At 42.0% G+C, this 72,089-nt stretch overlaps 3 non-coding genes and 1 pseudogene across 3 annotated transcripts; 1 reads left to right on the top strand and 3 right to left on the bottom strand.

The window, feature by feature from the left end:
• Positions 1–7,796: 7,796 nt before the first annotated feature.
• On the bottom strand, positions 7,797–7,980 carry LOC140317060 (U2 spliceosomal RNA). The gene has a single exon (XR_011917410.1). It is a non-coding gene; the product is annotated as a U2 spliceosomal RNA (small nuclear RNA).
• Positions 7,981–8,288: 308 nt separating this feature from the next.
• Positions 8,289–8,402, bottom strand: LOC140317370 (U5 spliceosomal RNA). Its single transcript, XR_011917690.1, has one exon. It is a non-coding gene; the product is annotated as a U5 spliceosomal RNA (small nuclear RNA).
• A 13,002-nt stretch (positions 8,403–21,404) lies between these two features.
• Positions 21,405–21,518, top strand: LOC140317272 (U5 spliceosomal RNA). The gene has a single exon (XR_011917600.1). It is a non-coding gene; the product is annotated as a U5 spliceosomal RNA (small nuclear RNA).
• Positions 21,519–46,182: 24,664 nt separating this feature from the next.
• Positions 46,183–46,271, bottom strand: LOC140317455 (U5 spliceosomal RNA; annotated as a pseudogene).
• Between the last annotated feature and the right edge of the window lie 25,818 nt (positions 46,272–72,089).

Here is a 72,089-nt window from a genome sequence, read left to right on the forward strand (position 1 = left end):
TTTTCTTACCCATTTTTCAGTAATTATGGGTAGACATTCACCCCTTCTTGCAGCTGAACACCTCCTCTCCTGCTTATGATCATGTGCAGTTTGATATTCGAAAATTTTCTTTCATGTTTTCTAGCAATTATTGATGGACATTCAGACTGTCTTGAAGCTGAACACCGTCTTGAAGCTGAACACCTCCGCTCCCACTTTTGATGGTGTATAGTCGGGCTTTCGAGCCTTTTCTTCCCCGGTTTTTACAAATTATGGTTGGACATTCAGACCTTCTTGCGGCCGAAAACCTCCACTCCCTCTTTTGATCATACATTGTCGGGCATTCGCACCTTTTCTTACCCGCTTTTTACAAACCATGGTCGGACTTTCACACCTTCTTGTAGCCGAACAACTCCGCTCCCGCTATTGATTGTGTACAGTCGGGTATTTTAACCTTTTCTTACCCGCTTTTTACCAACTATTGTTGGACATTCACACCGTCTTACAGCGGAACACCTCCGCTCCCTCTTTTGATGGTGTATGTTCGGGCACTCGAACCTTTTCTTACCCGCTTTTTACAAACTATGGTCAGACATTCAAACCTTCTTGTAGCCGAACACATCCACTCCTGCTTTTGATGATGGGTATTCAAACCTACTTGTTGCCCGCTTTTCATTAATTATGGGTGGACATACACACCTTGTCGCAGCCAAACACCTCCGCTCCCTGTTTTGATCATGTATGATTGGACATTCGCACCTTTTCTCACCCGCTTTTTACTATGGTCGGCCATTCACAGCTTCCTCTCCACCATACTTGTATGGTGGGATATTCGCACCCACTTGCATCCGAAGACCTCCGCCCCCACTTTTGTTGATATTTAGTCGGTCATTCGCAGCTTACCCGCTTTTGGCAAACTATGGCCTTCTTGCAGCCAAACACCTCTGATCTCGTTTTTGATGATGTAAGGTTGGGCATTCAGACCTTGCTTCACCTGCTTTTTACCAAATATAGTCGAACAGTCACACCTTCTTGCAGCCGAACACTTCTGCTCCACCTTTTAGTGTTCTATGGGGTATTCACACCTTTTTTTTCACCGCATTTTATTGATTATGGTTGGAAATTCTCACCCACTCTTATCCGAAGACCTCTCCTCCTGCTTTTGTTAATATATAGTCGGCCATTCAAACCTTTTCTTACCCGCTTTTTACAAATTATGGTCGAACATTCACACCTACTTGCAGCCGAACACCTCCGCTCCCGCTTTTGATGGTGTATAGTCGGGCTTTCGAGCCTTTTCTTCCCCGGTTTTTACAAATTATGGTTGTACATTCAGACCTTGCAGCCGAAAACCTCCGCTCCCTCATTTGATCATACATTGTCAGGCATTCGCACCTTGTCTTACCCGCTTTTTATAAACTTTAGTCAGACATTCACACCTTGCAGCTGAACCACCTCCGCTCCCTGTTTTGATAATGTATGGTCTGGCAATACTACCTTTTCTTACCGGTTTGTGAGTAATTATGGCTGGACATTCACACCTACTTGCAGCCGAACAACACTTTTCCCGCTTTTGATGATGTATGGTCCGGCATTCTAGTCTTTTCTAACACATTTTTCAGCAATTATGGTTTGACATTCACAACTACTCACAGCCGAACACTTCCGCTCCCGCTTTTGATTATGTTTGGTTGGATATTCGAAACTTTTCTTCACTGCTTTTTACAAACTTTGGTCGGACATTCACACCTTCTTGCAGCCGAACACCTCCGCTTCCGCTTTTGATGGTATATATTCGGGCATTCGAACCTTTTCTTACCCGCTTTTTACAAACCATGGTCGGACTTTCACACCTTCTTGTAGCCGAACAACTCCGCTCCCGCTATTGATTGTGTACAGTCGGGTATTTTAACCTTTTCTTACCCGCTTTATACCAACTATTGTTGGACATTCACACCGTCTTACAGCGGAACACCTCCGCTCCCTCTTTTGATGGTGTATGTTCGGGCATTCGAACCTTTTCTTACCCGCATTTTACGAACTATGGTCGGACATTCAAACCTTCTTTTAGCAAAACACATCCACTCCTGCTTTTGATGATGTATGGTTGAGCATTCGCACCTTTTCTTACCCATTTTTTACAAACTATGGTCGGACATTCACACCTTCTTGCAGCTGAACACCTCCTCTCCCGCTTATGATGATGTGTGGTTTGATATTCGAAAATTTTCTTTCATGTTTTCTAGGAATTATTGATGGACATTCAGACCTTTTTGCAGCTGAACACCTCCGCTCCCGCTTTTGATGATGTATAGTCGGGCTTTCGAGCCTTTTCTTCCCCGGTTTTTACATAATTATTGTTGGACATTCAGACCTTCTTGCAGCCGAAAACCTCCGCTCCCTCTTTTGATCATACATTGTCGGGCATTCGCACCTTCTCTTACCCGCTTTTTACAAACCAGGGTCTGACTTTCACACCTTTTAGTAGCCGAACAACTCCGCTCCCGCTATTGATTGTGTACAGTCGGGTATTTTCACCTTTTCTTACCCGCTTTTTACCAACTATGGTCAGACATTCACACCTTCTTACAGTGGAACACCTCCGCTCCCTCTTTTGATGGTGTATGTTCGGGCATTCGAAACTTTTCTTACCCGTTTTTTACAAACTATGGTCGGACATTAAAACCTTCTTGTAGCCGAACACATCCACTCCTGCTTTTGATGATGTATGGTTGGGCATTCGTACCTTTTCTTACCCATTTTGCAGTAATTATGGGTGGACATTCACACCTTTTTGCATTTTAACACCTCCTCTCCCGCTTATGATCATGTGCGGTTTGATATTAGAAAATTCTCTTCCATGTTTTCTAGCAATTATTGATGGACATTCAGACCTTCTTGCAGCTGAACACCTCCGCTCCAGCTGTTGATGGTGTATAGTCGGGCTTTCGAGCCTTTTCTTCCCCGATTTTTACAAATTATGGATGGACATTCAGACCTTCTTTCAGCCGAAAACCTCCGCTCCCTTTTTTGATCTTACATTGTCGGGCATTCGCACCTTTTCTTACCCACTTTTTACAATTCATGGTCGGACTTTCACACCTTTTAGTAGCGGAACAACTCTGCTCCCGCTATTGATTGTGTACAATAGGGTATTTTAACCTTTTCTTACCTGCTTTTTGCCAATTATGGTTGGACATTCACACCTTCTTACAGCGGAACACCTCCGCTCCCTCCTTTGATGGTGTATGTTCGGGCATTCAAACCTTTTCTTACCCGCTTTTTACAAACTATGGTCAGACATTCAAACCTTCTTGTAGCCGAACACATCCACTCCTGCTTTTGATGATGGGTATTCAAACCTACTTGTTGCCCGCTTTTCATTAATTATGGGTGGACATACACACCTTGTCGCAGCCAAACACCTCCGCTCCAGCTGTTGATGGTGTATAGTCGGGCTTTCGAGCCTTTTCTTCCCAGATTTTTACAAAATATGGATGGACATTCAGACCTTGCAGCCGAAAACCTCAGCTCCCTCTTTTGATCATACATTGTCAGGCATTCGCACCTACTTGCAGCCGAATACTTCCGCTCCACCTTTTAGTGATGTATGGTTGGCATTTGCACCTTTTCTTACCCTTTCTTACCCTACTGATTGCTTAAGATGAAGTTGTTTTTTCTGAAACTACAACATTTTTTAAATTGTTGAAACTTGATTTGAAGTGGATAAATAAGGAGGACAAACAGTTTTAAGTCAGGCTGATAGAAGGAATTAATTTTATAGCAAAATCTGTATTTCGTCATATGTCGAGAGATGCTTATTGCTGAAGAAGTTCTTTCTCATTCTACAAAGTACAACGTTGTTTATCGTTGAAACTTGATTAGACATGAATAAATATGAAGGACAAAGCAGTCTTAACTTGGTTAGAGTTAAGGAATTCGTTTTATAGGAGAATCCGAATTCGTGCATAACTCGTAAAATAGAGCTTATTTTCGGATTCCTGAAGAATGAGTCTGGTTCTTTCTCATAATACAAAGTTTGTTGTTTATTGTTGAAACTTCATCAGAAGTGAAGAAATAAATGAATGCCTATCAACAAATGTGGGATCTAAACTCTAGTGCTTCCTCTAAAATAATTTCCTTTCTCAATTTAGAAATGTGTGTGTGTAAGTCACAACACCCGTGACACCAAAACGGCTTTCTTTTCTCTACACTCTGCACTATGAGCACACACACCAAATCAGAAAGGGTTTTTTCTCTCTTTTCTACATTATGGACTGTGGGGACACAAAACCGCTCTCTCTTTTTTTTTTAATCGTGTGCCAGGGCGTTGTCTGACGTATTAGATTGTGCTTAAGATACGAATGGGTTTATCAGTCACATCAGAATCCATACATACTGATCCTCCCGTAATAAAATGGTCGGATCTTATCAAACACACTTTGTTTCTTGTGACAATCAAGTCAGCGAAACAGCGTATACACGTCAAGACACTGAATCAAGTTTGCCACAAGAACTCATAAGTTTGGCAGTATTGCTCTGCCGTCAGCAATCATACATCCATTTTATTTTCGTGAGACATGTGCAGGCACCTGTTCATCTACTGTTCTATCACTATGAATTAGTTTATCTATTATCAATAAGGATACTTCTACAACTACTCTATCAAAGTATGTCCGGACTTCTTACGTTGTCAGTTGCTATATATGAATAAGTGGGTAGCTACTGACAAGCATTAAGCATGTCACACAGCCCAAACATATAACATTTCAGGACACACCACACAGTTAACAACCACAGTGAAGCGTGTCAAAGCCCAAACATGTAACATTCAACAGGACACTTACACAACACATTCAAATCAAACACTCAGACAACATACAAGAACATATACCCCAGCCGGCATTGCTCCCTGCCTATTTTCCTACAGCTCACTATGTGTGCGCACACCTTTATTCACAAACTCTTCAACTTATACTCTTTTACCGAAGCTGCTACAGCTCGATTGGCCGAATACCGAATAATCCTAATTCGGTGAATTTGACATCTGCCTTACATGTAACAGATTAGCGGTTTAGCAGTTTTAATTTAGTTTGAGTGAAGGAATTCATTTTATAGCAAAATCCGAAATCGTGAAGAACTCATGAAAGTAAGCTTATTCTCGGATTCCTGAAACTTTAGATTTGCTCTTTCTTTTACTGCAAAGTACAACGTTGGTTTTTTTGTTTAAATCTTTCAAGACATGGTAAATATGAAGGACAAAGCAGTTTTAACATAGTTTGAGTGAAGGAATTCATTTTATAGATAAAATCCCAAGAGTCTGCTGAGAAAAGAGAGTGAATGCGAAGCAGACTTTAACACGGCTCTGGGAGCGAGCCGAGTGCGGGCTAACCGGGAGAATTGCTTGAAAGAAACGCGACACCGAATGAGCGGTCAGAACAAAGCCTCAATACGGTGTTCCCGTTGTGTTTTTGTTGCTGCCGCTGTTTGCTTTTTCACAAGAGCGCAGCTGTTGAGGGGGGGCCTGGGGGGGCCTGGGTGATGGTGGGTCTCAGGCCCGGGCTGCTGCGACTGGTGTGACCGGGTGGTTTGTTTGTTTGTTTTTTGTTGTTGTTTGTTTGTTTTTTGTAGAGGTCCTCCGGAGTGGGGTTGGGTTGAGTGGGGTGGGGCGGGATGGGTACCTTCTGGGGGTACAGTAGCTCCCAGAATATGGTCGCTGCAGGCCCCGAGCCTGGTGGACATCAGGCCCTCCTGTCCTGTGTTGGCTCCCTGGTAGTGGGGATGCCTATTGCAGCCAGTCCCTGGCTGCCCCCAGTGTATATCCCCATACCCCTCTCCCTTCTGGCCGTGTTAAAGTCTACTTTGCATTCACTCTCTTTTCTCAGCAGACTCTTGGGATTTTATCTATAAAATGAATTCCTTCACTCAAACTATGTTAAAACTGCTTTGTCCTTCATATTTACCATGTCTAGAAAGATTTAAACAAAAAAAAAAACAACGTTGTACTTTGCAGTAAAAGAAAGAGCAAATCTAAAGTTTCAGGAATCTGAGAATAAGCTTACTTTCATGAGTTCTTCACGATTTCGGATTTTGCTATAAAATGAATTCCTTCACTCAAACTAAATTAAAACTGCTAAACCGCTAATCTGTTACATGTAAGGCAGATGTCAAATTCACCGAAATAGGATCTAAGGGTATTCGGCCAATCGAGCTGTAGCAGCTTTGGTAAAAGAGTATAAGTTGAAGAGTTTGTGAATAAAGGTGTGCGCACACATAGTGAGCTGTAGGAAAATAGGCAGGGAGCAATGCCGGCTGGGGTATATGTTCTTGTATGTTGTCTGACTGTTTGATTTGAATGTGTTGTGTAAGTGTCCTGTTGAATGTTACATGTTTGGGCTTTGACACGCTTCACTGTGGTTGTTACTGTGTGGTGTGTCCTGAAATGTTATATGTTTGGGCTGTGTGACATGCTTAATGCTTGTCAGTAGCTACCCACTTATTCATATATAGCAACTGACAACATAAGAAGTCTGGACATACTTTGATAGTAGTTGTAGAAGTATCCTTATTGATAATAGATAAACTAATTCATAGTGATAGAACAGTAGATGAACAGGTGCCTGCACATGTCTCACGAAAATAAAATGGATGTATGATTGCTGACGGCAGAGCAATACTGCCAAACTTATGAGTTCTTGTGGCAAACTTGATTCAGTGTCTTGACGTGTATACGCTGTTTCGCTGACTTGATTGTCACAAGAAACAAAGTGTGTTTGATAAGATCCGACCATTTTATTACGGGAGGATCAGTATGTATGGATTCTGATGTGACTGATAAACCCATTCGTATCTTAAGCACAATCTAATACGTCAGACAACGCCCTGGCACACGATAAAAAAAAAGAGAGAGCGGTTTTGTGTCCCCACAGTCCATAATGTAGAAAAGAGAGAAAAAAGCCTTTCTGATTTGGTGTGTGTGCTCATAGTGCAGAGTGTAGAGAAAAGAAAGCCGTTTTGGTGTCACGGGTGTTGTGACTTACACACACACATTTCTAAATTGAGAAAGGGAATTATTTTAGAGGAAGCACTAGAGTTTAGATCCCACATTTGTTGATAGGCATTCATTTATTTCTTCACTTCTGATAAAAATGATAAGACTGACCTAAAGAATTGGAGGCCCATCACACTTTTAAACTTTGACTGTAAACTTTTTAGCAAGGTTTTAACGACACGGATGTCCTCTGTTTTAGAGGAGGTAATTCACCCAGACCAGGCTTGTGCCATCTCAGAGAGACAACTCACCGACAGCCTCGTACTGATTCGAGACATCATTGATTACGCTAGAGACAGAAACACCCGGCTTGTCATCTTAAATTTAGACTTTGAAAAAGCTTTTGATTGGGTCTCGCATCAATATCTCTTTCAGGTGTTGCAGCCATTGAATAGGGCCCGATTGTTCCTACTTGGTGAGATTTGCTTGGTTGAGACGCTTGCTCCCCCCCCTTGCTCCTCAGCTGACCAAGTAGGAACAATCGGGCCCTATTCGATGGCTGCCTTGTCTTTTACTCTGTGCAAAAGACAAGGCAGCCACAAACACCATGGGAACACCGTATTGAGGCTTTGTTCTGACCACTCATTTGGTGTCGCGTTTCTTTCAAGCAATTCTCCCGGTTAGCCCACACTCGGCTCGCTCCCAGAGCCGTGTTAAAGTCTACTTCGCATTCACTCTCTTTTCTCAGCAGATTAAAAGAAAGTTTCATCTTGGGCTCCCTGAAACTTCCATCCTGCACCGCTGTTTGCTTTTTCACAAGAGCAGAGAAGAGCGCACCGTTCCCAGCGGCACTGCAGTACTGGGTCGATGCTTGGAGTGAACGGAGCAAGCTTCTTTTTCAACTCCTATTCTTAAAAATCCCTTTAATATGTAGTCCTCGTATAGAGGACATATTAAACTGATAAGAACAGATACTACACTTGATCTTAGCCAAAAGGCCGAGAAGCGATAACTGTCCACTGTTTCAGGTCCGAGGGCCCTTGCTGGCACAATGCGCACTTGTAACAGTGTTCTTTTTATGGCCATAGGTGGCCAGAGTGTCACGTTGCACCTCCGCCCACCCGCTGCACTGAGCACTCTTCAGCCCTTTTAAATGGTATAACTTTGCACTCCCGCATGCTCCAGCAAGCACCATTCAAGCAACAACTTTGCACTCCAGCTTCGAACATCGGCACAATCGCAACAAGTAAGGCGACTCTACTCAGAGAAGTCACTCTGCACAGTAACAAGATTTCTTTTGCACAGACAGAAAGGGCTTCACCCGCAAAGGTAAAGCCTGCCAAAAATAGAAACAACTCATTAGTGCTGCTCTCCACGAAAGTCTTTAGTAAAAGGCGAAAGACTTGTATGTTATGAAGAGAAACCAGAGTACGATTATCCGTCACTGCGGGAGCAGGGCATCAGGCTAGTTGCCATAGCCACCTTCCCCATGGTGAGTGTTGCTTGGTTGAAACGCTTGCCCCTGTGCAATCGACAAGGCAGCAACAAAAACACCACGGGAACACCGTATTGAGGCTTTGTTCTGACCGCTCATTCGGTGTCGCGTTTCTTTCAAGCAATTCTCCCGGTTAGCCCACACTCGGCTCGCTCCCAGAGCCGTGTTAAAGTCTACTTTGCATTCACTCTCTTTTCTCAGCAGACTCTTGGGATTTTATCTATAAAATGAATTCCTTCACTCAAACTATGTTAAAACTGCTTTGTCCTTCATATTTACCATGTCTAGAAAGATTTAAACAAAAAAAAAACAACGTTGTACTTTGCAGTAAAAGAAAGAGCAAATCTAAAGTTTCAGGAATCCGAGAATAAGCTTACTTTCATGAGTTCTTCACGATTTCGGATTTTGCTATAAAATGAATTCCTTCACTCAAACTAAATTAAAACTGCTAAACCGCTAATCTGTTACATGTAAGGCAGATGTCAAATTCACCGAAATAGGATCTAAGGGTATTCGGCCAATCGAGCTGTAGCAGCTTTGGTAAAAGAGTATAAGTTGAAGAGTTTGTGAATAAAGGTGTGCGCACACATAGTGTGCTGTACGAAAATAGGCAGGGAGCAATGCCGGCTGGGGTATATGTTCTTGTATGTTGTCTGACTGTTTGATTTGAATGTGTTGTGTAAGTGTCCTGTTGAATGTTACATGTTTGGGCTTTGACACGCTTCACTGTGGTTGTTACTGTGTGGTGTGTCCTGAAATGTTATATGTTTGGGCTGTGTGACATGCTTAATGCTTGTCAGTAGCTACCCACTTATTCATATATAGCAACTGACAACATAAGAAGTCTGGACATACTTTGATAGTAGTTGTAGAAGTATCCTTATTGATAATAGATAAACTAATTCATAGTGATAGAACAGTAGATGAACAGGTGCCTGCACATGTCTCATGAAAATAAAATGGGTGTATGATTGCTGACGGCAGAGCAATACTGCCAAACTTATGAGTTCTTGTGGCAAACTTGATTCAGTGTCTTGACGTGTATACGCTGTTTCGCTGACTTGATTGTCACAAGAAACAAAGTGTGTTTGATAAGATCCGACCATTTTATTACGGGAGGATCAGTATGTATGGATTCTGATGTGACTGATAAACCCATTCGTATCGTAAGCATAATCTAATACGTGAGACAACGCCCTGGCACACAATCAAAAAAAAAAAGAGAGTCCCCACAGTCCATAATGTAGAAAAGAGAGAAAAAAGCCTTTCTGATTTGGTGTGTGTGCTCACAGTGCAGAGTGTAGAGAAAAGAGAGAAAAGAAAGCCGTTTTGGTGTCACGGGTGTTGTGACTTACACACACACATTTCTGAATTGAGAAAGGAAATTATTTTAGAGGAAGCACTAGAGTTTAGATCCCACATTTGTTGATAGGCATTCATTTATTTCTTCACTTCTGATGAAGTTTCAACAATAAACAACAAACTTTGTATCATGAGAAAGAACCAGACTCATTCTTCAGGAATCCGAAAATAAGCTCTATTTTACGAGTTATGCACGAATTCGGATTCTCCTATTAAACGAATTCCTTAACTCTAACCAAGTTAAGACTGCTTTGTCCTTCATATTTATTCATCTCTAATCAAGTTTCAACGATAAACAACGTTGTACTTTGTAGAATGAGAAAGAACTTCTTCAGCAATAAGCATCTCTCGACATATGACGAAATACAGATTTTGCTATAAAATTAATTCCTTCTATCAGCCTGACTTAAAACTGTTTGTCCTCCTTATTTATCCACTTCAAATCAAGTTTCAACAATTAAAAAAATGTTGTAGTTTGAGAAAAAACAACTTAATCTTAAGCAATCAGTAGGGTAAGAAAGGGTAAGAAAAGGTGCAAATGCCAACCATACATCACTAAAAGGTGGAGCGGAAGTATTCGGCTGCAAGTAGGTGCGAATGCCTGACAATGTATGATCAAAAGAGGGAGCGGAGGTTTTCGGCTGCAAGGTCTGAATGTCCAACCATAATTTGTAAAAACCGGGGAAGAAAAGGCTCGAAAGCCCGACTATACACCAACAAAAGCGGGAGCGGAGGTGTTCGGCTGCAAGTAGGTGTGAATGTTCGACCATAATTTGTAAAAAGCGGGTAAGAAAAGGTTCGAATGCCCGACTATATATTAACCAAAGCAGGAGGAGAGGTCTTCGGATAAGAGTGGGTGAGAATTTACAATCATAATCTATAAAATGCGGTGAAAAAAAAGGTGTGAATACCCCATAGAACACTAAAAGGTAGAGCGGAAGTGTTCGGCTGCAAGAAGGTGTGAATGTCTGACCATAGTTTGTAAAAAGCGGGTAAGAAAAGTTTCGAATGCCCGAACATACACCATCAAAGGAGGGAGCGGAGGTGTTCCGCTGTAAGAAGGTGTGAATGTCCGACCATAGTTGGCAAAAAGCAGGTAAGAAAAGGTTAAAATACCCGATTGTACACAATCAATAGCGGGAGCAGAGTTGTTCCGCTACTAAAAGGTGTGAAAGTCCGACCATGGTTTGTAAAAAGCGGGTAAGAAAAGGTGCGAATGCCCGACAATGTATGATCAAAAGAGGGAGTGGAGGTTTTCGGCTGAAACAAGGTCTGAATGTCCATCCATATTTTGTAAAAATCTGGGAAGAAAAGGCTCGAAAGCCCGACTATACACCATCAACAGCTGGAGCGGAGGTGTTCAGCTGCAAGAAGGTCTGAATGTCCATCAATAATTGCTAGAAAACATGGAAGAGAATTTTCGAATATCAAACCGCACATGATCATTAGCGGGAGAGGAGGTGTTCAAATGCAAGAAGGTGTGAATGTCCACCCATAATTACTGCAAAATGGGTAAGAAAAGGTACGAATGCCCAACCATACATGATCCTAACAGGGAGCGGAGGTGTTTGGCTGCGACAAGGTGTGTATGTCCACCCATAATTAATGAAAAGCGGGCAACAAGTAGGTTTAAATACCCATCATCAAAAGCAGGAGTGGATGTGTTCGGCTACAAGAAGGTTTGAATGTCTGACCATAGTTTGTAAAAAGCGGGTAAGAAAAGGTTCGAATGCCCGAACATACACCATCAAAAGAGGGAGCAGAGGTGTTCCGCTGTAAGACGGTGTGAATGTCCAACAATAGTTGGTAAAAAGCGGGTAAGAAAAGGTTAAAATACCCGACTGTACACAATCAATAGCGGGAGCGGAGTTGTTCGGCTACAAGAAGGTGTGAAAGTCCGACCATGGTTTGTAAAAAGCGGGTAAGAAAAGGTGCGAATGCCCGACAATGTATGATCAAAAGAGGGAGTGGAGGTTTTCTGCTGCAAGAAGGTCTGAATGTCCAACAATAATTTTGTAAAAACCGGGGAAGAAAAGGCTCGAAAGCCCGACTATACACCATCAAAAGTGGGAGCGGAGGTGTTCAGCTTCAAGACGGTCTGAATGTCCATCAATAATTGCTAGAAAACATGAAAGAAAATTTTCGAATATCAAACTGCACATGATCATAAGCAGGAGAGGAGGTGTTCAGCTGCAAGAAGGTGTGAATGTTTACCCATAATTACTGAAAAATGGGTAAGAAAAGGTGCGAATGCCTAACCATACATCATCAAAAGAGGGAGCGGAGGTGTTCCGCTGTAAGACGGTGTGAATGTCCAACCATAGATGGTAAAAAGCGGGTAAGAAAAGGATAAATTACCCGACTGTACACAATCAAAAGATGGAGCGGAGTTGTTCAGCTAAGAGAAGGTGTGAAAGTCCGACCTTGGTTTGTAAAAAGCGGGTAAGAAAAGGTTCGTATGCCCGAATATACACCATCAAAAGCGGAAGCGGAGGTGTTCGGCTGCAAGATATTGTGAACGTCCGACCAAAGTTTGTAAAAAGCAGTTAAGAAAAGGTTCGAATATCTAACCAAACATAAGAATGAGTCTTTTCCGCTGTAGAATGCCCGACTATAGACCATCAAATGCGGGAGCGGAGGTGTTCGGCTCTGAGTAGGTGTGAATGTCCGACCATAATTGCTGAACAATGTGTTAGAAAAGGTAAGAATGCTGGACCATACATCATCAAAAGCGGTAGAGGTGGTGTTCGGCTGCAAAAAGGTGTGACTGTTCGACTAAAGTTTGTAAAAAGTGGGTAAGACTAGGTGCGAATGCCTGACAATGTATGATCAAAAGCGGGAGCGGAGGTGTTCAGCTGCAAGAAGGTCTACATGTCCATCAATAATTGCTAGAAAACATGAAAGAAACTTTTCGAAAATCAAACCGCACATGATCATAAGCGGGAGAGGAGGTGTTCAGCTGCAAGAAGGTGTGAATGTCCACCCATAATTCCTGAAAAATGGGCAAAAAAAAGGTGTGAATGCCCAACCATACATCATCAAAAGCAGGAGTGGAAGTGTTCGGCTACAAGAAGGTGTGAACGTCCAACCAAAATATGTAAAAAGAAGTTAAGAAAAGGTTCGAATATCTAACCAAACATAAGAATGAGTCTTTTCCGCTGTAGAATGCCCGACTATAGACCATCAAATGCGGGAGCGGAGGTGTTCGGCTCTGAGTAGGTGTGAATGTCCGACCATAATTGCTGAACAATGTGTTAGAAAAGGTAAGAATGCTGGACCATACATCATCAAAAGCGGTAGAGGTGGTGTTCGGCTGCAAAAAGGTGTGACTGTTCGACTAAAGTTTGTAAAAAGTGGGTAAGACTAGGTGCGAATGCCTGACAATGTATGATCAAAAGCGGGAGCGGAGGTGTTCAGCTGCAAGAAGGTCTACATGTCCATCAATAATTGCTAGAAAACATGAAAGAAACTTTTCGAAAATCAAACCGCACATGATCATAAGCGGGAGAGGAGGTGTTCAGCTGCAAGAAGGTGTGAATGTCCACCCATAATTCCTGAAAAATGGGCAAAAAAAAGGTGTGAATGCCCAACCATACATCATCAAAAGCAGGAGTGGAAGTGTTCGGCTACAAGAAGGTGTGAACGTCCAACCAAAATATGTAAAAAGAAGTTAAGAAAAGGTTCGAATATCCAACCAAACATAATCAAAAGCGGGAGCAGAGCTGTTCGACTGCAAGTAGGTGTGAATGTCAGATCATAATTTGCAAAAAGCTGATGAGAAAGGGTGAGAATGCCCGACTATACATCATCAACTGCGGGAGCGGAGTTGTTCGGCTGTGAGTAGGTGTGAATCTCCGACCATAATTGCTGAAAAATGTGTTAGAAAAGGTAAAAATGCCGGTCCATACATCATCAAAAGCGAGAGAGGTTGTGTTCGGCTGCAAGTAGGTGTGAATGTCCAGCCATAATTACTCACAAACGGGTAAGAAAAGGTAGTATTGCCAGACCATATATGATCAAAACAGGGAGCGGAGGTGGTTCAGCTGCAAGAAGGTTTGAATGTCAAACTAAAGTTCAAATATATTAACAAAAGCGGGAGGAGAGGTCTTCGGATGAAAGTGATAGAAAATTTCCAACCATAATGTATAAAATGCGGTGAAAAAAAAGGTGTGATAGAACACTAAAAGGTGGAGCGGAAGTGTTCGGCTGCAAGAAGGTGTGAATGTCCGACTATATTTGGTGAAAAGCAGGTGAAGCAAGGTCTGAATGCCCAACCTTACATCATCAAAAGCAAGATCAGAGTTGTTTGGCTGCAAGAAGGCCATAGTTTGCCAAAAGCGGGTAAGGTGCGAATGTCCGACTAAATATCAACAAAATTTGGGACGGGGGTTTTCGGATGCAAGTGGGTGTGAATATCCCACCATACAAGTATGGTGGAGAGGAAGCTGTGAATAGCCGACCATAGTTTGGAAAAAGCGGGTAAGAAAAGGTTTGAATGCCCGAACATACACCATCAAAAGAGGGAGCGGAGGTGTTCCGCTGTACGAAGGTGTGAATGTCCAACCATACTTGGTAAAAAGCGGGTAAGAAAAGGTTAAAATACCCGACTGTACACAATCAATAGCGGGAGCGGATGTGTTCGGCTACAAGAAGGTGTGACAGTCCGACCATGGTTTGTAAAAAGCGGGTAAGAAAAGGTGCGAATGTCCGACAATGTATGATCAAAAGAGAGAGCGGAGGTTTTCGGATACACGAAGGTTTGAATGTCCTACCATAGTTTGTAAATAGCGGGAAAGAAAAGGTTCGAATGCCCGACTATACACCATAAAAAGCGGGAGCGGAGGTGTTCCGCTGTAAGACGGTGTGAATGTCCGACCATAGTTGGTAAAAAGCGGGTAAGAAAAGGTTAAAATACCCGACTGTACACAATCAATAGCGGGAGCGGAGTTGTTCGGCTACAAGAAGGTGTGAAAGTCCGACCATAGTTTGTAAAAAGCGGGTAAAAAAAGGTTCGAATGCCCGAATATACATCATCAAAAGCGGGAGCGGAGGTGTTCGGATGCAAGAAGGTGTGAACGTCCGACCAAAGTTTGTAAAAAGCAGTGAAAAGCGAGAAAAAGCATTTCGTGAGTTCTGCATGATTTGGGATTTTGCTTATAAAATGCATTACTTCACTCAAACTATGTTAAAACTGATTTGTCCTTCATATTTACCATGTCTAGAAATATTTAAACAAAAAAACAACGTTGTACTTTGCAGTAAAAGAAAGAGCAAATCTAAAGTTTCAGGAATCCGAGTATAAGCCTGCTTTCATGAGTTCTGCACGATTTCGGATTTTGCTATAAAATGAATTGCTTTGCTCAAACCAAGTTAAAACTGCTTTGTCCTTCCATATTCATCAATGTCTAGATCGACTTCAACAAAGAAAAACATTGGACTTTGCAGTAGAAGAAGTTGAAATCCATCTACACATTGATAAATATTAAGGACAAAGCAGTTCCCACTTGCCCATAAGAAAATAAGCTTATTCTCGGATTCCTGATCTTTCAGTGTTGCTCTTTCTTCTACTGCAAAATACAATGTTGTTCTTTGTTGAAGTCGATCTAGACATCGATAAATATGAAGGAAAAAGCAGTTTTAACTTGGTTTGAGTGAATGAATTCATTTTATACATAAAATCCGAAATCATTCAGAACTCATGAAAATAAGCTTATTCTCGGATTCCTAAAACTTTTGATTGGCTCTTTCTTTTACTGCAAAGTACAACGTTGTTTTTTTGTTTAGATCTATCGAGACATTGATAAATATGAAGGTAAAAGCCGTTTTAACATAGTTTGAGTGAAGAAATTGATTTTATAGATAAAATCCCAAATCATGCAGAACTCCTCAAAAGGGGCGTATGGCTTAATCACAAGTGTGGTTCTTTCTCATTCAGGGTAGTAAGAGGAAGTTTATGCTTGAAATATATGTAGAAATGGGTACATATGAAGGACAAAGCAGTGTTAACTTAGTTTGAGTGAAGGAATTCATTTTATACATAAAATCCGAAATCGTGCAGAACTGATGAAAAGAAGCTTATTCTCGGATTCCTAAAACTTTTGATTTGCACTTTCTTTTACTGCAAAGTACAACGTTGTTTTTTGTTGAAATCTATCTAGACATTGATAAATACCAGCCGAAACTCTGCTGCCGCTTTTGATAATTTATGGTTGGGCATTCTTACCTTTTCTTACCCGCTTTTTACAAATTATGATCTTACATTCACACCTACTTGCAGTCGAACACCTTCTCATCCACTTATGATCATATGCGGTTGGGCTTTCGCACCTTTTCTTACCCATTTTTCAGTAATTATGGGTGGACATTCAGACCTTCTTGCAGCCGAAAACCTCCGCTCCTCTTTTGATCATACATTGTCGGGCATTCACACCTTGTCTTACCCGCTTTTTACAAACTTTAGTCGGACATTCACACCTTCTTGCAGCTGAACCACCTCCGCTCCCTGTTTTGATCATATATGGTCTGGCAATAGTACCTTTTCTTACCCGTTTGTGAGTAATTATGGCTGGACATTCACACCTTCTTGCAGCCGAACACAACCTCTCCCGCTTTTGATGATATATGGTCCGGCATTCTTACCTTTTCTAACACATTTTTCAGCAATTATGGTCGGACATTCACACCTACTCACAGACGAACACCTCCGCTCCCACATTTGATAGTGTATAGTCGGGCATTCTCACCCTTTCTCAACAGCTTTTTGCAAATTATGATCTGATATTCACACCTACTTGCAGTCGAACAGCTCTGCTCCCGCTTTTGATTATGTTTGGTTGGATATTCGAACATTTTCTTAATGCTTTTTACAAACTTTGGTCGGACGTTCACACCGTCTTGCAGCCGAACACCTCCGCTTCCGCTTTTGATGGTGTATAGTCGGGCATTCGAGCCTTTTCTTACCCACCTATTACTTACTATGGTTGGACATTCAAACCTTCTTGTAGCCGAACACATCCGCTCCTGCTTTTGATGATGTATGATTTGGCATTCGCACCTTTTCTTACTCATTTTTAAGTAATTATTGGTCGGACATTCAGACCTTCTTGCACCTGAACACCTCTGCTCCCGCTTTTGATGGTGTATAGTCGGGCTTTCGAGCCTTTTCTTCCCCGATTTTTACAAATTATGGTTGGACATTCAGACCTTGCAGCCGAAAACCTCCGCTCCCTCTTTTGATCATACATTGTCGGGCATTCGCCCCTTGTCTTACACGGTTTTTACAAACTTTAGTCAGACATTCACACCTTGCAGCTGAACCACCTCCATTCCCTGTTTTGATAATGTGTGGTCTGGAAATACTACCTTTTCTTCCCCCGTTTGTGAGTAATTATGGCTGGACATTCACACCTACTTGCAGCCGAAAAACCACCTCTCCCGCTTTTGATGATGTATTGTCTGGCATTCTAGTCTTTTCTATCACATTTTTCAGCAATTATGATCTGACATTCACACCTACTTGCAGTCGAACAGCTCTGCTCCCGCTTTTGATTATGTTCGGTTGGATATTCAAACCTTTTCTTAACTGCTTTTTACAAACTTTGGTCGGACGTTCACACCGTCTTGCAGCCGAACACCCCCGCTTCCGCTTTTGATGGTATATATTCGGGTATTCGAACCTTCTCTTACCCGCTTTTTACAAACCATGGTTGGACTTTCATACCTTCTTGTAGCTGAACAACTCCACTCCTGCTTTTGATGATTTATGGTTGGACATTCGCATCTTTTCCTACCCATTTTTCAGTAATTATGGGTGGATATTCACATCTTCTTGCAGCTGAACACCTCCTCTCCCGCTAATGATCATGTAAGGTTTGATATTCGAAAATTTTCTTTCATGTTTTAAAGCAATTATTAATGGACATTCACACCTACTTGCAGCCGAACACCACCTCTCCCGCTTTTGATGATGTATGGACCGGCATTCTTACCTTTTCTAACACATTTTCAGCAATTATGGTTGGAGAATCACACCTACTCACAGCCGAACAACTCCGCTACCGCATTTGATGGTGTATAGTCGGGATTTCTCACCCTTTCTCATCAGCTTTTTGCAAATTATTCTCTGACATTCACACCTACTTGCAGTCGAACAGCTCTGCTCCCGCTTTTGATTATGTTTGGTTAGATATTCGAACCTTTTCTTAACTGCTTTTTTACAAACTTTGGTCGGATGTTCACACCTTCTTGCAGCCGAACACCTACGCTTCTGGTTTTGATAGTGTATATTCGGGCATACGAACCTTTTCTTACCCGCTTTTTACAAACCATGGTCGGACTTTCACACCTTCTCTTAGCTGAACAACTCCGCTCCCTCTTTTGATTGTGTACAGTCGGGTATTTTAACCTTTTCTTACCCGCTTTTTACCAACTATGATAGGACATTCACACCGTCTTACAGCGGAACACCTCCGCTCCCTCTTTTGATTTTGTATGTTCGGGCATTCGAACCTTTTCTTACCCGCTTTTTACAAACCATGGTCGGACTTTCACACCTTTTAGTAGCCGAACAACTCCGCTCCCGCTATTGATTGTGTACAGTCGGGTATTTTAACCTTTTCTTACCCGCTTTTTACCAACTATGGTCGGACATTCACACCGTCTTACAGCAGAACACCTCTGCTCCCGCTTTTGATGGTGTATAGTCGGGCATTCGAACCTTTTCTTACCCGCTTTTTACAAACTATGGTGGGACATTCAAACCTTCTTGTATCCGAAAACCTCCGCTCTCTCTTTTGATCATACATTGTCGGACATTCGCACCTTTTCTTACCCGCTTTTTACAAACCATGGTCGGACTTTCATACCTTCTTGTAGCCGAACACATCCGCTCCCGCTATTGATTGTGTACAGTCGGGTATTTTAACCTTTTCTTACCCGCTTTTTACCAACTATGGTCAGACATTCACACCTTCGTACAGCGGAACACCTCCGCTCCCTCTTTTGATGGTGTATGTTCGGGTATTCAAACCTTTTCTTACCCGCTTTTTCCAAACTATGGTCGGCTATTCACAGCTTCCTCTCCACCATACTTGTATGGTTGGATATTCACACCCACTTGCATCCGAAGACCTCTGCCCCAAATTTTGTTGATATTTAGTCGGACATTCGCACCTTACCCGCTTTTGGCAAACTATGGCCTTCTTGCAGCCAAACAACTCTGATCTCGCTTTTGATGATGTAAGGTTGGGCATTCAGACCTTGCTTCACCTGCTTTTCACCAAATATAGTCGGACATTCACACCTTCTTGCAGCCGAACACTTCCGCTTTTAGTGTTCTATGAGGCATTCACATATTTTTTTTCACCGTATTTTATAGATTATGGTTGGAAATTCTCACCCACTCTCATCCGAAGACCTCTCCTCCCGCTTTTGTTAATATATAGTCGGGCATTCGAACCTTTTCTTACCCACTTTTTACAAATTATGGTCGAACATTCACACCTACTTGCAGCTGAATACTTCCGCTCCACCTTTTAGGTATGTATGGATGGCATTTGCACCTCTTTTTATACTGATTGCTGAAGATTAAGTTGTTCTTTCTCAAACTACAAATTTTTTTTAATTGTTGAAACTTGATTTGAAGTGGATAAATAAGGAGGACAAACAGTTTTAAGTCAGGCTGATAGGAATTAATTTTATAGCAAAATCTGTATTTCGTCATATGTCGAGAGATGCTTATTGCTGAAGAGGTTCTTTCTCATTCTACAAAGTACAACGTTGTTTATCGTTGAAACTTGATTAGACATGAATAAATATGAAGGACAAAGCAGTCTTAACTTGGTTTGAGTTAAGGAATTCGTTTTATAGGAGAATCCGAATTCGTGCATAACTCATAAAATAGAGCTTATTTTCGGATTCCTGAAGAATGAGTCTGGTTCTTTCTCAAAATACAAAGTTTGTTGTTTATTGTTGAAACTTCATCAGAAGTGAAGAAATAAATGAATGCCTATCAAAAAATGTGGGATCTAAACTCTAGTGCTTCCTCTAAAATAATTTCCTTTCTCAATTTAGAAATGTGTGTGTGTAAGTCACAACACCCGTGACACCAAAACGGCTTTCTTTTCTCTACACTCTGCACTATGAGCACACACACCAAATCAGAAAGGCTTTTTTTCTCTCTTTTCTACATTATGGACTGTGGGGACACAAAACCGCTCTCTCTCTTTTTTTTTTTTATCGTGTGCCAGGGCGTTGTCTCATGTATTAGATTATGCTTAAGATACGAATGGGTTTATCAGTCACATCAGAATCCATACATACTGATCCTCCCGTAATAAAATGGTCGGATCTTATCAAACACACTTTGTTTCTTGTGACAATCAAGTCAGCGAAACAGCGTATACACGTCAAGACACTGAATCAAGTTTGCCACAAGAACTCATAAGTTTGGCAGTATTGCTCTGCCGTCAGCAATCATACACCCATTTTATTTTCGTGAGACATGTGCAAGCACCTGTTCATCTACTGTTCTATCACTATGAATTAGTGATCTATTATCAATAAGGATACTTCTACAACTACTATCAAAGTATGTCCGGACTTCTTATGTTGTCAGTTGCTATATAGGAATAAGTGGGTAGCTACTGACAAGCATTAAGCATGTCAAACAGCCCAAACATATAACATTTCAGGACACACCACACAGTTAACAACCACAGTGAAGCGTGTCAAAGCCCAAACATGTAACATTCAACAGGACACTTACACAACACATTCAAATCAAACAGTCAGCCAACATACAAGAACATATACCCCAGCCGGCATTGCTCCCTGCCTATTTTCGTACAGCACACTATGTGTGCGCACACCTTTATTCACAAACTCTTCAACTTATACTCTTTTACCGAAGCTGCTACAGCTCGATTGGCCAAATACCCTTTGATCCTATTTCGGTGAATTTGACATCTGCCTTACATATAACAGATTAGCGGTTTAGCAGTTTTAATTTAGTTTGAGTGAAGGAATTCATTTTATAGCAAAATCCGAAATCGTGAAGAACTCATGAAAGTAAGCTTATTCTCGGATTCCTGAAACTTTAGATTTGCTCTTTCTTTTACTGCAAAGTACAACGTTGTTTTTTTTGTTTAAATCTTTCTAGACATGGTAAATATCAAGGACAAAGCAGTTTTCACATAGTTTGAGTGAAGGAATTCATTTTATAGATAAAATCCCAAGAGTCTGCTGAGAAAAGAGAGTGAATGCGAAGTAGACTTTAACACGGCTATGGCAGCGAGCCGAGTGTGGGCTAACCGGGAGAATTGCTTGAAAGAAACGCGACACCGAATGAGCGATCAGAACAAAGCCTCAATACGGGATTCTCGTGGTGTTTTTGTTGCTGCCTTGTCTTTTGCACAGAGTAAAAGACAAGGCAGCCATCGAATAGGGCCCGATTGTTCCTAGTTGGTCAGCCGAGGAGCAAGGGGGGGGGAGCAAGCGTCTCAACCAAGCAAAGCTCACCATGGGGAAGGTGGCTATGCCAACTAGCCTGATGCCCTGCTCCCGCAGTGACGGATAATCGTACTCTGGTTTCTCTTCATAACGTACAAGTCTTTCGCCTTTTACTAAAGATTTCTGTGGAGAGCAGCACTAATGAGTTGTTTCTATTTTTGGCAGGCTTTACCTTTGCGGGTGAAGCCCTTTCTGTCTGTGCAAAAGAAATCTTGTTACTGTGCAGAGTGACTTCTCTGAGTAGAGTCGCCTTACTTGTTGCGACTGTGCCGATGTTCGAAGCTGGAGTGTAAAGTTGTTGCTTGAATGGTGCTTGCTGGAGCATGCGGGAGTGCAAAGTTATACCATTTTAAAGGACTGAAGAGTGCTCAGTGCAGCGGGTGGGCGACACTCTGGCCACCTTGAAAACCGAGGTTACATCCACTACCAGGGGCAGCCCAAGTCCTGCCGCAAGTGTGGTGAGCATGGGCACCTGGTTGAGGCTTGTACCAAGGTGTTATGTGGGAAGAGCAGAGAAATTGGGCAAACTTTTGGAGAGTGTCCAAATGGCAGGAAATGTAATCTCTGTGGAGAATTAAATCACCTCTTCAGAGATTGCCCTAAATCTTTTGCCAACAAATTAAAGACGGTAAAGCCACAGTCAAGCCAACAAAGAGAAGGACCAAAGGTGGCAGTTGGTGAACAAAGTGAAGAGGTTGACCCAATAAATTCAAACTTCCCGCCAAAAGCTTGGATTGGAAGTGAGGAGCAAAAAGGGGAGGGGCCTGTAGAGGCCTCACCACTCAGTGTTGAAGTCTGTGAGAATTCACAGGCAGAGGGTGGAGCTACGCTAAATGAGGAGGAAGAGCAGACAGGTGAGTCTAGTGAAGATACTCACCTCCCCGAAGGTCAACAGCCGAAGAGGACGGCATCTGAGCCTCTGATTCCCCAGTGGTATCAGAGAAGAGGGGAAGGGTTAGGTCCCTTTCAGACAGTTCTTCAGTGGAAGAACCTAGAGTCTTCCCCTCCGACTCACCAAATGAGGTCTCCTTTTTAACTTCAGCTCTGCAATCAACCCCCAGGGACTCAAAGTTAAATGCAACATTGCGTCAGAGGCCAACACCGAGAGTCCGAAAAGGAAATATAGATCACCCTACTCACTTTTCACCTAAAGAAATGAAGGAAGAGCTAGCTTCCCAAGAAATAACCTGTGTGTAATTTGTTTTGATAACTTAGAAAAACGAAAATGACATACCTACTTTCCTTTATGCTTTTAATGGTTCTCACCTTCTCAACACTAAATGTGAGAAGTGTGAAATCAAAGACAAGAGCCCAGAGTATTTTATCCTTCTTAGACTCCATAAAATCAGATGTGTTTTTAATACAAGAATGTGGACTACCTTTTTTAAAAAACCATAGACAATGGGAGGAAATGTGGCCCCATTTATCGATATGGAGTGGCTCAAATCAAAATAAAAATGATGGTGTGGCCATTCTAATTAGAAATCCGCATGTTCTGGTGAAAGGTAGCACAGTGGTGAGAGACGGACGGGCACTTTTAGCACACTTGAATTTTATGGGGCAAGACTTTAACCTCTTAAATATTTATGGTTTCAATGGAAAAAATGAAAGGTATGACCTTTTAGAAGATATACAGCTTTACATGCTAGGGCAAGTACCTTTAGTTGTAGGAGGGGATTTTAACTGTATCTTGAGCAGGAAAGATAGAAAAAGAGAAGGGGTAGATTTTAAAGTGGATAAGACTTCGATTTTACTTCAGGGCATATGCAGGGATTTTAAGCTTACTGACTGTTTTAAAACCATGCATCCCAGAGAGGAGGGCTTCACCTGGTTTAGTCATGATGGCACCAGAGCCTCTCGCATTGATTATTTCTTTACTAGAGATTGCCCACCCACTGATGTTAGATTAACCCCTGTTTTCTTTTCAGACCACCTTATGCTCTCCTGCACCCTTTCACCCCCTTCTGGTGTGACGGTAGGAAGTGGTCTGTGGAAACTCAACTGTTCCCTGTTGGAGGATGAAATCATAGTCAGTCAGTACAGGGAATGTTATAAAGAGTGGCAGACCCTTCAAGACCTCTACGAAACACATGCACAATGGTGGGAAATGGTGAAGGAAACGACCCAGACTTTTTTTAAACAGCAAGGTAAACGTAAAAAAAGGAAAGAGAATAGATGTATGATGGGACTACATAAACGCTTACAGCGCTACTTTAAACTAAATCAGTGTGGCATAGACTTTAAAGAAGAAATCAAAGATGTCAAAAAGGAAATGTCAGTTTTAGCAGAAATAAAGAGTAAAGGAATTTTTTTAAGAAGCAGGGAGCAGGAAATTGAGGAAGGTGAAAAAGAAAGAAAGTTATAAATAAAAAGGAGTGTAATCAAAATCTAAAAAGAGAAGATGGGTTTTTAACAAAATCCACACAAGAGATGATTGAAACTGTACATACCTTTTATAGTAACATGTACAAAGAGAAACCAGTGCACTTGGAAACATCGGCAGAAATCTTAAAATTCGTTGACAAAACCGTAAAAGAGAATGCACACTTGACACAGAATTTTACTGCTTTAGAGTTAAAAAAATGCCTAACAGGTTTTAAGAGAAGTCGAGCTCCGGGTTTAGACGGGCTTCCTGCAGAATTCTATCTGACCTATTGGGACCTTTTATCATCGGACATTTTAGATGTTTTTAAAGATTTTGAAAAACTCGACCGACTGCCTGACAGTTTTAGAGTGGGAATAGTGACTCTACTTTATAAAAAAAATGATAAGACTGACCTAAAGAATTGGAGGCCCATCACACTTTTAAACTTTGACTGTAAACTTTTTAGCAAGGTTTTAGCGACACGGATGTCCTCTGTTTTAGAGGAGGTAATTCACCCAGACCAAGCTTGTGCCATCTCAGGGAGACAACTCACCGACAGCCTCGTACTGATTCGAGACATCATTGATTACGCTAGAGACAGAAACACCCGGCTTGTCATCTTAAATTTAGACTTTGAAAAAGCATTTGATCGGGTCTCGCATCAATATCTCTTTCAGGTGTTGCAGCCATCGAAAAGGGCCCGATTGTTCCTACTTGGTGAGCTTTGCTTGGTTGAGACGCTTGCCCCCCCCCCCTGCTCCTCGGCTGACCAAGTAGAAACAATCTATTCGATGGCTGCCTTGTCTTTTACTCTGTGCAAAAGACAAGGCAGCAACAAAAACACCACGAGAATCCCGTATTGAGGCTTTGTTCTGACCACTCATTCGGTGTCGCGTTTCTTTCAAGCAATTCTCCCGGTTAGCCCGCACTCGGCTCGCTCCCATAGCCGTGTTAAAGTCTACTTCGCATTCACTCTCTTTTCTCTGCAGACTCTTGGGATTTTATCTATAAAATGAATTCCTTCACTCAAACTATGTTAAAACTGCTTTGTCGTTCATATTTACCATGTCTAGAAAGATTTAAACAAAAAAAACAACGTTGTACTTTGCAGTAAAAGAAAGAGCAAATCTAAAGTTTCAGGAATCCGAGAATAAGCTTACTTTCATGAGTGCTTCACGATTTCGGATTTTGCTATAAAATGAATTCCTTCACTCAAACTAAATTAAAACTGCTAAACCGCTAATCTGTTACATGTAAGGCAGATGTCAAATTCACCGAAATAGGATCTAAGGGTATTCGGCCAATCGAGCTGTAGCAGCTTCGGTAAAAGAGTATAAGTTGAAGAGTTTGTGAATAAAGGTGTGCGCACACATAGTGAGCTGTAGGAAAATAGGCAGGGAGCAATGCCGGCTGGGGTATATGTTCTTGTATGTTGTCTGACTGTTTGATTTGAATGTGTTGTGTAAGTGTCCTGTTGAAGGTTTGGGCTTTGACACTTCACTGTGGTTGTTAACTGTGTGGTGTGTCCTGAAATGTTATATGTTTGGGCTGTGTGACATGCTTAATGCTTGTCAGTAGCTACCCACTTATTCATATATAGCAACTGACAACATAAGAAGTCTGGACATACTTTGATAGTAGTTGTAGAAGTATCCTTATTGATAATAGATAAACTAATTCATAGTGATAGAACAGTAGATGAACAGGTGCCTGCACGTCTCACGAAAATAAAATGGGTGTATGATTGCTGACGGCAGAGCAATACTGCCAAACTTATGAGTTCTTGTGGCAAACTTGATTCAGTGTCTTGACGTGTATACGCTGTTTCGCTGACTTGATTGTCACAAGAAACAAAGTGTGTTTGATAAGATCCGACCATTTTATTACGGGAGGATCAGTATGTATGGATTCTGATGTGACTGATAAACCCATTCGTATCTTAAGCATAATCTAATACGTGAGACAACGCCCTGGCACACAATCAAAAAAAAAAACACACATTACACACACACATTTCTGAATTGAGAAAAGAAATTATTTTAGAGGAAGCAGTAGAGTTTAGATCCCACATTTGTTGATAGGCATTCATTTATTTCTTCACTTCTGATGAAGTTTCAACAATAAACAACAAACTTTGTATTATGAGAAAGAACCAGACTCATTCTTCAGGAATCCGAAAATAAGCACGAATTCGGATTCTCCTATAAAACGAATTAATTAACTCAAACCAAGTTAAGACTGCTTTGTCCTTCATATTTATTCATGTCTAATCAAGTTTCAACGATAAACAACGTTGTACTTTGTAGAATGAGAAAGAACTTCTTCAGCAATAAGCATCTCTCGACATATGACGAAATACAGATTTTGCTATAAAATTAATTTCTTCTATCAGCGTAACTTAAAACTGTTTGTCCTCCTTATTTATCCACTTCAAATCAAGTTTCAACAATTAAAAAAAAAATTTAGTTTGAGAAAGAACAACTTAATCTTCAGCAATAAGTATAAAAAGAGGGTAACAAAAGGTGCAAATGCCAACCATACATGACTAAAAGGTGGAGCGGAAGTATTCAGCTGCAAGTAGGTGTGAATGTTCGACCATAATTTGTAAAAAGTGGGTAAGAAAAGGTTCGAATGCCCGACTAAATATTAACAAAAGCGGGAGGAGAGGTCTTCGGATGAGAGTGGGTGAGAATTTCCTACCATACAAGTATGGTGGAGAGGAAGCTGTGATTGGCCGACAATAGTAAAAAGCAGGTGAGAAAAGGTGCGAATGTCAAAACATACATGATCAAAACAGGGAGCGGAGGTGTTTGGCTGCGACAAGGTGTGAATGTCCACCCATAATTAATGAAAAACGGGCAACAAGTAGGTTCGAATGCCCAACCATATATCATCAAAAGCAGGAGTGGATGTGTTCGGCTTCAAGAAGGTATGAATGTCCATCAATAATTGCTATAAAACATGAAAGAAAATTTTCGAATATCAAACCGCACATAATCATAAGCGGGAGACGAGGTGTTCCGCTGCAAGAAGGTGTGAATATCCACCCATAATTACTGAAAAATGGGTAAGAAAAGGTGCGAATGCCCAACCATACATCATCAAAAGCAAGAGTGGATGTGTTCGGCTACAAGAAGGTTTGAATGTCCGACCATAGTTTGTAAAAAGCGGGTAAGAACAGGTTTGTATGCCCGACTGTACACAATCAAAAGAGGGAGCGGAGTTGTTCAGCTACAAGAAGGTGTGAAAGTCCGACCATGGTTTGTAAAAAGCGGGTAAGAACAGGTTCGTATGCCCGAATATACACCATCAAATGCGGGAGCGGAGGTGTTCGGCTGTGAGTAGGTGTGAATCTCCAACCATAATTGCTGAAAAATGTGTTAGAAAAGGTAAGAATGCCGGTCCATACATCATCAAAAGCGGGAGAGGTGGTGTTCGGCTGCAAGTAGGTGTGAATGTCCAGCAATAATTACTCACAAATGGGTAAGAAAAGGTAGTATTGCCAGACCATACATGATCAAAACAGGGAGCGGAGGTGGTTAAGCTGCAAGAAGGTGTTAATGTCCGACTAAGGTTTATAAAAAGCGGGTAAGAAAAGGTGCGAATGCCCGACAATGTATGATCAAAAGAGGGAGCGGAGGTTTTCGGCTGAAAGGTCTGAATGTCCAACCATAATTTGTAAAAACCGGGGAAGAAAAGGCTCGAAAGCCCGACTATACACCATCAAAAGCTGGAGCGGAGGTGTTCAGCTGCAAGAAGGTCTGAATGTCCATCAATAATTGCTAGAAAACATGAAAGAGAATTTTCGAATATCAAACCGCACATGATAATAAGCGGGAGAGGAGGTGTTCAGCTGCAAGAAGGTGTGAATGTCCACCCATAATTACTGAAAAATGGGTAAGAAAAGTTGCGAATTCCCAACCAAACATCATCAAATGCACGAGTGGATGTGTTCGGCTACAAGAAGGTTTGAATGTCCGACCATAGTTTGTAAAAAGCGGGTAAGAAAAGGTTCGAAAGCCCGACTATACACCATCAAAAGAGGGAGCGGAGGTGTTCCGCTGTAAGAAGGTGTGAATGTCCGACCATAGTTGGTAAAAAGCGGGTAAGAAAAGGTTAAAATATCCGACTGTACACAATCAATAGCGGGAGCGGAGTTGTTCGGCTACTAAAAGGTGTGAAAGTCCGACCCTGGTTTTAAAAAGCGCGTAAGAAAAGGTTCGAATGCCCGAACATACACCATCAAAAGAGGTAGCGGAGGTGTTCCGCTGTAAGACGGTGTGAATGTCCGATCATAGTTGGTAAAAAGCGGGTAAGAAAAGGTTAAAATACCCGACTGTACACAATCAAAAGACGGAGCAGAGTTGTTCAGCTAAGAGAAGGTGTGAAAGTCCGACCATGGTTTGTAAAAAGCGGGTAAGAAAAGGTTCGTATGCCCGAATATACACTATCAAAACCGGAAGCGTAGGTGTTCGGCTGCAAGAAGGTGTGAACGTCCGACCAAAGTTTGTGAAAAAGCAGTTAAGAAAAGGTTTGAATATCCAACCAAACATAATCAAAAGCGGGAGCAGAGCTGTTCGACTGCAAGTAGGTGTGAATGTCAGAGAATAATTTGCAAAAAGCTGATGAGAAAGGGTGAGAAATCCCGACTATACACCATCAAATGCGGTAGCGGAGTTGTTCGGCTGTGAGTAGGTGTGATTCTCCAACCATAATTGCTGAAAAATGTGTTAGAAAAGGTAAGAATGCCGGTCCATACATCATCAAAAGCGGGAGAGGTGGTGTTCGGCTGCAAGTAGGTGTGAATGTCCATTAATAATTGCTTTAAAACATGAAAGAAAATTTTCGAATATCAAACTGCACATGATCATTAGCGGGAGAGGAGGTGTTCAGCTGCAAGAAGGTGTGAATATCCACCCATAGTTACTGAAAAATGGGTAGGAAAAGATGCGAATGTCCAACCATAAATCATCAAAAGCAGGAGTGGAGTTGTTCAGCTACAAGAAGGTATGAAAGTCCAACCATGGTTTGTAAAAAGCGGGTAAGAGAAGGTTCGAATACCCGAATATATACCATCAAAAGCGGAAGCAGAGGTGTTCGGCTGCAAGAAGGTGTGAATGTCCGACCAAAGTTTGTAAAAAGCAGTTAAGAAAAGGTTTGAATATCCAACCGAACATAATCAAAAGCGGGAGCAGAGCTGTTCGACTGCAAGTAGGTGTGAATGTCAGATCATAATTGCTGAAAAATGTGATAGAAAAGACTAGAATGCCGGACAATACATCATCAACAGCGGGAGAGGTGGTTTTTCGGCTGCAAGTAGGTGTGAATGTCCAGCCATAATTACTCACAAACGGGGGAAGAAAAGGTAGTATTTCCAGACCACACATGATCAAAACAGGGAATGGAGGTGGTTCAGCTGCAAGGTGTTAATGTCTGACTAAAGTTTGTAAGAACCGTGTAAGACAAGGGGCGAATGCCCGACAATGTATGATCAAAAGAGGGAGCGGAGGTTTTCGGCTGCAAGGTCTGAATGTCCAACCACAATTTGTAAAAATCGGGGAAGAAAAGGCTCGAAAGCCCGACTATACACCATCAAAAGCGGGTGCAGAGGTGTTCAGGTGCAAGAAGGTCTGAATGTCCGACCAAAAATTACTGAAAAATGGGTAAGAAAAGGTGCGAATGCCAAATCATACATCATCAAAAGCAGGAGCGGATGTGTTCGGCTACAAGAAGGTTTGAATGTCCAACCATAGTAAGTAATAGGCGGGTAAGAAAAGGCTCGAATGCCCGACTATATACCATCAAAAGCGGAAGCGGAGGTGTTCGGCTGCAAGACGGTGTGAACGTCCAACCAAAGTTTGTAAAAAGCAGTTAAGAAAATGTTCGAATATCCAACCAAACATAATCAAAAGCGGGAGCAGAGCTGTTCGACTGCAAGTAGGTGTGAATATCAGATCATAATTTGCAAAAAGCTGTTGAGAAAAGGTGAGAATGCCCGACTATACACTATCAAATGTGGGAGCGGAGGTGTTCGTCTGTGAGTAGGTGTGAATGTCCGACCATAATTGCTGAAAAATGTGTTAGAAAAGGTAAGAATGCCGGACCATATATCATCAAAGGTTGTGTTCGGCTGCAAGTAGGTGTGAATGTCCAGCCATAATTACTCAAAAACGGGTAAGAAAAGGTACTATTGCCAGACCATATATGATCAAAACAGGGAGTAGAGGTGGTTCAGCTGCAAGAAGGTTTGAATGTCCAACTAAAGTTTGTAAAAAGCGGGTAAGACAAGGTGTGAATGCCCGACAATGTATGATCAAAAGAGGAGCGGAGGTTTTCGGCTGCAAGAAGGTCTGAATGTCCACCCATAATTACTGAAAAATGGGTAAGAAAAGGTGCGAAAGCCCAACCGCACATGATCATAAGTGGATGAGAAGGTGTTCGACTGCAAGTAGGTGTGAATGTAAGATCATAATATTTAAAAAGCGGGTAAGAAAAGGTAAGAATGCCCAACCATAAATTATCAAAAGCGGCAGCAGAGTTTCGGCTGGTGTTTATCAATGTCTAGATAGATTTCAACAAAAAACAACGTTGTACTTTGCAGTAAAAGAAAGTGCAAATCAAAAGTTTTAGGAATCCGAGAATAAGCTTATTTTCATGAGTTCTGCACGATTTCGGATTTTATGTATAAAATGAATTCCTTCACGCAAACTAAGTTAACACTGCTTTGTCCTTCATATGTACCCATTTCTACATATATTTCAAGCATAAACTTTCTCATACTACCCTGAATGAGAAAGAGCCACACTTGTGATTAAGCCATACGACCCTTTTGAGGATTTCTGCATGGTTTGGGATTTTATCTATAAAATTAATTCCTTCACTCAAACTATGTTAAAACGGCTTTTACCTTCATATTTATCAATGTCTCGATAGATTTAAACAAAAAAACAACGTTGTACTTTGCAATAAAAGAAAGAGCAAATCAAAAGTTTTAGGAATCCGTGAATAAGCTTATTTTCATGAGTTCTGCACGATTTCGGATTTTATGTATAAAATGAATTCATTCACTCAAACCAAGTTAAAACTGCTTTTTCCTTCATATTTATCAATGTCTAGATCAACTTCAACAAAGAACAACATTGTATTTTGCAGTAGAAGAAAGAGCAAAACTGAAGGATCAGGAATCCGAGAATAAGCTTCTTTTCATACGTTCTGCATGATTTGGGATTTTATGTATAAAATGAATTCCTTCACTCAAACTAAGTTAACACTGCTTTGTCCTTCATATGTACCCATTTCTACATATATTTCAAGCATAAACTTCCTCATACTACCCTGAATGAGAAAGAGCCACACTTGTGATTAAGCCATACGCCCCTTTTGAGGAGTTCTGCATGATTTGGGATTTTATCTATAAAATCAATTCCTTCACTCAAACTATGTTAAAACGGCTTTTACCTTCATATTTATCAATGTCTCGATAGATTTGAACAAAAAAACAACGTTGTACTTTGCAGTAAAAGAAAGAGCCAATCAAAAGTTTTAGGAATCCGAGAATAAGCTTATTTTCATGAGTTCTGCACGATTTCGGATTTTATGTATAAAATGAATTCATTCACTCAAACCAAGTTAAAACTGCTTTTTCATTCATATTTATCAATGTCTAGATCGACTTCAACAAAGAAAAACATTGTATTTTGCAGTAGAAGAAAGAGCAAAACTGAAGGATCAGGAATCCGAGAATAAGCTTATTTTCTTATGGGCAAGTGGGAACTGCTTTGTCCTTCATATTTATCAATGTGTAGATGGATTTCAACTTCTTCTACTGCAAAGTCCAATGTTTTTCTTTGTTGAAGTCGATCTAGACATTGATGAATATGGAAGGACAAAGCAGTTTTAACTTGGTTTGAGCAAAGCAATTCATTTTATAGCAAAATCCGAAATCGTGCAGAACTCATGAAAGCAGGCTTATACTCGGATTCCTGAAACTTTAGATTTGCTCTTTCTTTTACTGCAAAGTACAACGTTGTTTTTTTGTTTAAATCTTTCTAGACATGGTAAATATGAAGGACAAATCAGTTTTAACATAGTTTGAGTGAAGTAATGCATTTTATAAGCAAAATCCCAAATCATGCAGAACTCACGAAAAGCTTTTTCTCGCTTTTCACTGCTTTTTACAAACATTGGTCGGACGTTCACACCTTCTTGCATCCGAACACCTCCGCTTCCGCTTTTGATGATGTATATTCGGGCATTCGAACCTTTTATTACCCGCTTTTTACAAACCATTGTCGGACTTTCACACCTTCTTGCAGCTGAACACCACCTCTACCGCTTTTGATGATGTATGGTCCAGTATTCTTACCTTTTCTAACACATTTTTCAGCAATTATGGTCGGACATTCACACCTACTCACAGCTGGACACCTCCGTTCCCGCTTTTGATCATACAATGTCGGGACATCGCTCCTTGTCTTACTAGCTTTTTACAAACTTTAGTCGAACATTCACACCTTCTTGCAGCTGAACACCTCCGCTCCCGCTTTTGATGATGTATAGTCGGGCTTTCAAGCCTTTTCTTAACCGGTTTTTACAAATTATGGTTGGACATTCAGACCTTGCAGCCGAACACCTCCGCATTCTCTTTTGATCATACATTGTCGGGCATTCGCACCTTGTCTTACCCGCTTTTTACAAACTATAGTCAGACATTCACACCTTGCAGCTGAACCTCCGCTCCCTGTTTTGATCATGTATGGTCTGGCAATACTACCTTTTCTTCCCCCGTTTGTGAGTAATTATGGCTAGACATTCACACCTACTTGCAGTCGAACAGCTCTGCTCCCGCTTTTGATTATGTTTGGTTGGATATTCGAACCTTTTCTTAACTGCTTTTTACAAACCATGGTCGGACTTTCACACCTTCTTGTAGCTGAACAACTCCGCTCCCGCTATTGATTTTGTACAGTCGGGTATTTTAACCTTTTCTTACCCGCTTTTTACCAACTATGGTCGGACATTCACACCATCTTACAGCGGAACACCTCCGCTCCCGCTTTTTATGGTGTATAGTCGGGCATTCGAACCTTTTCTTACCCGCTATTTACAAACTATGGTAGGACATTCAAACTTTCGTGTATCCGAAAACCTCCGCTCTCTCTTTTGATCATACATTGTCGGACATTCGCACCTTTTCTTACCCGCTTTTTACAAACCATGGTCGGACTGTCACACCTTCTTGTAGCCGAACACATCCGCTCCCGCTATTGATTGTGTACAGTCGGGTATATTAACCTTTTCTTACCCGCTTTTTACCAAGTATGGTTGGACATTCACACCTTCGTACAGCGGAACACCTCCGCTCCCTCTTTTGATGGTGTATGTTCGGGCATTCAAACCTTTTCTTACCCGCTTTTTCCAAACTATGGTCGGGTATTCACAGCTTCCTCTCCACCATACTTGTATGGTGGGATATTCACACCCACTTGCATCCGAAGACCTCCGCCCCAAATTTTGTTGATATTTAGTCGGACATTCGCACCTTACCCGCTTTTGGCAAACTATGGCCTTCTTGCAGCCAAACAACTCTGATCTTGCTTTTGATGATGTAAGGTTGGGCATTCAGACCTTGCTTCACCTGCTTTTCACCAAATATAGTCGGACATTCACACCTTCTTGCAGCCGAATACTTCCGCTCCACCTTTTAGTGTTCTATCACACCTTTTTTTTCACCGCATTTTATACATTATGGTTGGAAATTTTCAACCACTCTCATCCGAAGACCTCTCCTTCCGCTTTTGTTAATATATTTGAACTTTAGTTTGACATTCAAACCTTCTTGCAGCTGAACCACCTCCGCTCCCTGTTTTGATCATATATGGTCTGGCTACTACCTTTTCTTACCCGTTTGTGAGTAATTATGGCTGGACATTCACACCTACTTGCAGTCGAACACAACCTCTCTCGCTTTTGATGATGTATGGACCGGCATTTTTACCTTTTCTAACACATTTTTCAGCAATTATGGTCGGAGATTCACACCTACTCACAGCCGAACAACTCCGCTCCCGCATTTGATGATGTATAGTCGGGCATTCTCACCCTTTCTCATCAGCTTTTTGCAAATTATGATCTGACATTCACACCTACTTGCAGTCGAACAGCTCTGCTCCCGCTTTTGATTATGTTTGGTTGGATATTCGAACCTTTTCTTAACTTCTTTTTACATATTTTGGTTGGACGTTCACACCTTCTTGTAGCCGAACACTTCCACTCCTGCTTTTGATGATGTATGGTTGGGCATTCACACCTTTTTTTTGCCCATTTTTCAGGAATTATGGGTGGACATTCACACCTTGCAGCTGAACACCTCCTATCCCACTTATGATCATGTGCGGTTTGATTTTCGAAAAGTTTCTTTCATGTTTTCTAGCAATTATTGATGGACATGTAGACCTTCTTGCAGCTGAACACCTCCGCTCCCGCTTTTGATCATACATTGTCAGGCATTCGCACCTTGTCTTACCCTCTTTTTACAAACTTTAGTCGAACAGTCACACCTTTTTGCAGCCGAACACCACCTCTCCCGCATTTGATGATGTATGGTCCAGCATTCTTACCTTTTCTAACACATTTTTCAGCAATTATGGTCGGACATTCACACCTACTCAGAGCCGAACACCTCCGCTCCCGCATTTGATGGTGTATAGTCGGGCATTCTCACCCTTTCTCATCAGCTCTTTACAAATTATGATCTGACATTCACACCTGCTTTTGATAATGTATTGTTAGGCATTCGCACCTTTTTTTTTACCCATTTTTCATGAATTATGGGTGGACATTCACACCTTCTTGCAGCCGAACACCTCCTCTCCCGCTTATGATCATGTGCGGTTTGATATTCGAAAATTTACTTTCTTGTTTTAAAGCAATTATTGATGGACATTCAAACCTTCTTTTTGATGGTGTATAGTCGGGCTTTCGAGCCTTTTCTTCCCGGTTTTTACAAACCATGGTCGGACTTTCACACCTTCTTGTAGCCGAACAACTCCGCTCCCGCTATTGATTGTGTACAGTCGGGTATTTTAACCTTTTCTTACCCGCTTTTTACCAACTATGGTCGGACATTCACACCGTCTTACAGCGGAACACCTCTGCTCCCGCTTTTGATGGTGTATAGTCGGGCATTCGAACCTTTTCTTACCCGCTTTTTACAAACTATGGTGGGACATTCAAACCTTCTTGTATCCGAAAACCTCCGCTCTCTCTTTTGATCATACATTGTCGGACATTCGCACCTTTTCTTACCCGCTTTTTACAAACCATGGTCGGACTTTCACATCTTCTTGTAGCCGAACACATCCGCTCCCGCTATTGATTGTGTACAGTCGGGTATTTTAACCTTTTCTTACCCGCTTTTTACCAAGTATGGTCGGACATTCACACCTTCGTACAGCGGAACACCTCCGCTCCCTCTTTTGATGGTGTATGTTCGGGCATTCAAACCTTTTCTTACCCGCTTTTTCCAAACTATGGTCGGCTATTCACAGCTTCCTCTCCACCATACTTTTATGGTGGGATATGCACACCCACTTGCATCCGAAGACCTCCGCCCCAAATTTTGTTGATATTTAGTCGGACATTCGCACCTTACCCGCTTTTGGCAAACTATGGCCTTCTTGCAGCCAAACACCTCTGATCTCGCTTTTGATGATGTAAGGTTGGGCATTCAGACCTTGCTTCACCTGCTTTTCACCAAATATAGTCGGACATTCACACCTTCTTGCAGCCGAACACTTCCGCTCCACCTTTTAGTGTTCTATCACACCTTTTTTTCACCGCATTTTATACATTTGGTCGGAAATTTTCAACCACTCTCATCCGAAGACCTCTCCTCCCGCTTTTGTTAATATATTTGAACTTTAGTCGGACATTCAAACCTTCTTGCAGCTGAACCACCTCCGCTCCCTGTTTTGATCATATATGGTCTGGCAATACTACCTTTTCTTACCCGTTTGTGAGTAATTATGGCTGGACATTCACACCTACTTGCAGCCGAACACAACCTCTCTCGCTTTTGATGATGTATGGACCGGCATTCTTACCTTTTCTAACACATTTTTCAGCAATTATGGTCGGAGATTCACACCTACTCACAGCCGAACAACTCCGCTCCCGCATTTGATGGTGTATAGTCGGGCATTCTCACCCTTTCTCATCAGCTTTTTGCAAATTATGATCTGACATTCACACCTACTTGCAGTCGAACAGCTCTGCTCCCGCTTTTGATTATGTTTGGTTGGATATTCGAACCTTTTCTTAACTTCTTTTTACATATTTTGGTTGGACGTTCACACCTTCTTGTAGCCGAACACTTCCACTCCTGCTTTTGATGATGTATGGTTGGGCATTCACACCTTTTTTTTGCCCATTTTTCAGGAATTATGGGTGGACATTCACACCTTGCAGCTGAACACCTCCTATCCCACTTATGATCATGTGCGGTTTGATTTTCGAAAAGTTTCTTTCATGTTTTCTAGCAATTATTGATGGACATGTAGACCTTGCAGCTGAACACCTCCGCTCCCGCTTTTGATCATACATTGTCAGGCATTCGCACCTTGTCTTACCCTCTTTTTACAAACTTTAGTCGAACAGTCAAACCTTTTTGCAGCCGAACACCACCTCTCCCGCTTTTGATGATGTATGGTCCAGCATTCTTACCTTTTCTAACACATTCTTCAGCAATTATGGTCGGACATTCACACCTACTCAGAGCCGAACACCTCCGCTCCCGCATTTGAAGGTGTATAGTCGGGCATTCTCACCCTTTCTCATCAGCTTTTTACAAATTATGATCTGACATTCACACCTGCTTTTGATAATGTATTGTTAGGCATTCGCACCTTTTTTTTTACCCATTTTTCATGAATTATGGGTGGACATTCACACCTTCTTGCAGCCGAACACCTCCTCTCCCGCTTATGATCATGTGCGGTTTGATATTCGAAAATTTACTTTCTTGTTTTAAAGCAATTATTGATGGACATTCAAACCTTCTTATTGATGGTGTATAGTCGGGCTTTCGAGCCTTTTCTTCACGGTTTTTACAAACCATGGTCGGACTTTCACACCTTCTTGTAGCCGAACAACTCCGCTCCCGCTATTGATTGTGTACAGTCGGGTATTTTAACCTTTTCTTACCCGCTTTTTACCAACTATGGTCGGAAATTCACACCGTCTTACAGCGGAACACCTCTGCTCCCGCTTTTGATGGTGTATAGTCGGGCATTCGAACCTTTTCTTACCCGCTTTTTACAAACTATGGTGGGACATTCAAACCTTCTTGTATCCGAAAACCTCCGCTCTCTCTTTTGATCATACATTGTCGGACATTCGCACCTTTTCTTACCCGCTTTTTACAAACCATGGTCGGACTTTCACATCTTCTTGTAGCCGAACACATCCGCTCCCGCTATTGATTGTGTACAGTCGGGTATTTTAACCTTTTCTTACCCGCTTTTTACCAAGTATGGTCGGACATTCACACCTTCGTACAGCGGAACACCTCCGCTCCCTCTTTTGATGGTGTATGTTCGGGCATTCAAACCTTTTCTTACCCGCTTTTTCCAAACTATGGTCGGCTATTCACATTTTCCTCTCCACCATACTTGTATGGTGGGATATTCACACCCACTTGCATCCGAAGACCTCCGCCCCAAATTTTGTTGATATTTAGTCGGACATTCGCACCTTACCCGCTTTTGGCAAACTATGGCCTTCTTGCAGCCAAACACCTCTGATCTCGCTTTTGATAATGTAAGGTTGGGCATTCAGACCTTGCTTCACCTGCTTTTCACCAAATATAGTCGGACATTCACACCTTCTTGCAGCCGAACACTTCCGCTCCACCTTTTAGTGTTTTATCAAACCTTTTTTTCACCGCATTTCATACATTATGTTCGGAAATTTTCAACCACTCTCATCCGAAGACCTCTCCTCCCGCTTTTGTTAATATATTTGAACTTTAGTCGGACATTCAAACCTTCTTGCAGCTGAACCACCTCCGCTCCCTGTTTTGATCATATATGGTCTGGCAATACTACCTTTTCTTACCCGTTTGTGAGTAATTATGGCTGGACATTCACACCTACTTGCAGCCGAACACAACCTCTCTCGCTTTTGATGATGTATGGACCGGCATTCTTACCTTTTCTAACACATTTTTCAGCAATTATGGTCGGAGATTCACACCTACTCACAGCCGAACAACTCCGCTCCCGCATTTGATGGTGTATAGTCGGGCATTCTCACCCTTTCTCATCAGCTTTTTGCAAATTATGATCTGACATTCACACCTACTTGCAGTCGAACAGCTCTGCTCCCGCTTTTGATTATGTTTGGTTGGATATTCGAACCTTTTCTTAACTTCTTTTTACATATTTTGGTTGGACGTTCACACCTTCTTGTAGCCGAACACTTCCACTCCTGCTTTTGATGATGTATGGTTGGGCATTCACACCTTTTTTTTGCCCATTTTTCAGGAATTATGGGTGGACATTCACACCTTGCAGCTGAACACCTCCTATCCCACTTATGATCATGTGCGGTTTGATTTTCGAAAAGTTTCTTTCATGTTTTCTAGCAATTCTTGATGGACATGTAGACCTTCTTGCAGCTGAACACCTCCGCTCCCGCTTTTGATCATACATTGTCAGGCATTCGCACCTTGTCTTACCCACTTTTTACAAACTTTAGTCGAACAGTCACACCTTTTTGCAGCCGAACACCACCTCTCCCGCTTTTGATGATGTATGGTCCAGCATTCTTACCTTTTCTAACACATTCTTCAGCAATTATGGTCGGACATTCACACCTACTCAGAGCCGAACACCTCCGCTCCCGCATTTGATGGTGTATAGTCGGGCATTCTCACCCTTTCTCATCAGCTTTTTACAAATTATGATCTGACATTCACACCTGCTTTTGATAATGTATTGTTAGGCATTCGCACCTTTTTTTTTACCCATTTTTCATGAATTATGGGTGGACATTCACACCTTCTTGCAGCCGAACACCTCCTCTCCCGCTTATGATCATGTGCGGTTTGATATTCGAAAATTTACTTTCTTGTTTTAAAGCAATTATTGATGGACATTCAAACCTTCTTATTGATGGTGTATAGTCGGGCTTTCGAGCCTTTTCTTCACGGTTTTTACAAACCATGGTCGGACTTTCACACCTTCTTGTAGCCGAACAACTCCGCTCCCGCTATTGATTGTGTACAGTCGGGTATTTTAACCTTTTCTTACCCGCTTTTTACCAACTATGGTCGGAAATTCACACCGTCTTACAGCGGAACACCTCTGCTCCCGCTTTTGATGGTGTATAGTCGGGCATTCGAACCTTTTCTTACCCGCTTTTTACAAACTATGGTGGGACATTCAAACCTTCTTGTATCCGAAAACCTCCGCTCTCTCTTTTGATCATACATTGTCGGACATTCGCACCTTTTCTTACAAGCTTTTTACAAACCATGGTCGGACTTTCACATCTTCTTGTAGCCGAACACATCCGCTCCCGCTATTGATTGTGTACAGTCGGGTATTTTAACCTTTTCTTACCCGCTTTTTACCAAGTATGGTCGGACATTCACACCTTCGTACAGCGGAACACCTCCGCTCCCTCTTTTGATGGTGTATGTTCGGGCATTCAAACCTTTTCTTACCCGCTTTTTCCAAACTATGGTCGGCTATTCACAGCTTCCTCTCCACCATACTTGTATGGTGGGATATTCACACCCACTTGCATCCGAAGACCTCCGCCCCAAATTTTGTTGATATTTAGTCGGACATTCGCACCTTACCCGCTTTTGGCAAACTATGGCCTTCTTGCAGCCAAACACCTCTGATCTCGCTTTTGATAATGTAAGGTTGGGCATTCAGACCTTGCTTCACCTGCTTTTCACCAAATATAGTCGGACATTCACACCTTCTTGCAGCCGAACACTTCCGCTCCACCTTTTAGTGTTTTATCAAACCTTTTTTTCACCGCATTTCATACATTATGTTCGGAAATTTTCAACCACTCTCATCCGAAGACCTCTCCTCCCGCTTTTGTTAATATATTTGAACTTTAGTCGGACATTCAAACCTTCTTGCAGCTGAACCACCTCCGCTCCCTGTTTTGATCATATATGGTCTGGCAATACTACCTTTTCTTACCCGTTTGTGAGTAATTATGGCTGGACATTCACACCTACTTGCAGCCGAACACAACCTCTCTCGCTTTTGATGATGTATGGACCGGCATTCTTACCTTTTCTAACACATTTTTCAGCAATTATGGTCGGAGATTCACACCTACTCACAGCCGAACAACTCCGCTCCCGCATTTGATGGTGTATAGTCGGGCATTCTCACCCTTTCTCATCAGCTTTTTGCAAATTATGATCTGACATTCACACCTACTTGCAGTCGAACAGCTCTGCTCCCGCTTTTGATTATGTTTGGTTGGATATTCGAACCTTTTCTTAACTTCTTTTTACATATTTTGGTTGGACGTTCACACCTTCTTGTAGCCGAACACTTCCACTCCTGCTTTTGATGATGTATGGTTGGGCATTCACACCTTTTTTTTGCCCATTTTTCAGGAATTATGGGTGGACATTCACACCTTGCAGCTGAACACCTCCTATCCCACTCTTGATCATGTGCGGTTTGATTTTCGAAAAGTTTCTTTCATGTTTTCTAGCAATTCGTGATGGACATGTAGACCTTCTTGCAGCTGAACACCTCCGCTCCCGCTTTTGATCATACATTGTCAGGCATTCGCACCTTGTCTTACCCACTTTTTACAAACTTTAGTCGAACAGTCACACCTTTTTGCAGCCGAACACCACCTCTCCCGCTTTTGATGATGTATGGTCCAGCATTCTTACCTTTTCTAACACATTCTTCAGCAATTATGGTCGGACATTCACACCTACTCAGAGCCGAACACCTCCGCTCCCGCATTTGATGGTGTATAGTCGGGCATTCTCACCCTTTCTCATCAGCTTTTTACAAATTATGATCTGACATTCACACCTGCTTTTGATAATGTATTGTTAGGCATTCGCACCTTTTTTTTTACCCATTTTTCATGAATTATGGGTGGACATTCACACCTTCTTGCAGCCGAACACCTCCTCTCCCGCTTATGATCATGTGCGGTTTGATATTCGAAAATTTACTTTCTTGTTTTAAAGCAATTATTGATGGACATTCAAACCTTCTTTTTGATGGTGTATAGTCGGGCTTTCGAGCCTTTTCTTCCCGGTTTTTACAAACCATGGTCGGACTTTCACACCTTCTTGTAGCCGAACACATCCGCTCCCGCTATTGATTGTGTACAGTCGGGTATTTTAACCTTTTCTTACCCGCTTTTTACCAACTATGGTCGGACATTCACACCTTCGTACAGCGGAACACCTCCGCTCCCTCTTTTGATGGTGTATGTTCGGGCATTCAAACCTTTTCTTACCCGCTTTTTCCAAACTATGGTCGGCTATTCACAGCTTCCTCTCCACCATACTTGTATGGTGGAATATTCACACCCACTTGCATCCGACGACCTCCGCCCCAAATTTTGTTGATATTTAGTCGGACATTCGCACCTTACCCGCTTTTGGAAAACTATGGCCTTCTTGCAGCCAAACACCTCTGATCTCGCTTTTGATGATGTAAGGTTGGGCATTCAGACCTTGCTTCACCTGCTTTTCACCAAATATAGTCGGACATTCACACCTTCTTGCAGCCGAACACTTCCGCTTTTAGTGTTCTATGAGGCATTCACATATTTTTTTTCACCGTATTTTATAGATTATGGTTGGAAATTCTCACCCACTCTCATCCGAAGACCTCTCCTCCAGCTTTTGTTAATATATAGTCGGGCATTCGAACCTTTTCTTACCCGCTTTTTACAAATTATAGTCGAACATTCACACCTACTTGCAGCTGAATACTTCCGCTCCACCTTTTAGGTATGTATGGTTGGCATTTGCACCTCTTTTTATACTGATTTCTGAAGATTAAGTTGTACTTTCTCAAACTACAACATTTTTTTATTTGTTGAAACTTGATTTGAAGTGGATAAATAAGGAGAACAAACAGTTTTAAGTCAGGCTGATAGAAGGAATTAATTTTATAGCGAAATCTGTACTTCGTCATATGTCGAGAGATGCTTATTGCTGAAGAAGTTCTTTCTCATTCTACAAAGTACAACGTTGTTTATCGTTGAAACTTGATTAGACATGAATAAATATGAAGGACAAAGCAGTCTTAACTTGGTTTGAGTTAAGGAATTCGTTTTATAGGAGAATCCGAATTCGTGCATAACTCATAAAATAGAGCTTATTTTCGGTTTCCTGAAGAATGATTCTGGTTCTTTCTCATAATACAAAGTTTGTTGTTTATTGTTGAAACTTCATCAGAAGTGAAGAAATAAATGAATGCCTATCAACAAATCTGGGATCTAAACTCTAGTGCTTCCTCTAAAATAATTTCCTTTCTCAATTTAGAAATGTGTGTGTGTAAGTCACAACACCCGTGACACCAAAACGGCTTTCTTTTCTCTACACTCTGCACTATGAGAACACACCAAATCAGAAAGGCTTTTTTCTCTCTTTTCTACATTATGGACTGTGGGGACACAAAACCGCTCTCTCTCTTTTTTTTTTTTTATCGTGTGCCAGGGCGTTGTCTCATGTATTAGATTATGCTTAAGATACGAATGGGTTTATCAGTCACATCAGAATTCAAACCTTCTTGCAGCTGAACCACCTCCGCTCCCTGTTTTGATCATATATGGTCTGGCAATACTACCTTTTCTTACCCGTTTGTGAGTAATTATGGCTGGACATTCACACCTACTTGCAGCCGAACACAACCTCTCTCGCTTTTGATGATGTATGGACCGGCATTTTTACCTTTTCTAACACATTTTTCAGCAATTATGGTCGGAGATTCACACCTACTCACAGCCGAACAACTCCGCTCCCGCATTTGATGATGTATAGTCGGGCATTCTCACCCTTTCTCATCAGCTTTTTGCAAATTATGATCTGACATTCACACCTACTTGCAGTCGAACAGCTCTGCTCCCGCTTTTGATTATGTTTGGTTGGATATTCGAACCTTTTCTTAACTTCTTTTTACATATTTTGGTTGGACGTTCACACCTTCTTGTAGCCGAACACTTCCACTCCTGCTTTTTATGATGTATGGTTGGGCATTCACACCTTTTTTTTGCCTATTTTTCAGGAATTATGGGTGGACATTCACACCTTGCAGCTGAACACCTCCTATCCCATTTATGATCATGTGCGGTTTGATTTTCGAAAAGTTTCTTTCATGTTTTCTAGCAATTATTGATGGACATGTAGACCTTCTTGCAGCTGAACACCTCCGCTCCCGCTTTTGATCATACATTGTCAGGCATTCGCACCTTGTCTTACCCACTTTTTACAAACTTTAGTCGAACAGTCACACCTTTTTGCAGCCGAACACCACCTCTACCTCTTTTGATGATGTATGGTCCAGCATTCTTACCTTTTCTAACACATTCTTCAGCAATTATGGTCGGACATTCACACCTACTCAGAGCCGAACACCTCCGCTCCCGCATTTGATGGTCTATAGTCGGGCATTCTACAGCGGAAAAGACTCATTCTTATGTTTGGTTAGATATTCGAACCTTTTCTTAACTGCTTTTTACAAACTTTGGTCGGACGTTCACAATATCTTGCAGCCGAACACCTCCGCTTCCGCTTTTGATGGTGTATATTCGGGCATACGAACCTTTTTTTACCCGCTTTTTACAAACCAAGGTCGGACTTTCACACCTTCTCTTAGCTTAACAACTCCGCTCCCTCTTTTGATTGTGTACAGTCGGGTAATTTAACCTTTTCTTACCCGCTTTTTACCATCTATGGTCGGACATTCACACCGTCTTACAGCGGAACACCTCCGCTCCCTCTTTTGATGATGTATGGTTAGGCATTCGCACCTTTTCTTACCCATTTTTCAGTAATTATGGGTAGACATTAACACCTTCTTGCAGCTGAACACCTCCTCTCCTGCTTATGATCATGTGCAGTTTGATATTCGAAAATTTTCTTTCATGTTTTCTAGCAATTATTGATGGACATTCAGACCGTCTTGAAGCTGAACACCTCCGCTCCCACTTTTGATGGTGTATAGTCGGGCTTTCGAGCCTTTTCTTCCCCGGTTTTTACAAATTATGGTTGGACATTCAGACCTTCTTGCAGCCGAAAACCTCCACTCCCTCTTTTGATCATACATTGTCGGGCATTCGCACCTTTTCTTACCCGCTTTTTACAAACCATGGTCGGACTTTCACACCTTCTTGTAGCCGAACAACTCCGCTCCCGCTATTGATTGTGTACAGTCGGGTATTTTAACCTTTTCTTACCCGCTTTTTACCAACTATTGTTGGACATTCACACCGTCTTACAGCGGAACACCTCCGCTCCCTCTTTTGATCATGTATGATTGGACATTCGCACCTTTTCTCACCCGCTTTTTACTATGGTCGGCCATTCACAGCTTCCTCTCCACCATACTTGTATGGTGGGATATTCACACCCACTTGCATCCGAAGACCTCCGCCCCCACTTTTGTTGATATTTAGTCGGTCATTCGCAGCTTACCCGCTTTTGGCAAACTATGGCCTTCTTGCAGCCAAACACCTCTGATCTCGTTTTTGATGATGTAAGGTTGGGCATTCAGACCTTGCTTCACCTGCTTTTCACCAAATATAGTCGAACAGTCACACCTTCTTGCAGCCGAACACTTCTGCTCCACCTTTTAGTGTTCTATGGGGTATTCACACCTTTTTTTTCACCGCATTTTATTGATTATGGTTGGAAATTCTCACCCACTCTTATCCGAAGACCTCTCCTCCTGCTTTTGTTAATATATAGTCGGGCATTCAAACCTTTTCTTACCCGCTTTTTACAAATTATGGTTGAACATTCACACCTACTTGCAGCCGAACACCTCCGCTCCCGCTTTTGATGGTGTATAGTCGGACTTTCGAGCCTTTTCTTCCCCGGTTTTTACGAATTATGGTTGTACATTCAGACCTTGCAGCCGAAAACCTCCGCTCCCTCATTTGATCATACATTGTCAGGCATTCGCACCTTGTCTTACCCGCTTTTTATAAACTTTAGTCAGACATTCACACCTTGCAGCTGAACCACCTCCGCTCCCTGTTTTGATAATGTATGGTCTGGCAATACTACCTTTTCTTACCGGTTTGTGAGTAATTATGGCTGGACATTCACACCTACTTGCAGCCGAACACCACTTCTCCCGCTTTTGATGATGTATGGTCCGGCATTCTAGTCTTTTCTAAGACATTTTTCAGCAATTATGGTTTGACATTCACACCTACTCACAGCCGAACACTTCCGCTCCCGCATTTGATGGTGTATAGTCGGGCATTCTCACCCTTTCTCATCAGCTTTTTGCAAATTATGATCTGACATTCACACCTACTTGCAGTCGAACAGCTCTGCTACCGCTTTTGATTATGTTTGGTTGGATATTCGAAACTTTTCTTCACTGCTTTTTACAAACTTTGGTCGGACGTTCACACCTTCTTGCAGCCGAACACCTCCGCTTCCGCTTTTGATGGTATATATTCGGGCATTCGAACCTTTTCTTACCCGCTTTTTACAAACCATGGTCGGACTTTCACACCTTCTTGTAGCCGAACAACTCCGCTCCCGCTATTGATTGTGTACAGTCGGGTATTTTAACCTTTTCTTACCTGCTTTTTGCCAACTATGGTCGGACATTCACACCTTCTTACAGCGGAACACCTCCGCTCCCTCCTTTGATGGTGTTTGTTCGGGCATTCGAACCTTTTCTTACCCGCTTTTTACAAACTATGGTCAGACATTCACACCTTCTTGCAGCCGAAAACTTCCGCTCTACCTTTTAGTGTGCTATGGGGTATTCACACCTTTTTTTTCACCGCATTTTATAGATTATGGTTGTAAATTCTCACCCACTCTTATCCGAAGACCTCTCCTCCTACTTTGGTTAATATATAGTCGGGCATTCGAACCTTTTCTTACTCGCTTTTTACAAATTATGGTCGAACATTCACACCTACTTGCAGCCGAACACCTCTGCTCCCGCTTTTGATGGTGTAAAGTCGGGCTTTCGAGCCTTTTCTTCCCCGGTTTTTACAAATTATGGTTGGACATTCAGACCTTGCAGCCGAAAACCTCCGCTCCCTCTTTTGATCATACATTGTCAGGCATTCGCACCTACTTGCAGCCGAATACTTCCGCTCCACCTTTTAGTGATGTATGGTTGGCATTTGCACCTTTTCTTACCCTTTCTTACCCTACTGATTGCTTAAGATTAAGTTGTTTTTTCTCAAACTACAACATTTCCGCTTTTAGTGTTCTATGAGGCATTCACATATTTTTTTTCACCGTAATGAAGTCTTTAGTAAAAGGCGAAAGACTTGTACGTTATGAAGAGAAACCAGAGTACGATTATCCGTCACTGCGGGAGCAGGTCATCAGGCCAGTTGGCATAGCCACCTTCCCCATGGTGAGCTTTGCTTTGTTGAGACGCTTGCTTTCCCCCCCCCCCCCCCCCCCCCCCCCTTGCTCCTCGGCTGACCAAGTAGGAACAATCGGGCCCTATTCGATGGCTGCCTTGTCTTTTACTCTGTGCAAAAGACAAGGCAGCAACAAAAACACCACGGGAACACCGTATTGAGGCTTTGTTCTGACCGCTCATTCGGTGTCGCGTTTCTTTCAAGCAATTCTCCCAGTTAGCCCGCACTCGGCTCGCTCCCAGAGCCGTGTTAAAGTCTACTTCGCATTCACTCTCTTTTCTCAGCAGACTCTTGGGATTTTAACAATAAAATGAATTCCTTCACTCAAACTATGTTAAAACTGCTTTGTCCTTCATATTTACCATGTCTTGAAAGATTTAAAGAAAAAAAACAACGTTGTACTTTGCAGTAAAAGAAATAGCAAATCTAAAGTTTCAGGAATCCGAGAATAAGCTTACTTTCATGAGTTCTTCACGATTTCGGATTTTGCTATAAAATGAATTCCTTCACTCAAACTAAATTAAAACTGCTAAACCGCTAATCTGTTACATGTAAGGCAGATGTCAAATTCACCGAATTAGGATTATTCGGTATTCGGCCAATCGAGCTGTAGCAGCTTCGGTAAAAGAGTATAAGTTGAAGAGTTTGTGAATAAAGGTGTGCGCACACATAGTGAGCTGTAGGAAAATAGGCAGGGAGCAATGCCGGCTGGGGTATATGTTCTTGTATGTTGTCTGACTGTTTGATTTGAATGTGTTGTGTAAGTGTCCTGTTGAATGTTACATGTTTGGGCTTTGACACGCTTCACTGTGGTTGTTAACTGTGTGGTGTGTCCTGAAATGTTATATGTTTGGGCTGTGTGACATGCTTAATGCTTGTCAGTAGCTACCCACTTATTCATATATAGCAACTGACAACGTAAGAAGTCCGGACATACTTTGATAGAGTAGTTGTAGAAGTATCCTTATTGATAATAGATAAACTAATTCATAGTGATAGAACAGTAGATGAACAGGTGCCTGCACATGTCTCACGAAAATAAAATGGATGTATGATTGCTGACGGCAGAGCAATACTGCCAAACTTATGAGTTCTTGTGGCAAACTTGATTCAGTGTCTTGACGTGTATACGCTGTTTCGCTGACTTGATTGTCACAAGAAACAAAGTGTGTTTGATAAGATCCGACCATTTTATTACGGGAGGATCAGTATGTATGGATTTTGATGTGACTGATAAACCCATTCGTATCTTAAGCACAATCTAATACGTGAGACAACGCCCTGGCACACGATAAAAAAAAAAAGAGAGAGCGGTTTTGTGTCCCCACAGTCCATAATGTAGAAAAGAGAGAGAAAAGCCTTTCTGATTTGGTGTGTGTGCTCATAGTGCAGAGTGTAGAGAAAAGAAAGCCGTTTTGGTGTCACGGGTGTTGTGACTTACACACACACATTTCTAAATTGAGAAAGGAAATTATTTTAGAGGAAGCACTAGAGTTTAGATCCCACATTTGTTGATAGGCATTCATTTATTTCTTCACTTCTGATGAAGTTTCAACAATAAACAACAAACTTTGTATTATGAGAAAGAACCAGACTCATTCTTCAGGAATCCGAAAATAAGCTCTATTTTATGAGTTATGCACGAATTCGGATTCTCCTATAAAACAAATTCATTAACTCAAACCAAGTTAAGACTGCCTTGTCCTTCATATTTATTCATGTCTAATCAAGTTTCAACGATAAACAACGTTGTACTTTGTAGAATGAGAAAGAACTTCTTCAGCAATAAGCATCTCTCGACATATGACGAAATACAGATTTTGCTATAAAATTAATTCCTTCTATCAGCCTGACTTAAAACTGTTTGTCCTCCTTATTTATCCACTTCAAATCAAGTTTCAACAATTAAAAAAAATTTGTAGTTTGAGAAAGAACAACTTAATCTTCAGCAATCAGTAAAAAAAGAGGTGCAAATGCCAACCATACATACCTAAAAGGTGGAGCGGAAGTATTCAGCTGCAAGTAGGTGTGAATGTTCGACCATAATTTGTAAAAAGCGGGTAAGAAAAGGTTCGAATGCCCGACTATATATTAACAAAAGTGGGAGGAGAGGTCTTCGGATGAGAGTGGGTGAGAATTTCCAACCATAATCTATAAAATACGGTGAAAAAAAATATGTGAATGCCTCATAGAACACTAAAAGCGGAAGTGTTCGGCTGCAAGAAGGTGTGAATGTCCGACTATATTTGGTGAAAAGCAGGTGAAGCAAGGTCTGAATGCCCAACCTTACATCATCAAAAGCGAGATCAGAGGTGTTTGGCTGCAAGAAGGCCAAAAGTTTGCCAAAAGCGGGTAAGGTGCGAATGACCGACTAAATATCAACAAAAGTGGGGGCGGAGGTCTTCGGATGCAAGTGGGTGTGAATATCCCACCATACAAGTATGGTGGAGAGGAAGCTGTGAATGGCCGACCATAGTAAAAGGCGGGTGAGAGAAGGTGCGAATGTCAAACCATACATAATCAAAACAGGGAGCGGAGGTGTTCTGCTGTAAGAAGGTGTGAATGTCCAACCATAGTTGGTAAAAAGCGGGTAAGAAAAGGTTAAAATACCCGACTGTACACAATCAATAGCGGGAGCGGAGTTGTTCGGCTACTAAAAGGTGTGAAAGTCCGACCATGGTTTGTAAAAAGCGGGTAAGAAAAGGTGCGAATGCCCGACAATGTATTATCAAAAAAGGGAGTGGAGGTTTTCGGCTGCAAGAAGGTCTGAATGTCCAACCATAATTTGTAAAAACCGGGGAAGAAAAGGCTCGAAAGCCCGACTATACACCATCAAAAGTGGGAGCGGAGGTGTTCAGCTGCAAGACGGTCTGAATGTCCATCAATAATTGCTAGAAAACAGGAAAGAAAATTTTCGAATATCAAACTGCACATGATCATAAGCGGGAGAGGAGGTGTTCAGCTGCAAGAAGGTGTGAATGTCTACCCATAATTACTGAAAAATGGGTAAGAAAAGGTGCGAATGCCTAACCATACATCATCAAAAGAGGGAGCGGAGGTGTTCCGCTGTAAGACGGTGTGAATGTCCGACCATAGATGGTAAAAAGCGGGTAAGAAAAGGTTAAATTACCCGACTGTACACAATCAAAAGAGGGAGCGGAGTTGTTCAGCTAAGAGAAGGTGTGAACGTCCGACCTTGGTTTGTAAAAAGCGGGTAAGAAAAGGTTCGAATATGTAACCAAACATAATCAAAAGCGGGAGCAGAGCTGTTCGACTGGAAGTAGGTGTGAATGTCAGATCATAATTTGCAAAAAGCTGATGAGAATGGGTGAGAATGCCCGACTATACACCATCAAATGCGGTAGCGGAGTTGTTCGGCTGTGAGTAGGTGTGAATCTCCAACCATAATTGCTGAAAAATGTGTTAGAAAAGGTAAAAATGCCGGTCCATACATAATCAAAATCGGGAGAGGTGGTGTTCAGCTGCAAGAAGGTCTAAATGTCCATCAATAATTGCTAGAAAACATGAAAGAAAATTTTCGAAAATCAAACCACACATGATCATAAGTGGGAGAGGAGGTGTTCAGCTGCAAGAAGGTGTGAATGTCCACCCATAATACCTGAAAAATGGGTAAAAAAAAGGTGCGAATGCCCAACCATACATCATCAAAAGCAGGAGTGCATGTGTTCGGCTACAAGAAGGTGTGAACGTCCAACCAAAGTTTGTAAAAAGCAGTTAAGAAAAGGTTCGAATATCCAACCATACATAATCAAAAGCGGGAGCAGAGCTGTTCGACTGCAAGTAGGTGTGAATGTCAGATCATAATTTGCAAAAAGCTTATGAGAAAGGGTGAGAATGCCCGACTATACACCATCAAATGCGGTAGCGGAGTTGTTCGGCTGTGAGTAGGTGTGAATCTCCAACCATAATTGCTGAAAAATGTGTTAGAAAAGGTAAAAATGCCGGTCCATACATAATCAAAATCGGGAGAGGTGGTGTTCAGCTGCAAGAAGGTCTAAATGTCCATCAATAATTGCTAGAAAACATGAAAGAAAATTTTCGAAAATCAAACCACACATGATCATAAGTGGGAGAGGAGGTGTTCAGCTGCAAGAAGGTGTGAATGTCCACCCATAATACCTGAAAAATGGGTAAAAAAAAGGTGCGAATGCCCAACCATACATCATCAAAAGCAGGAGTGCATGTGTTCGGCTACAAGAAGGTGTGAACGTCCAACCAAAGTTTGTAAAAAGCAGTTAAGAAAAGGTTCGAATATCCAACCATACATAATCAAAAGCGGGAGCAGAGCTGTTCGACTGCAAGTAGGTGTGAATGTCAGATCATAATTTGCAAAAAGCTGATGAGAAAGGGTGAGAATGCCCGACTATACACCATCAAATGCGGTAGCGGAGTTGTTCGGCTGTGAGTAGGTGTGAATCTCCAACCATAATTGCTGAAAAATGTGTTAGAAAAGGTAAAAATGCCGGTCCATACATAATCAAAATCGGGAGAGGTGGTGTTCAGCTGCAAGAAGGTCTAAATGTCCATCAATAATTGCTAGAAAACATGAAAGAAAATTTTCGAAAATCAAACCACACATGATCATAAGTGGGAGAGGAGGTGTTCAGCTGCAAGAAGGTGTGAATGTCCACCCATAATACCTGAAAAATGGGTAAAAAAAAGGTGCGAATGCCCAACCATACATCATCAAAAGCAGGAGTGTATGTGTTCGGCTACAAGAAGGTGTGAACGTCCAACCAAAGTTTGTAAAAAGCAGTTAAGAAAAGGTTCGAATATCCAACCATACATAATCAAAAGCGGGAGCAGAGCTGTTCGACTGCAAGTAGGTGTGAATGTCAGATCATAATTTGCAAAAAGCTGATGAGAAAGGGTGAGAATGCCCGACTATACACCATCAAATGCGGTAGCGGAGTTGTTGGGCTGTGAGTAGGTGTGAATCTCCAACCATAATTGCTGAAAAATGTGTTAGAAAAGGTAAAAATGCCGGTCCATACATAATCAAAATCGGGAGAGGTGGTGTTCAGCTGCAAGAAGGTCTAAATGTCCATCAATAATTGCCAGAAAATATGAAAGAAAATTTTCGAAAATCAAACCACACATGATCATAAGTGGGAGAGGAGGTGTTCAGCTGCAAGAAGGTGTTAATGTCCACCCATAATACCTGAAAAATGGGTAAAAAAAAGGTGCGAATGCCCAACCATACATCATCAAAAGCAGGAGTGCATGTGTTCGGCTACAAGAAGGTGTGAACGTCCAACCAAAGTTTGTAAAAAGCAGTTCAGAAAAGGTTCGAATATCCAACCATACATAATCAAAAGCGGGAGCAGAGCTGTTCGACTGCAAGTAGGTGTGAATGTCAGATCATAATTTGCAAAAAGCTGATGAGAAAGGGTGAGAATGCCCGACTATACACCATCAAATGCGGTAGCGGAGTTGTTCGGCTGTGAGTAGGTGTGAATCTCAAACCATAATTGCTGAAAAATGTGTTAGAAAAGGTAAAAATGCCGGTCCATACATAATCAAAATCGGGAGAGGTGGTGTTCAGCTGCAAGAAGGTCTAAATGTCCATCAATAATTGCTAGAAAACATGAAAGAAAATTTTCGAAAATCAAACCACACATGATCATAAGTGGGAGAGGAGGTGTTCAGCTGCAAGAAGGTGTGAATGTCCACCCATAATACCTGAAAAATGGGTTAAAAAAAAGGTGCGAATGCCCAACCATACATCATCAAAAGCAGGATTGGAAGTGTTCGGCTACAAGAAGGTGTGAACGTCCAACCAAAGTTTGTAAAAAGCAGTTAAGAAAAGGTTCGAATATCCAACCATACATAATCAAAAGCGGGAGCAGAGCTGTTCGACTGCAAGTAGGTGTGAATGTCAGATCATAATTTGCAAAAAGCTGATGAGAAAGGGTGAGAATGCCCGACTATACACCATCAAATGCGGGAGCGGAGTTGTTCGGCTGTGAGTAGGTGTGAATCTCCGACCATATTTGCTGAAAAATGCGTTAGAAAAGGTAAGAATGCCGGTCCATACATCATCAAAAGCGAGAGAGGTTGTGTTCGGCTGCAAGTAGGTGTGAATGTCCAGCCATAATTACTCACAAACGGGTAGGAAAAGGTAGTATTGCCAGACCATATATGATCAAAACAGGGAGCGGAGGTGGTTCAGCTGCAAGAAGGTTTGAATGTCCGACTAAAGTTCAAATATATTAACAAAAGCGGGAGGAGAGGTCTTCGGGTGAGAGTGGTTGAAAATTTCCAACCATAATGTATAAAATGCGGTGAAAAAATGGTGTGATAGAACACTAAAAGGTGGAGCGGAAGTGTTCGGCTGCAAGAAGGTGTGAATGTCCGACTATATTTGGTGAAAAGCAGGTGAAGCAAGGTCTGAATGCCCAACCTTACATCATCAAAAGCGAGATCAGAGGTGTTTGGCTGCAAGAAGGCCATAGTTTGCCAAAAGCGGGTAAGGTGCGAATGTCCGACTAAATATCAACAAAATTTGGGGCGGAGGTCTTCGGATGCAAGTGGGTGTGAATGTCCGACTATATTTGGTGAAAAGCAGGTGAAGCAAGGTCTGAATGCCCAACCTTACATCATCAAAAGCGAGATCAGAGGTGTTGGGCTGCAAGAAGGCCATAGTTTGCCAAAAGCGGGTAAGGTGCGAATGACCGACTAAATATCAACAAAAGTGGGGGCGGAGGTCTTCGGATGCAGGTGGGTGTGAATATCCCACCATACAAGTATGGTGGAGAGGAAGCTGTGAATGGCCGACCATAGTAAAAGGCGGGTAAGAGAAGGTGCGAATGTCAAACCATACATAATCAAAACAGGGAGCGGAGGTGTTCTGCTGTAAGAAGGTCTGAATGTCCAACCATAATTTGTAAAAACCGGGGAAGAAAAGGCTCAAAAGCCCGACTATACACCATCAAAAGTGGGAGCGGAGGTGTTCAGCTGCAAGACGGTCTGAATGTCCATCAATAATTGCTAGAAAACATGAAAGAAAATTTTCGAATATCAAACTGCACATGATCATAAGCGGGAGAGGAGGTGTTCAGCTGCAAGAAGGTGTGAATGTCTACCCATAATTACTGAAAAATGGGTAAGAAAAGGTGCGAATGCCTAACCATACATCATCAAAAGAGGGAGCGGAGGTGTTCCGCTGTAAGACGGTGTGAATGTCCGACCATAGATGGTAAAAAGCGGGTAAGAAAAGGTTAAATTACCCGACTGTACACAATCAATAGCGGGAGCGGAGTTGTTCGGCTACTAAAAGGTGTGAAAGTCCGACCTTGGTTTGTAAAAAGCGGGTAAGAAAAGGTTCGTATGCCCGAATATACACCATCAAAAGCGGAAGCGGAGGTGTTCGGCTGCAAGATATTGTGAACGTCCAACCAAAGTTTGTAAAAAGCAGTTAAGAAAAGGTTCGAATATCCAACCATACATAATCAAAAGCGGGAGCAGAGCTGTTCGACTGCAAGTAGGTGTGAATGTCAGATCATAATTTGCAAAAAGCTGATGAGAAAGGGTGAGAATGCCCGACTATACACCATCAAATGCGGTAGCGGAGTTGTTCGGCTGTGAGTAGGTGTGAATCTCCAACCATAATTGCTGAAAAATGTGTTAGAAAAGGTAAAAATGCCGGTCCATACATAATCAAAATCGGGAGAGGTGGTGTTCAGCTGCAAGAAGGTCTAAATGTCCATCAATAATTGCTAGAAAACATGAAAGAAAATTTTCGAAAATCAAACCACACATGATCATAAGTGGGAGAGGAGGTGTTCAGCTGCAAGAAGGTGTGAATGTCCACCCATAATACCTGAAAAATGGGTAAAAAAAAGGTGCGAATGCCCAACCATACATCATCAAAAGCAGGAGTGCATGTGTTCGGCTACAAGAAGGTGTGAACGTCCAACCAAAGTTTGTAAAAAGCAGTTAAGAAAAGGTTCGAATATCCAACCATACATAATCAAAAGCGGGAGCAGAGCTGTTCGACTGCAAGTAGGTGTGAATGTCAGATCATAATTTGCAAAAAGCTGATGAGAAAGGGTGAGAATGCCCGACTCTACACCATCAAATGCGGTAGCGGAGTTGTTCGGCTGTGAGTAGGTGTGAATCTCCAACCATAATTGCTGAAAAATGTGTTAGAAAAGGTAAAAATGCCGGTCCATACATAATCAAAATCGGGAGAGGTGGTGTTCAGCTGCAAGAAGGTCTAAATGTCCATCAATAATTGCTAGAAAACATGAAAGAAAATTTTCGAAAATCAAACCACACATGATCATAAGTGGGAGAGGAGGTGTTCAGCTGCAAGAAGGTGTGAATGTCCACCCATAATACCTGAAAAATGGGTAAAAAAAAGGTGCGAATGCCCAACCATACATCATCAAAAGCAGGAGTGCATGTGTTCGGCTACAAGAAGGTGTGAACGTCCAACCAAAGTTTGTAAAAAGCAGTTAAGAAAAGGTTCGAATATCCAACCATACATAATCAAAAGCGGGAGCAGAGCTGTTCGACTGCAAGTAGGTGTGAATGTCAGATCATAATTTGCAAAAAGCTGATGAGAAAGGGTGAGAATGCCCGACTATACACCATCAAATGCGGTAGCGGAGTTGTTCGGCTGTGAGTAGGTGTGAATCTCCAACCATAATTGCTGAAAAATGTGTTAGAAAAGGTAAAAATGCCGGTCCATACATAATCAAAATCGGGAGAGGTGGTGTTCAGCTGCAAGAAGGTCTAAATGTCCATCAATAATTGCTAGAAAACATGAAAGAAAATTTTCGAAAATCAAACCACACATGATCATAAGTGGGAGAGGAGGTGTTCAGCTGCAAGAAGGTGTGAATGTCCACCCATAATACCTGAAAAATGGGTAAAAAAAAGGTGCGAATGCCCAACCATACATCATCAAAAGCAGGAGTGCATGTGTTCGGCTACAAGAAGGTGTGAACGTCCAACCAAAGTTTGTAAAAAGCAGTTAAGAAAAGGTTCGAATATCCAACCATACATAATCAAAAGCGGGAGCAGAGCTGTTCGACTGCAAGTAGGTGTGAATGTCAGATCATAATTTGCAAAAAGCTGATGAGAAAGGGTGAGAATGCCCGACTATACACCATCAAATGCGGTAGCGGAGTTGTTCGGCTGTGAGTAGGTGTGAATCTCCAACCATAATTGCTGAAAAATGTGTTAGAAAAGGTAAAAATGCCGGTCCATACATAATCAAAATCGGGAGAGGTGGTGTTCAGCTGCAAGAAGGTCTAAATGTCCATCAATAATTGCTAGAAAACATGAAAGAAAATTTTCGAAAATCAAACCACACATGATCATAAGTGGGAGAGGAGGTGTTCAGCTGCAAGAAGGTGTGAATGTCCACCCATAATACCTGAAAAATGGGTAAAAAAAAGGTGCGAATGCCCAACCATACATCATCAAAAGCAGGAGTGTATGTGTTCGGCTACAAGAAGGTGTGAACGTCCAACCAAAGTTTGTAAAAAGCAGTTAAGAAAAGGTTCGAATATCCAACCATACATAATCAAAAGCGGGAGCAGAGCTGTTCGACTGCAAGTAGGTGTGAATGTCAGATCATAATTTGCAAAAAGCTGATGAGAAAGGGTGAGAATGCCCGACTATACACCATCAAATGCGGTAGCGGAGTTGTTCGGCTGTGAGTAGGTGTGAATCTCCAACCATAATTGCTGAAAAATGTGTTAGAAAAGGTAAAAATGCCGGTCCATACATAATCAAAATCGGGAGAGGTGGTGTTCAGCTGCAAGAAGGTCTAAATGTCCATCAATAATTGCCAGAAAATATGAAAGAAAATTTTCGAAAATCAAACCACACATGATCATAAGTGGGAGAGGAGGTGTTCAGCTGCATGAAGGTGTTAATGTCCACCCATAATACCTGAAAAATGGGTAAAAAAAAGGTGCGAATGCCCAACCATACATCATCAAAAGCAGGAGTGTATGTGTTCGGCTACAAGAAGGTGTGAACGTCCAACCAAAGTTTGTAAAAAGCAGTTAAGAAAAGGTTCGAATATCCAACCATACATAATCAAAAGCGGGAGCAGAGCTGTTCGACTGCAAGTAGGTGTGAATGTCAGATCATAATTTGCAAAAAGCTGATGAGAAAGGGTGAGAATGCCCGACTATACACCATCAAATGCGGTAGCGGAGTTGTTCGGCTGTGAGTAGGTGTGAATCTCCAACCATAATTGCTGAAAAATGTGTTAGAAAAGGTAAAAATGCCGGTCCATACATAATCAAAATCGGGAGAGGTGGTGTTCAGCTGCAAGAAGGTCTAAATGTCCATCAATAATTGCCAGAAAATATGAAAGAAAATTTTCGAAAATCAAACCACACATGATCATAAGTGGGAAAGGAGGTGTTCAGCTGCAAGAAGGTGTTAATGTCCACCCATAATACCTGAAAAATGGGTAAAAAAAAGGTGCGAATGCCCAACCATACATCATCAAAAGCAGGAGTGCATGTGTTCGGCTACAAGAAGGTGTGAACGTCCAACCAAAGTTTGTAAAAAGCAGTTAAGAAAAGGTTCGAATATCCAACCATACATAATCAAAAGCGGGAGCAGAGCTGTTCGACTGCAAGTAGGTGTGAATGTCAGATCATAATTTGCAAAAAGCTGATGAGAAAGGGTGAGAATGCCCGACTATACACCATCAAATGCGGTAGCGGAGTTGTTCGGCTGTGAGTAGGTGTGAATCTCAAACCATAATTGCTGAAAAATGTGTTAGAAAAGGTAAAAATGCCGGTCCATACATAATCAAAATCGGGAGAGGTGGTGTTCAGCTGCAAGAAGGTCTAAATGTCCATCAATAATTGCTAGAAAACATGAAAGAAAATTTTCGAAAATCAAACCACACATGATCATAAGTGGGAGAGGAGGTGTTCAGCTGCAAGAAGGTGTGAATGTCCACCCATAATACCTGAAAAATGGGTTAAAAAAAAGGTGCGAATGCCCAACCATACATCATCAAAAGCAGGATTGGAAGTGTTCGGCTACAAGAAGGTGTGAACGTCCAACCAAAGTTTGTAAAAAGCAGTTAAGAAAAGGTTCGAATATCCAACCATACATAATCAAAAGCGGGAGCAGAGCTGTTCGACTGCAAGTAGGTGTGAATGTCAGATCATAATTTGCAAAAAGCTGATGAGAAAGGGTGAGAATGCCCGACTATACACCATCAAATGCGGGAGCGGAGTTGTTCGGCTGTGAGTAGGTGTGAATCTCCGACCATATTTGCTGAAAAATGCGTTAGAAAAGGTAAGAATGCCGGTCCATACATCATCAAAAGCGAGAGAGGTTGTGTTCGGCTGCAAGTAGGTGTGAATGTCCAGCCATAATTACTCACAAACGGGTAGGAAAAGGTAGTATTGCCAGACCATATATGATCAAAACAGGGAGCGGAGGTGGTTCAGCTGCAAGAAGGTTTGAATGTCCGACTAAAGTTCAAATATATTAACAAAAGCGGGAGGAGAGGTCTTCGGGTGAGAGTGGTTGAAAATTTCCAACCATAATGTATAAAATGCGGTGAAAAAATGGTGTGATAGAACACTAAAAGGTGGAGCGGAAGTGTTCGGCTGCAAGAAGGTGTGAATGTCCGACTATATTTGGTGAAAAGCAGGTGAAGCAAGGTCTGAATGCCCAACCTTACATCATCAAAAGCGAGATCAGAGGTGTTTGGCTGCAAGAAGGCCATAGTTTGCCAAAAGCGGGTAAGGTGCGAATGTCCGACTAAATATCAACAAAATTTGGGGCGGAGGTCTTCGGATGCAAGTGGGTGTGAATGTCCGACTATATTTGGTGAAAAGCAGGTGAAGCAAGGTCTGAATGCCCAACCTTACATCATCAAAAGCGAGATCAGAGGTGTTGGGCTGCAAGAAGGCCATAGTTTGCCAAAAGCGGGTAAGGTGCGAATGACCGACTAAATATCAACAAAAGTGGGGGCGGAGGTCTTCGGATGCAGGTGGGTGTGAATATCCCACCATACAAGTATGGTGGAGAGGAAGCTGTGAATGGCCGACCATAGTAAAAGGCGGGTGAGAGAAGGTGCGAATGTCAAACCATACATAATCAAAACAGGGAGCGGAGGTGTTCTGCTGTAAGAAGGTGTGAATGTCCAACCATAGTTGGTAAAAAGCGGGTAAGAAAAGGTTAAAATACCCGACTGTACACAATCAATAGCGGGAGCGGAGTTGTTCGGCTACTAAAAGGTGTGAAAGTCCGCCCATGGTTTGTAAAAAGCGGGTAAGAAAAGGTGCGAATGCCCGACAATGTATGATCAAAAGAGGGAGTGGAGGTTTTCGGCTGCAAGAAGGTCTGAATGTCCAACCATAATTTGTAAAAACCGGGGAAGAAAAGGCTCAAAAGCCCGACTATACACCATCAAAAGTGGGAGCGGAGGTGTTCAGCTGCAAGACGGTCTGAATGTCCATCAATAATTGCTAGAAAACATGAAAGAAAATTTTCGAATATCAAACTGCACATGATCATAAGCGGGAGAGGAGGTGTTCAGCTGCAAGAAGGTGTGAATGTCTACCCATAATTACTGAAAAATGGGTAAGAAAAGGTGCGAATGCCTAACCATACATCATCAAAAGAGGGAGCGGAGGTGTTCCGCTGTAAGACGGTGTGAATGTCCGACCATAGATGGTAAAAAGCGGGTAAGAAAAGGTTAAATTACCCGACTGTACACAATCAATAGCGGGAGCGGAGTTGTTCGGCTACTAAAAGGTGTGAAAGTCCGACCTTGGTTTGTAAAAAGCGGGTAAGAAAAGGTTCGTATGCCCGAATATACACCATCAAAAGCGGAAGCGGAGGTGTTCGGCTGCAAGATATTGTGAACGTCCAACCAAAGTTTGTAAAAAGCAGTTAAGAAAAGGTTCGAATATCCAACCATACATAATCAAAAGCGGGAGCAGAGCTGTTCGACTGCAAGTAGGTGTGAATGTCAGATCATAATTTGCAAAAAGCTGATGAGAAAGGGTGAGAATGCCCGACTATACACCATCAAATGCGGTAGCGGAGTTGTTCGGCTGTGAGTAGGTGTGAATCTCCAACCATAATTGCTGAAAAATGTGTTAGAAAAGGTAAAAATGCCGGTCCATACATAATCAAAATCGGGAGAGGTGGTGTTCAGCTGCAAGAAGGTCTAAATGTCCATCAATAATTGCTAGAAAACATGAAAGAAAATTTTCGAAAATCAAACCACACATGATCATAAGTGGGAGAGGAGGTGTTCAGCTGCAAGAAGGTGTGAATGTCCACCCATAATACCTGAAAAATGGGTAAAAAAAAGGTGCGAATGCCCAACCATACATCATCAAAAGCAGGAGTGTATGTGTTCGGCTACAAGAAGGTGTGAACGTCCAACCAAAGTTTGTAAAAAGCAGTTAAGAAAAGGTTCGAATATCCAACCATACATAATCAAAAGCGGGAGCAGAGCTGTTCGACTGCAAGTAGGTGTGAATGTCAGATCATAATTTGCAAAAAGCTGATGAGAAAGGGTGAGAATGCCCGACTATACACCATCAAATGCGGTAGCGGAGTTGTTCGGCTGTGAGTAGGTGTGAATCTCCAACCATAATTGCTGAAAAATGTGTTAGAAAAGGTAAAAATGCCGGTCCATACATAATCAAAATCGGGAGAGGTGGTGTTCAGCTGCAAGAAGGTCTAAATGTCCATCAATAATTGCCAGAAAATATGAAAGGAAATTTTCGAAAATCAAACCACACATGATCATAAGTGGGAGAGGAGGTGTTCAGCTGCATGAAGGTGTTAATGTCCACCCATAATACCTGAAAAATGGGTAAAAAAAAGGTGCGAATGCCCAACCATACATCATCAAAAGCAGGAGTGCATGTGTTCGGCTACAAGAAGGTGTGAACGTCCAACCAAAGTTTGTAAAAAGCAGTTAAGAAAAGGTTCGAATATCCAACCATACATAATCAAAAGCGGGAGCAGAGCTGTTCGACTGCAAGTAGGTGTGAATGTCAGATCATAATTTGCAAAAAGCTGATGAGAAAGGGTGAGAATGCCCGACTATACACCATCAAATGCGGTAGCGGAGTTGTTCGGCTGTGAGTAGGTGTGAATCTCAAACCATAATTGCTGAAAAATGTGTTAGAAAAGGTAAAAATGCCGGTCCAAACATAATCAAAATCGGGAGAGGTGGTGTTCAGCTGCAAGAAGGTCTAAATGTCCATCAATAATAGCTAGAAAACATGAAAGAAAATTTTCGAAAATCAAACCACACATGATCATAAGTGGGAGAGGAGGTGTTCAGCTGCAAGAAGGTGTGAATGTCCACCCATAATACCTGAAAAATGGGTAAAAAAAAAAGGTGCGAATGCCCAACCATACATCATCAAAAGCAGGAGTGGAAGTGTTCGGCTACAAGAAGGTGTGAACGTCCAACCAAAGTTTGTAAAAAGCAGTTAAGAAAAGGTTCGAATATCCAACCATACACAATCAAAAGCGGGAGAAGAGCTGTTCGACTGCAAGTAGGTGTGAATGTCAGATCATAATTTGCAAAAAGCTGATGAGAAAGGGTGAGAATGCCCGACTATACACCATCAAATGCGGGAGCGGAGTTGTTCGGCTGTGAGTAGGTGTGAATCTCCGACCATAATTGCTGAAAAATGTGTTAGAAAAGGTAAGAATGCCGGTCCATACATCATCAAAAGCGAGAGAGGTTGTGTTCGGCTGCAAGTAGGTGTGAATGTCCAGCCATAATTACTCACAAACGGGTAAGAAAAGGTAGTATTGCCAGACCATATATGATCAAAACAGGGAGCGGAGGTGGTTCAGCTGCAAGAAGGTTTGAATGTCCGACTAAAGTTCAAATATATTAACAAAAGCGGGAGGAGAGGTCTTCGGATGAGAGTGGTTGAAAATTTCCAACCATAATGTATAAAATGCGGTGAAAAAAAGGTGTTATAGAACACTAAAAGGTGGAGCGGAAGTGTTCGGCTGCAAGAAGGTGTGAATGTCCGACTATATTTGGTGAAAAGCAGGTGAAGCAAGGTCTGAATGCCCAACCTTACATCATCAAAAGCGAGATCAGAGGTGTTTGGCTGCAAGAAGGCCATAGTTTGCCAAAAGCGGGTAAGGTGCGAATGTCCGACTAAATATCAACAAAATTTGGGGCGGAGGTCTTCGGATGCAAGTGGGTGTGAATGTCCGACTATATTTGGTGAAAAGCAGGTGAAGCAAGGTCTGAATGCCCAACCTTACATCATCAAAAGCGAGATCAGAGGTGTTGGGCTGCAAGAAGGCCATAGTTTGCCAAAAGCGGGTAAGGTGCGAATGACCGACTAAATATCAACAAAAGTGGGGGCGGAGGTCTTCGGATGCAGGTGGGTGTGAATATCCCACCATACAAGTATGGTGGAGAGGAAGCTGTGAATGGCCGACCATAGTAAAAGGCGGGTGAGAGAAGGTGCGAATGTCAAACCATACATAATCAAAACAGGGAGCGGAGGTGTTCTGCTGTAAGAAGGTGTGAATGTCCAACCATAGTTGGTAAAAAGCGGGTAAGAAAAGGTTAAAATACCCGACTGTACACAATCAATAGCGGGAGCGGAGTTGTTCGGCTACTAAAAGGTGTGAAAGTCTGACCATGGTTTGTAAAAAGCGGGTAAGAAAAGGTGCGAATGCCCGACAATGTATGATCAAAAGAGGGAGTGGAGGTTTTCGGCTGCAAGAAGGTCTGAATGTCCAACCATAATTTGTAAAAACCGGGGAAGAAAAGGCTCGAAAGCCCGACTATACACCATCAAAAGTGGGAGCGGAGGTGTTCAGCTGCAAGACGGTCTGAATGTCCATCAATAATTGGTAGAAAACATTAAAGAAAATTTTCGAATATCAAACTGCACATGATCATAAGCGGGAGAGGAGGTGTTCAGCTGCAAGAAGGTGTGAATGTCTACCCATAATTACTGAAAAATGGGTAAGAAAAGGTGCGAATGCCTAACCATACATCATCAAAAGAGGGAGCGGAGGTGTTCCGCTGTAAGACGGTGTGAATGTCCGACCATAGATGGTAAAAAGCGGGTAAGAAAAGGTTAAATTACCCGACTGTACACAATCAAAAGAGGGAGCGGAGTTGTTCAGCTAAGAAAAGGTGTGAAAGTCCGACCTTGGTTTGTAAAAAGCGGGTAAGAAAAGGTTCGTATGCCCGAATATACACCATCAAAAGCGGAAGCGGAGGTATTCGGCTGCAAGATATTGTGAACGTCCGACAAAAGTTTGTAAAAAGCAGTTAAGAAAAGGTTCGAATATCTAACCAAACATAATCAAAAGCGGGAGCAGAGCTGTTCGTCTGGAAGTAGGTGTGAATGTCAGATCATAATTTGCAAAAAGCTGATGAGAAAGGGTGAGAATGCCCGACTATACACCATCAAATGCGGTAGCGGAATTGTTCGGCTGTGAGTAGGTGTGAATCTCCAACCATAATTGCTGAAAAATGTGTTAGAAAAGGTAAAAATGCCGGTCCATACATAATCAAAATCGGGAGAGGTGGTGTTCAGCTGCAAGAAGGTCTAAATGTCCATCAATAATTGCTAGAAAACATGAAAGAAAATTTTCGAAAATCAAACCACACATGATCATAAGTGGGAGAGGAGGTGTTCAGCTGCAAGAAGGTGTGAATGTCCACCCATAATACCTGAAAAATGGGTAAAAAAAAGGTGCGAATGCCCAACCATACATCATCAAAAGCAGGAGTGCATGTGTTCGGCTACAAGAAGGTGTGAACGTCCAACCAAAGTTTGTAAAAAGCAGTTAAGAAAAGGTTCGAATATCCAACCATACATAATCAAAAGCGGGAGAAGAGCTGTTCGACTGCAAGTAGGTGTGAATGTCAGATCATAATTTGCAAAAAGCTGATGAGAAAGGGTGAGAATGCCCGACTATACACCATCAAATGCGGTAGCGGAGTTGTTCGGCTGTGAGTAGGTGTGAATCTCCAACCATAATTGCTGAAAAATGTGTTAGAAAAGGTAAAAATGCCGGTCCATACATAATCAAAATCGGGAGAGGTGGTGTTCAGCTGCAAGAAGGTCTAAATGTCCATCAATAATTGCTAGAAAACATGAAAGAAAATTTTCGAAAATCAAACCACACATGATCATAAGTGGGAGAGGAGGTGTTCAGCTGCAAGAAGGTGTGAATGTCCACCCATAATACCTGAAAAATGGGTAAAAAAAAGGTGCGAATGCCCAACCATACATCATCAAAAGCAGGAGTGCATGTGTTCGGCTACAAGAAGGTGTGAACGTCCAACCAAAGTTTGTAAAAAGCAGTTAAGAAAAGGTTCGAATATCCAACCATACATAATCAAAAGCGGGAGCAGAGCTGTTCGACTGCAAGTAGGTGTGAATGTCAGATCATAATTTGCAAAAAGCTGATGAGAAAGGGTGAGAATGCCCGACTATACACCATCAAATGCGGTAGCGGAGTTGTTCGGCTGTGAGTAGGTGTGAATCTCCAACCATAATTGCTGAAAAATGTGTTAGAAAAGGTAAAAATGCCGGTCCATACATAATCAAAATCGGGAGAGGTGGTGTTCAGCTGCAAGAAGGTCTAAATGTCCATCAATAATTGCTAGAAAACATGAAAGAAAATTTTCGAAAATCAAACCACACATGATCATAAGTGGGAGAGGAGGTGTTCAGCTGCAAGAAGGTGTGAATGTCCACCCATAATACCTGAAAAATGGGTAAAAAAAAGGTGCGAATGCCCAACCATACATCATCAAAAGCAGGAGTGTATGTGTTCGGCTACAAGAAGGTGTGAACGTCCAACCAAAGTTTGTAAAAAGCAGTTAAGAAAAGGTTCGAATATCCAACCATACATAATCAAAAGCGGGAGCAGAGCTGTTCGACTGCAAGTAGGTGTGAATGTCAGATCATAATTTGCAAAAAGCTGATGAGAAAGGGTGAGAATGCCCGACTATACACCATCAAATGCGGTAGCGGAGTTGTTCGGCTGTGAGTAGGTGTGAATCTCCAACCATAATTGCTGAAAAATGTGTTAGAAAAGGTAAAAATGCCGGTCCATACATAATCAAAATCGGGAGAGGTGGTGTTCAGCTGCAAGAAGGTCTAAATGTCCATCAATAATTGCCAGAAAATATGAAAGAAAATTTTCGAAAATCAAACCACACATGATCATAAGTGGGAGAGGAGGTGTTCAGCTGCAAGAAGGTGTTAATGTCCACCCATAATACCTGAAAAATGGGTAAAAAAAAGGTGCGAATGCCCAACCATACATCATCAAAAGCAGGAGTGCATGTGTTCGGCTACAAGAAGGTGTGAACGTCCAACCAAAGTTTGTAAAAAGCAGTTAAGAAAAGGTTCGAATATCCAACCATACATAATCAAAAGCGGGAGCAGAGCTGTTCGACTGCAAGTAGGTGTGAATGTCAGATCATAATTTGCAAAAAGCTGATGAGAAAGGGTGAGAATGCCCGACTATACACCATCAAATGCGGTAGCGGAGTTGTTCGGCTGTGAGTAGGTGTGAATCTCAAACCATAATTGCTGAAAAATGTGTTAGAAAAGGTAAAAATGCCGGTCCATACATAATCAAAATCGGGAGAGGTGGTGTTCAGCTGCAAGAAGGTCTAAATGTCCATCAATAATTGCTAGAAAACATGAAAGAAAATTTTCGAAAATCAAACCACACATGATCATAAGTGGGAGAGGAGGTGTTCAGCTGCAAGAAGGTGTGAATGTCCACCCATAATACCTGAAAAATGGGTTAAAAAAAAGGTGCGAATGCCCAACCATACATCATCAAAAGCAGGATTGGAAGTGTTCGGCTACAAGAAGGTGTGAACGTCCAACCAAAGTTTGTAAAAAGCAGTTAAGAAAAGGTTCGAATATCCAACCATACATAATCAAAAGCGGGAGCAGAGCTGTTCGACTGCAAGTAGGTGTGAATGTCAGATCATAATTTGCAAAAAGCTGATGAGAAAGGGTGAGAATGCCCGACTATACACCATCAAATGCGGGAGCGGAGTTGTTCGGCTGTGAGTAGGTGTGAATCTCCGACCATATTTGCTGAAAAATGCGTTAGAAAAGGTAAGAATGCCGGTCCATACATCATCAAAAGCGAGAGAGGTTGTGTTCGGCTGCAAGTAGGTGTGAATGTCCAGCCATAATTACTCACAAACGGGTAGGAAAAGGTAGTATTGCCAGACCATATATGATCAAAACAGGGAGCGGAGGTGGTTCAGCTGCAAGAAGGTTTGAATGTCCGACTAAAGTTCAAATATATTAACAAAAGCGGGAGGAGAGGTCTTCGGGTGAGAGTGGTTGAAAATTTCCAACTATAATGTATAAAATGCGGTGAAAAAATGGTGTGATAGAACACTAAAAGGTGGAGCGGAAGTGTTCGGCTGCAAGAAGGTGTGAATGTCCGACTATATTTGGTGAAAAGCAGGTGAAGCAAGGTCTGAATGCCCAACCTTACATCATCAAAAGCGAGATCAGAGGTGTTTGGCTGCAAGAAGGCCATAGTTTGCCAAAAGCGGGTAAGGTGCGAATGTCCGACTAAATATCAACAAAATTTGGGGCGGAGGTCTTCGGATGCAAGTGGGTGTGAATGTCCGACTATATTTGGTGAAAAGCAGGTGAAGCAAGGTCTGAATGCCCAACCTTACATCATCAAAAGCGAGATCAGAGGTGTTGGGCTGCAAGAAGGCCATAGTTTGCCAAAAGCGGGTAAGGTGCGAATGACCGACTAAATATCAACAAAAGTGGGGGCGGAGGTCTTCGGATGCAGGTGGGTGTGAATATCCCACCATACAAGTATGGTGGAGAGGAAGCTGTGAATGGCCGACCATAGTAAAAGGCGGGTGAGAGAAGGTGCGAATGTCAAACCATACATAATCAAAACAGGGAGCGGAGGTGTTCTGCTGTAAGAAGGTGTGAATGTCCAACCATAGTTGGTAAAAAGTGGGTAAGAAAAGGTTAAAATACCCGACTGTACACAATCAATAGCGGGAGCGGAGTTGTTCGGCTACTAAAAGGTGTGAAAGTCCGCCCATGGTTTGTAAAAAGCGGGTAAGAAAAGGTGCGAATGCCCGACAATGTATGATCAAAAGAGGGAGTGGAGGTTTTCGGCTGCAAGAAGGTCTGAATGTCCAACCATAATTTGTAAAAACCGGGGAAGAAAAGGCTCAAAAGCCCGACTATACACCATCAAAAGTGGGAGCGGAGGTGTTCAGCTGCAAGACGGTCTGAATGTCCATCAATAATTGCTAGAAAACATGAAAGAAAATTTTCGAATATCAAACTGCACATGATCATAAGCGGGAGAGGAGGTGTTCAGCTGCAAGAAGGTGTGAATGTCTACCCATAATTACTGAAAAATGGGTAAGAAAAGGTGCGAATGCCTAACCATACATCATCAAAAGAGGGAGCGGAGGTGTTCCGCTGTAAGACGGTGTGAATGTCCGACCATAGATGGTAAAAAGCGGGTAAGAAAAGGTTAAATTACCCGACTGTACACAATCAATAGCGGGAGCGGAGTTGTTCGGCTACTAAAAGGTGTGAAAGTCCGACCTTGGTTTGTAAAAAGCGGGTAAGAAAAGGTTCGTATGCCCGAATATACACCATCAAAAGCGGAAGCGGAGGTGTTCGGCTGCAAGATATTGTGAACGTCCAACCAAAGTTTGTAAAAAGCAGTTAAGAAAAGGTTCGAATATCCAACCATACATAATCAAAAGCGGGAGCAGAGCTGTTCGACTGCAAGTAGGTGTGAATGTCAGATCATAATTTGCAAAAAGCTGATGAGAAAGGGTGAGAATGCCCGACTATACACCATCAAATGCGGTAGCGGAGTTGTTCGGCTGTGAGTAGGTGTGAATCTCCAACCATAATTGCTGAAAAATGTGTTAGAAAAGGTAAAAATGCCGGTCCATACAAAATCAAAATCGGGAGAGGTGGTGTTCAGCTGCAAGAAGGTCTAAATGTCCATCAATAATTGCTAGAAAACATGAAAGAAAATTTTCGAAAATCAAACCACACATGATCATAAGTGGGAGAGGAGGTGTTCAGCTGCAAGAAGGTGTGAATGTCCACCCATAATACCTGAAAAATGGGTAAAAAAAAGGTGCGAATGCCCAACCATACATCATCAAAAGCAGGAGTGCATGTGTTCGGCTACAAGAAGGTGTGAACGTCCAACCAAAGTTTGTAAAAAGCAGTTAAGAAAAGGTTCGAATATCCAACCATACATAATCAAAAGCGGGAGCAGAGCTGTTCGACTGCAAGTAGGTGTGAATGTCAGATCATAATTTGCAAAAAGCTGATGAGAAAGGGTGAGAATGCCCGACTATACACCATCAAATGCGGTAGCGGAGTTGTTCGGCTGTGAGTAGGTGTGAATCTCCAACCATAATTGCTGAAAAATGTGTTAGAAAAGGTAAAAATGCCGGTCCATACATAATCAAAATCGGGAGAGGTGGTGTTCAGCTGCAAGAAGGTCTAAATGTCCATCAATAATTGCTAAAAAACATGAAAGAAAATTTTCGAAAATCAAACCACACATGATCATAAGTGGGAGAGGAGGTGTTCAGCTGCAAGAAGGTGTGAATGTCCACCCATAATACCTGAAAAATGGGTAAAAAAAAGGTGCGAATGCCCAACCATACATCATCAAAAGCAGGAGTGCATGTGTTCGGCTACAAGAAGGTGTGAACGTCCAACCAAAGTTTGTAAAAAGCAGTTAAGAAAAGGTTCGAATATCCAACCATACATAATCAAAAGCGGGAGCAGAGCTGTTCGACTGCAAGTAGGTGTGAATGTCAGATCATAATTTGCAAAAAGCTGATGAGAAAGGGTGAGAATGCCCGACTATACACCATCAAATGCGGTAGCGGAGTTGTTCGGCTGTGAGTAGGTGTGAATCTCCAACCATAATTGCTGAAAAATGTGTTAGAAAAGGTAAAAATGCCGGTCCATACATAATCAAAATCGGGAGAGGTGGTGTTCAGCTGCAAGAAGGTCTAAATGTCCATCAATAATTGCTAGAAAACATGAAAGAAAATTTTCGAAAATCAAACCACACATGATCATAAGTGGGAGAGGAGGTGTTCAGCTGCAAGAAGGTGTGAATGTCCACCCATAATACCTGAAAAATGGGTAAAAAAAAGGTGCGAATGCCCAACCATACATCATCAAAAGCAGGAGTGCATGTGTTCGGCTACAAGAAGGTGTGAACGTCCAACCAAAGTTTGTAAAAAGCAGTTAAGAAAAGGTTCGAATATCCAACCATACATAATCAAAAGCGGGAGCAGAGCTGTTCGACTGCAAGTAGGTGTGAATGTCAGATCATAATTTGCAAAAAGCTGATGAGAAAGGGTGAGAATGCCCGACTATACACCATCAAATGCGGTAGCGGAGTTGTTCGGCTGTGAGTAGGTGTGAATCTCCAACCATAATTGCTGAAAAATGTGTTAGAAAAGGTAAAAATGCCGGTCCATACATAATCAAAATCGGGAGAGGTGGTGTTCAGCTGCAAGAAGGTCTAAATGTCCATCAATAATTGCTAGAAAACATGAAAGAAAATTTTCGAAAATCAAACCACACATGATCATAAGTGGGAGAGGAGGTGTTCAGCTGCAAGAAGGTGTGAATGTCCACCCATAATACCTGAAAAATGGGTAAAAAAAAGGTGCGAATGCCCAACCATACATCATCAAAAGCAGGAGTGTATGTGTTCGGCTACAAGAAGGTGTGAACGTCCAACCAAAGTTTGTAAAAAGCAGTTAAGAAAAGGTTCGAATATCCAACCATACATAATCAAAAGCGGGAGCAGAGCTGTTCGACTGCAAGTAGGTGTGAATGTCAGATCATAATTTGCAAAAAGCTGATGAGAAAGGGTGAGAATGCCCGACTATACACCATCAAATGCGGTAGCGGAGTTGTTCGGCTGTGAGTAGGTGTGAATCTCCAACCATAATTGCTGAAAAATGTGTTAGAAAAGGTAAAAATGCCGGTCCATACATAATCAAAATCGGGAGAGGTGGTGTTCAGCTGCAAGAAGGTCTAAATGTCCATCAATAATTGCCAGAAAATATGAAAGAAAATTTTCGAAAATCAAACCACACATGATCATAAGTGGGAGAGGAGGTGTTCAGCTGCATGAAGGTGTTAATGTCCACCCATAATACCTGAAAAATGGGTAAAAATAAGGTGCGAATGCCCAACCATACATCATCAAAAGCAGGAGTGCATGTGTTCGGCTACAAGAAGGTGTGAACGTCCAACCAAAGTTTGTAAAAAGCAGTTAAGAAAAGGTTCGAATATCCAACCATACATAATCAAAAGCGGGAGCAGAGCTGTTCGACTGCAAGTAGGTGTGAATGTCAGATCATAATTTGCAAAAAGCTGATGAGAAAGGGTGAGAATGCCCGACTATACACCATCAAATGCGGTAGCGGAGTTGTTCGGCTGTGAGTAGGTGTGAATCTCAAACCATAATTGCTGAAAAATGTGTTAGAAAAGGTAAAAATGCCGGTCCAAACATAATCAAAATCGGGAGAGGTGGTGTTCAGCTGCAAGAAGGTCTAAATGTCCATCAATAATAGCTAGAAAACATGAAAGAAAATTTTCGAAAATCAAACCACACATGATCATAAGTGGGAGAGGAGGTGTTCAGCTGCAAGAAGGTGTGAATGTCCACCCATAATACCTGAAAAATGGGTAAAAAAAAAGGTGCGAATGCCCAACCATACATCATCAAAAGCAGGAGTGGAAGTGTTCGGCTACAAGAAGGTGTGAACGTCCAACCAAAGTTTGTAAAAAGCAGTTAAGAAAAGGTTCGAATATCCAACCATACACAATCAAAAGCGGGAGAAGAGCTGTTCGACTGCAAGTAGGTGTGAATGTCAGATCATAATTTGCAAAAAGCTGATGAGAAAGGGTGAGAATGCCCGACTATACACCATCAAATGCGGGAGCGGAGTTGTTCGGCTGTGAGTAGGTGTGAATCTCCGACCATAATTGCTGAAAAATGTGTTAGAAAAGGTAAGAATGCCGGTCCATACATCATCAAAAGCGAGAGAGGTTGTGTTCGGCTGCAAGTAGGTGTGAATGTCCAGCCATAATTACTCACAAACGGGTAAGAAAAGGTAGTATTGCCAGACCATATATGATCAAAACAGGGAGCGGAGGTGGTTCAGCTGCAAGAAGGTTTGAATGTCCGACTAAAGTTCAAATATATTAACAAAAGCGGGAGGAGAGGTCTTCGGATGAGAGTGGTTGAAAATTTCCAACCATAATGTATAAAATGCGGTGAAAAAAAGGTGTGATAGAACACTAAAAGGTGGAGCGGAAGTGTTCGGCTGCAAGAAGGTGTGAATGTCCGACTATATTTTGTGAAAAGCAGGTGAAGCAAGGTCTGAATGCCCAACCTTACATCATCAAAAGCGAGATCAGAGGTGTTTGGCTGCAAGAAGGCCATAGTTTGCCAAAAGCGGGTAAGGTGCGAATGTCCGACTAAATATCAACAAAATTTGGGGCGGAGGTCTTCGGATGCAAGTGGGTGTGAATGTCCGACTATATTTGGTGAAAAGCAGGTGAAGCAAGGTCTGAATGCCCAACCTTACATCATCAAAAGCGAGATCAGAGGTGTTGGGCTGCAAGAAGGCCATAGTTTGCCAAAAGCGGGTAAGGTGCGAATGACCGACTAAATATCAACAAAAGTGGGGGCGGAGGTCTTCGGATGCAGGTGGGTGTGAATATCCCACCATACAAGTATGGTGGAGAGGAAGCTGTGAATGGCCGACCATAGTAAAAGGCGGGTGAGAGAAGGTGCGAATGTCAAACCATACATAATCAAAACAGGGAGCGGAGGTGTTCTGCTGTAAGAAGGTGTGAATGTCCAACCATAGTTGGTAAAAAGCGGGTAAGAAAAGGTTAAAATACCCGACTGTACACAATCAATAGCGGGAGCGGAGTTGTTCGGCTACTAAAAGGTGTGAAAGTCTGACCATGGTTTGTAAAAAGCGGGTAAGAAAAGGTGCGAATGCCCGACAATGTATGATCAAAAGAGGGAGTGGAGGTTTTCGGCTGCAAGAAGGTCTGAATGTCCAACCATAATTTGTAAAAACCGGGGAAGAAAAGGCTCGAAAGCCCGACTATACACCATCAAAAGTGGGAGCGGAGGTGTTCAGCTGCAAGACGGTCTGAATGTCCATCAATAATTGGTAGAAAACATTAAAGAAAATTTTCGAATATCAAACTGCACATGATCATAAGCGGGAGAGGAGGTGTTCAGCTGCAAGAAGGTGTGAATGTCTACCCATAATTACTGAAAAATGGGTAAGAAAAGGTGCGAATGCCTAACCATACATCATCAAAAGAGGGAGCGGAGGTGTTCCGCTGTAAGACGGTGTGAATGTCCGACCATAGATGGTAAAAAGCGGGTAAGAAAAGGTTAAATTACCCGACTGTACACAATCAAAAGAGGGAGCGGAGTTGTTCAGCTAAGAAAAGGTGTGAAAGTCCGACCTTGGTTTGTAAAAAGCGGGTAAGAAAAGGTTCGTATGCCCGAATATACACCATCAAAAGCGGAAGCGGAGGTGTTCGGCTGCAAGATATTGTGAACGTCCGACAAAAGTTTGTAAAAAGCAGTTAAGAAAAGGTTCGAATATCTAACCAAACATAATCAAAAGCGGGAGCAGAGCTGTTCGT

Source organism: Leuresthes tenuis, unplaced genomic scaffold, assembly GCF_036924035.1.
Source record: "Leuresthes tenuis unplaced genomic scaffold, fLeuTen1.0.hap1 SCAF_10, whole genome shotgun sequence".
NCBI lineage: Eukaryota > Metazoa > Chordata > Actinopteri > Atheriniformes > Atherinopsidae > Leuresthes > Leuresthes tenuis.